Here is a 72,089-nt window from a genome sequence, read left to right as displayed (position 1 = left end):
CACGTCTGCCAGATCTCAGAATGTCTGGATAGGTGTTTAGCTAAATTAGCTAACCACATCTGATACAGCAATCTGAAGCCCGACTGTGCAATGCCTGCTGCAATGTTGTGAACATGTGGATAAGTCGTAGTTGGAGGTTTAAATAAATAATACATTTATAGGGGACAATGCACAATAATCAACATCAATATTACAATAATGCAACATCCATGTAAATGTGCTGGGGTTAGCCAAAAGATCATTTGCACCCGTAGTCTCAGGGCAGCTAAGGACAATTATACAGCCACAATACAAATACTCACTAAAACAATACAAAATACAAATATATTACATCCAATAATGTATCATTCTAAAAACAACAACATTATTATCAACTGTCATCTCACATATGAGGAACCACAGATAACTCATGTGTACAGGTTTGGATAGATTTGAGCCATGTTTTCAATTCAAATGTAAAAGTACAATAATCAGTGCAGCTTCTCAAGTCCATGGGCATTGCATTCCAGTATATTGTAGCTCTAACAGAGAAGACCAATTAAACTGATTTTACTGTGTTGAAAAGGGACAACAGAATCCCCTCTAGTTACTGCCCTTGTTATCCTGGAGGGGCTTTCCTTGAGCATGATATGCCGGCATAGGGGTGGAGGGGCAAGACCATGCAGGATCTTTAAAGACAAGGCTTGCATCTACATACTGCTTAACCTGTCTGGCCCAGGCGTTCCGCTAGCGGAACTCCTCCCACATTCCACTGAAAAGGTAGAGCGTGAAATTCAAAAAATATTTTTTAGAAATATTTAACTTTCACACATTAACAAGTCCAATACAGCAAATGAAAGATACACATCTTGTGAATCCAGTCAACATATCCGATTTTTTAAATGTTTTACAGCGAAAACGGCACGTATATTTATGTTAGCTCACCACCAAATACAAAGAAGGACAGACATTTTTCACAGCACTGTCACGTTCCTGACCTGTTTTCTGTTAGTTTTTGTATGTGTTAGTTGGTCAGGACGTGAGTTTGGGTGGGCAGTCTATGTTTTCTGTTTCTATGTTGGTTTAAAGGGTGACCTGATATGGCTCTCAATTAGAGGCAGGTGGTTTTCATTTCCTCTGATTGAGAGTCATATTAAGGTAGGTGTTTTCACACTGTTTGTTGTGGGTGGTTGTCTCCTGTGTCTGTGTATGTCGTTACGCCACACAGGACTGTTTTCGGTTTGTTTGTATGTTCGTTCTTTTATGTAGTCAGTTTCCCTGTTCATGCGGTCTTCGTGTTTCATGTAAGTTCGTCGTCCAGGTCTGTCTACGTCGTTTATTGTTTTGTAGTTTGTTAAAGTGTTGTCGTGTTTTCCGTTTTTGTAAATAAATATGTCGACTTCAAACGCTGCATTTTGGTTCAATCCCTGCTCCTCCTCTTCGGATGAAGAGGAGGAGGAAAGCCGTTACAGCACAGGTAGCATGCACAAAGCCAACCTAACTAACCAAGAACCAACCAAACTAACCAAGAAACAACTTCATCAGATGACAGTCTTATAACATGTTACACAATAAATCTATGTTTTGTTTGAAAAATTTGCATATTTGAGGTATAAATCAGTTTTACATTGCAGCTACCATCACAGCTACCGTCAAAAATAGCACCGAAGCAGCCAGAGTAATTATAGAGACCAACGTGGAATACCTAAATACTCATCATAAAACATTTCTGAAAAATGCATCGTGTACAGCAAATGAAAGACAAGCATCTTGTGAATCCAGACAATATTTCAGATTTTTTAAGTGTTTTACAGCGAAAACACAATATAGCATTATATTAGCTTACTACAATAGCCTACCACACTTCCGCATTCATTCATCAAGGCACGTTAGCGATAGCAATAGGCACGTTAGCGTTAGCGAATAAATCAGCAAAAGATATTAATTTTCACTAACCTTCATAAACCTTCCTCAGATGACAGCCCTATAACATCAGGTTATACATACACTTATGTTTTGTTCGAAAATGTGCATATTTAGAGCTGAAATCAGTGGTTATCCATTATGCTAACGTAGCTTCTTTTTCCCAGAATGTGCGGATATTTCTATTAGACTCTCACCTATTCTGACCAAATAGCTATTCATAAACATTACAAAAAAATACATGTTGTATAGGAAATGATAGATACACTAGTTCTTAATGCAATCGCAGTGTTAGAATTCTAAAAATATCTTCATTACGACATAAGGCTTATGTTATAGCGAGAGAGTGGCCAAAACCTGGGCGCAAAACTACTAGTATACAGTTCGACAGATATATGAAATAGCATCACAAAATGGGTCTTACTTTTAGTGATCTTCCATCAGAATGTTGGACAAGGGGTCCTTTGTCCAGAACAGTCGTTGTTTGGATTTAGAACATCGTTTTTCCCTCTTGAATTAGCAAGCACACTGGCCAAGTGGCGCGAAGCTCTCCTTTCTGAACAAAGGCACACAACGCAACACGCCTAACGTCCCGAAAAAATTTCAAAAATCTAATAAAACTATATTGAAAAAACATACTTTACGATGATATTGTGACATGTATCAAATAAAATCAAAGCCGGAGATAGTAGTCGCCTATAACGACGGCTTTTCAGAAGGCAATTCCAGGTCCACCTTCGCGCTTTCCAGAAAACAGGAAATGGATGACTCGTCGTGCCAAGAGGATATATTCCACCTCAGACCAAGATAAACACTTCATTTCTTCTCTCACTTCCTCTTGACATCTAGGGGAAGGTGTATGACGTGCATGTATACTCATACGTATCATGCCCATTTATAGGCAGGCCCTTGAACAGAGCATAATTTTCAGACTTTCCACTTCCTGGTCAGAAAGTGTGCTGCCAAATGAGTTCTGTTTTACTCACAGACAAAATTCAAACGGTTTTAGAAACTAGAGAGTAATAATAGTAATAATAATATGCATATTGTACGAGCAAGAATAGAGTACGAGGCCGTTTAAATTGGGCACGATTTTCCCCCAAAGTGTAAATAGCGCCCTCTATCCTCAACAGGTTTTAAAGCTATCCAGACTAAGTAAATGACAATGGTGGTAACTGTTTGGTTTGTTATCAAAAATCTGAAGTGTTTGTTTGTAGAATGATTCAATTGGTTTCAGAATAGTTGCTCCTGCTTGTGACCAGCATATGAGGCAATATCTCAGATGTGAGAAGATCATAGCATGCATATATAGTTTGGCGTTCTCCAGAGGAAGGAAAAGTCTTATAAACCTAAAGTTGGATAATCCAACTTGACCGTGTTAACCACCTTCACATACATCCAGATGTATGTAGACGATACAGTTCTGTTTGTTCTGTAACTTGCCTAGTTAACATCCAGATGTATGTAGACGATACAGTTCTGTTTGCTCTGTAACTTGCCTAGTTAACATCCAGATGTATGTAGACGATACAGTTCTGTTTGTTCTGTAACTTGCCTAGTTAACATCCAGATGTATGTAGACGATACAGTTCTGTTTGTTCTGTAACTTGCCTAGTTAACATCCAGATGTATGTAGACGATACAGTTCTGTTTGTTCTGTAACTTGCCTAGTTAACATCCAGATGTATGCAGACGATACAGTTGTTTGTACACTCCAAAAAATAGACAACTGGTGGGAGATCATTTCTATAGATGGTAAACAGGAGGGATAATATTGACCCTTCTGGGGCCCCAGTGTTATAGCAAAGAGAGTCCGACTGAGTGTCCCCCAGACGAACCCTTTGACTTCTGTTTGTCAGACAGGAATACATCCAACTAATGACTTCAGTGGACACATTAAGGGAGGATAGCTTGGATAGGAGGACCTCATGATTCACAGTATCAAAGGCCTTTTTAAGTTCCAAAAAGACTGACATCCCCACCTATGTCCAGTTTAGATTTAATTCACTCCAGAAAATAGCAATTGGCTGTTTCGGTAGAATGGTTAGTTCTGAATCCAAATTGCATTTGATGTATGGAGTTGCCCTGAATGAGGTGTTCAGTCAGATGATCAGCCATCCATCTTTCAGCTACTTTTGATAGCACTGGAAGCGTGCTTATAGTTCGGTAGTTTTCATCCAGTGTTGGGTCACCAGATTTTAAAACAGGTGTCGTGTCTTTGCTATGCCCGGATTAAGTGATATGACATGCTATTTTATAAATTAATTTCTCTGTAATTAATATTACCTGATTAAACTAATCATGTAAATGTAGGAAGTCGGGGCACCATGGAAGAATGTTTATAGAGCTGTTGTCTTCCGAATAAACTCTTAAAGACCAGGTAATCTTTTATAGCAATAGCAGTCAATTATTAATTGTCACCTTATTCAGTCTCATTTGACGTCGTAAAATTCTTCACAAACCCTGGCTAACAAGTTGAATCAGCAATACAAAATGTGGTTTATTTATTTACTAAATACCTAAATAATCACAGAATTACATATACACAGGATGGATCATACATTGATTACTAATTGTGTCATACAAGAAAACGTCCCCAGCAGACGGAACCGATATGACGGCTGGTTACACAAAGAAAGGGGGTTGGGTTTGAATGAAAGCGCGGGAAGACTGAGGAACAAAAGGATTGGGTCTCTATCGGACCTTATGAAGCTATGCTATCATAAATACAGAATCTTATGCATTCTAAATAATCGCCCATTTGGAAAAGGAAAATTCAAGAAATATTTACTCTGAGCTGCGCTTCGATAGATTGGTTGTAGATGGAAGGCTGGGTTGCCCAGCAGAGATCTCTCTTGTCCTTTGAAGAATGTCTTGTGGTAGAACGGATACGTATACGTTGTAGTACCCTGTCTTTCAGAAGAGATTGTCCGTCCTTTCCTAGCCCATGTTTACAGCTGCTGCTGTTTACTCGACGTCTAGGATGTATCACTTCTTTAGTGAATAAGAGTTCAAAGTTCATACCAACTTACCATACTATGAGCTCATGCTATATTCTGGCTGGTATAGTCGAAATTCATCCTTCCAGCGTGTCGATCTTCACCTCCACGTTGAAATTTGCCCTTCTAAACGTATGGACATCAGTCCTCACGTCACAGGGAACACAATGTTAATTTCGTTAGGTTGTAGTTGTTCAACCATTCACAACCAGAGCTCACGCTGAGGTTGGCTTAGTTCTGTTGTTGATATCAGACCTTTTAAACGTATGGACAGCAGTCCTGATGTTATCAGGAACACAAGGTTGACTTTCGTCAATGGGTTTTTGTAGTGGTGGAGAGAAGGGCGTGTTTCATAGTTCACAACCAATGTCTGTTCACTTGGGCGGGGCCACTGAGTGAGCATAGTTCACTTATGAAAACAATTCTCTCATTTAGAAGCTAAAATTACATTTAATCTTTTCACAAATAGTTTCATATTTAAACATTTAAATTGCACAACAATTCCAGGTGAATCTGATAACTAGGATGTGTAGACTTTCCAAGATACAGTTTGTCATCCTATCATCAGTAATAATGTCTCAGACTACAACTGATCTGACATCATATTCTTTAAGTACCAACATATATTGTCAACTGGTTGGATTACCGAAATATGGTTCCGTTCCCCAACCTTTTGATGTTACCAGACTCTCTCTATGTTAACAAAGAGCTTTCTACGAGTCCAAACTGTAGAGAGAGAACCGGGGGAAAGGTATATGGAGGTCATAAACCTCACCAACATGGCAACGTCATGACACAGGTATCACTGCAGCATACTTCCAAGCATTGGGGGAAGAACCGACATTCGATGGACAGATTAACTAGATGTACAATAGGGGCAATCAGAGAATATTTGTTTCTCTTCAGGAATACAGTGTCTAGACCAAATACATATTTTGTTCTAGAGCTCATGAAGAAGCTAATAATACTGTCCAGTGCTGACGCTGAGATTTCAGGAATTCTGAATATTGGTTTATTATTTTCTATGGGAGTGAGGACTGTGGTCTTGGTTGAGAATCTTTAAGCCAGCTCCCTGACAGTTAACGAAAAAAATGTTGAAGGTGGATATGAAATTGGAGTCTTGAATTAGAATCCCATTAACCTTTAATTCAGGATGTTTTTTTGGACTTTTCAGCTCCTCTCCCTGTTAGTTTGTTGAAATTTTCCCAAATCACTTTGCCATTACCTTTTGCTTCATTGATCACTCTAAGAAAGAACTCTGCTTTTGCTTTTTTTATATTCCTAACCACCTTATTTCTGAGTCATGCAAATATATGTGTCATCATTCTTACCAGACTTCAATGCTTTTTTTAAGGAAAAATCCCATTCTCTCATCTGCCTCCAGAGGTCCTCGTTGAGCCATGGTAGAGAGGTTTTCCGTCTTGGCTTACGTTGAAACTTCCTAGTAAAAGAGGTATCCAGTTTGTTAATAGCTGACAGAAATGTTCTGTATCCAGACTCTGGGTCTTCATTGCTTAACAGATCAGACCAGTCAATTTGACTTATAGCTGCATCGTAGTTACTCTGCTCACGTTTCTGGATTTCTTTATCGTACTGTTGCACATTAATATTTTTTACATGTATTTCTTATTTCACCTTTTATTTAAACAGGTAAGCTAGTTGAGAACAAGTTCTCATTTACAACTGCAACCTGGCCAAGATAAAGAAAAGCAGTGCGACACAAACAACAACACAGAGTTACACATGGAATAAACAAGCGTACAGTCAATAACACAATAGGGAAAAAAAGAAAGTCTATATACAGTGAGTGCAAATGGCGTGAGAAGGCAATAAATAGGCCATAGTAGCGAAGTAATTACAGTTAGCAAATTAACACTGGAGTGATAGATGAGCGTTGGAGTCTTGTATGGCATTGATATTCGTTTGGAGGTTGTTAACACAGTGTCCAAAGAAGGGCCAGATGTATACAGAAGGGTGTCGTCTGCGTAGAGGTGGATCAGGGAATCACCCGCAGCAAGAGCAACGTCGTTGATATATACAGAGAAAAGAGTCGGTCCGAGAATTATAGGGAGTGTCAGAGGAAACACAGTGCACCTGGCGACCTGGTCAGCGCGCACTGCGCCCGGGCCGCCACGGGAGTCGCTAGTGTGCGGAGACATCGCTGGATGATGCTAGGCCAATTGTGCGTCGCCCCATGGACCTCCCGGTCGCGGCCGGCTGCGACAGAGCCTGGGCTCGAACCCAGAATCTCTGGTGGCACAGCTAGCACTGCGATGCAGTGCCTTAGACCACTGCGCCACCCGGGAGGCTTAAAGTTATCTTTCATGTACATAAGCAATCCACCCCCTATGCCCTCTCCCTCCTGAATATGGAATATCCAAGGACATTAAAGGCAGAAATAGAAGATTTTTTCAGCCATGTCTCAGAGAAACAGGAAAAATCTAGATTAGAGTCGTTCAATAAATGTTCTACCTGTTCACTCTTAGAAATGATGCTACGAATATTCAGATGACCTCCCAATATTCCTCTAGGCTTGGAACGAGGGTCCCAGAGCATTTTAGCCTGATTAACGCTTTGACAAAGTTTCACGGTACAAGGTTTTCTAATACCTGTTTAAGGGAACTGAGCATCTGACTCGAAGGCGGGTTTTGTTTGGGACATGTATCAAGAGTTGGCATTAAAATTAAATTATCAGCAGATTTCTCATTCTCTTGAAAAGCCATGTTAGCGACAGAAGTTATGTTCACATACACAGAATGTCCTTCTCTGACCCAGATAATATAGGTTACTCAAATATAGATAATTTCAATCCTTCATCAATGATTTTGTTCTGGACGGCTAATTAGGGGGACTTTTCTCCACTTCTCCCAGAATTACATCCTCCATATCAGCCTTTTTTTCTGCAGGTGACCTAACTCCAGACTCTGATGGGGAGCTTGGTACCCTGGGCCGCTTTGGTGTATGTTGATTCTGGTTTGTTTGAATGAAGGCCAGCATTGATGTTTGGCCGCCTACTTTTGTATTCCCCAGAGAGTTGCACCGCCTTCGGGGTCCTTATTAACCTCAGAGTTTTCTATTGGGTTATGATTGTCACTGGTCTCAGTAGCTACTTTCCCAGCTTCATTTTGAGCATTTTTCCTCTTATTCTTTTTCTTGGAATGAGAGGTCACTGTTGCAGACTCTGGCTCACCAGGTACCAACTCCAATGTTTCATTCACTCCGTCTTTGTTCTTGGGAGCCGAAGAATTATCTTCTTCAACCTCAGTCTCACGTTCAGTCATTTCAGCTGAGATATGTGATACGTCTGCCCTACTCATAGGGACAGGATTGTTGTCCTGCACATAGTGTGAGAAAGTTTCCTCTATGCACCTGATGTTGTCCAGTGTAGTAGGACTGTACTCTACCATCTCCTGACCCACTCTAGTGTGGGATTGTCTACGCACAGGACCTTGTTCATCATAAAATATTTAGTGAGGGCCCATCCTTACAGACTGTGTTATAGGAATGATGGGTGTTGCTTCAACATATACAAAACGATCTCCAGTGGAGCAGTTTGTAAATTGACCGTTGTATCTTATCATGCGCCTCATCACTCTCCACATCACCTTTACATCCAGCTTTAGCCAGAAACTCAGTCACAACACTATCGTCTGCTGATTCAGGTAGTTCTTTAATGTTAACCTGAATGGAGTTCTGGTCAGACATGTGCGACTTCAAACTGAACGGATTATTCTCTTTGAACAAAACATGTTTACCTCTGACTGTTATTCCTCTGAACAAAAACGCTGCTCTTGCTTCCTTACTGAGAATATATATACGCCAGAGTGCACATACTCCCTGTACTGACCTCAAGTGGTTTGGATGAATATCCTGTATGAGAGTGTGGTAGAGCTCCTCCTTATAGGATTGGCTATATCCTCCTTTGTCAGGATTTCTCTCTCCATGATAAAAATAGGTAAAACAGTCTCCTTTGGGGCACAAGGAGACTGTCTAGGTTTTGTTTAATAGTGCTTGTGCTAAGTTTGCACCTGATACTGAAGTACTTTCCTTCTCTCCTGGTCTCATACCTACATCTCTTCTTTGCACTCCATTCTACTTCTTTCCCTTCCTCTCCTCGATCCAACTCTCTATCAATCTGTCCATTTCCCTATTTTTTTCTTACCACCCTCTCTTTTGTAGTGTCTAAAGCTCCCCATGCTGCAGAGGTTGTACTCTCCTCCAGTGCTATCCTGGTAGCCATCTTTGCCTTCATCGCCTTCATAGTCTACAAGTAAGTCAAGTCACAGTGTTCCACACACTCACGTCTATCACCAAGCTTCCCTTACTCATGATCTCTCTCCTCCCTCTCTATGCCATTTCTCTGTCCTCCTCTTTCCCTCCCTTTCTCCCCTAGGCGCTATAAGGTCTACAGACCTGTGACGAGGTCCCTGGTGGAGGATGCCAGTGTCCATGTTGAGATCGGGGGTCGTAGGGGCCGGCTGAGGGAGATCATATTCCCCACCATTGAGGAGAGGAGTCGCCTGCTGATGGACAGACGCCCCGTGTAGACCCACCGTTGGTACTACAGAAGGGAAACAGAGCGAAATAAAATGAATAGAACTTACACTCGTCTGTCAGTTAGGATATTGAGTGTCTGTTCTACACCATACATTTCTATCTGAATGTTCTGTAACGTTATATAATCCTGAACAAGCACTAGCGTTTTTTCTTAGAGGTTCTTTAGTAACAAATTATACATTTTCACACATTTATAAATGCATCACAAAGATGATATATATACCAATAAACAAGAGAACTTCTTCACATTTTAGTGTGTCAAAGTAACACTGTTAATAGGTAAGATGGCAAGAGGTACATTTCACCTGTGCTGAAAAATATGAAAATATGAATATCTTTTCTGTTTAGTTCACTTTGTAGTAGAAAAGCACAAGTATGTGGCAAATGGCAAGAATTAAGAGAAGTTTGCAATAAAGCTGTGTTTTGAAGTTGGAGCGGCAGTGTTTAAGGCAGTGCTGGGGTGTATTCATTCCACCGATTGTTGTAAAACGTTTCTTAAACAGAACGAAACGGGGCGGGACCTAACTGAATTTGTCCAATAGACACTCGTTTTGCTCTGTTTGCTTCCATTTGGTTCTTAAATTGTAAACAGTTTCTGTAATGAATACACCCCTGGAGTGAGCGTGATAGTAAGGCCCTTTCCCATTTCAATCCATAGCTTCTTCCCCTAGTCTTTTCAGATCTGTGAACTCCAAAGGGAAATGGGGCTAGGAACTAAAATGGAACTGGGCCAAATGAAACTGCTTTGACGGATAATCGGAGCTAATGATTTTGTAAATAAAAAGTAATAAATATATTTGCAGTCTTTCACAAGCCTAACAATGTGTTACTTTTAGAACATTTTCAAATATTAGATTTATCAGTGTTTAACTGTACATCCCACTGCCCATTCTCTAATTTGCATGTCATTTACATTTATTGCACGAATGTACTGAATTTAAGTTATTTAGTTACTATAAAAGCCATCGTTTCAAACCAATCTAAAAATGTAATTTGGTTCTGGAAAGATTTAAATAAAGATTGTGAACTAACCACTCAGTTTGTGAATATACTGGTAATGTATGTAGCCTACCGATCTGCATGGGTCTTGGGAGAAGGGGGGGGGGGTTACAAGTGATGAAACAAGTAACCAGATTTAAATATAATTTAAAGTTGGACTTATGACACTACTACACTGTTGCAGTAACTGACCACCGAACACAGTTGCACTGGGGCTAAAGTTAACTGAAGTTTGTACTGGCTTTAGAGAACCGAACTATAGATTCCAGTTCATCATGCTCCATGACCAAAGGTATGTGGACACCAGGTATGATACAACGCTCCAAAGATGGACACGAGGTTGCGTCCAAAAAACATGCCCCATTCCCTCAACTGCATACCTTATTCCAGGCATGTGTGGCAGTAGTATGGTGCAGATGAAGCTCATTATTGTGTGTACTATGTACATACCTTCTTCTAGATGTGTACCTGTAGTATCCTCTGAAGTGAAGTGTGTGACTCGAGTGTGTACCTGTAGTTTGTGGCGAAGTAACACTCATCGGTGTTGGCGGGGGGCACGTGATCTTGATCGCCACCTCCACCGTCAGCTTCACGTTAACTTCGCCGCCCGCGCTGTAGGCATGCGTGGCCACGTTGCTATGGGTGACCAGCTGGTTGCCTTCCTTGAAGTCCCAGATGTAGTCGACAGCATTGGCAGTCTTCAGGTATTTACTGGGGTCGTGAACACCATGTCCTCGCCATGCACAAACACACTTTCCGACAGGTTGGCTGCTGCCTTCTGGGAAATATTCACTGCCACGGGGATCTTGTCTGTGAAGGGGTAAGGGTCAGTGGTGATTTTAGCATGTAACTCTTGGTGGGGCATACTCCCAAAACTTTTTTTTATGCATGCCAGCAAAGCCACTACACTAAACAATACATTCATTGCACCATAATGGTGACAAACGGTGCCCACAAACTGTTAGGACCTACATAAAGCTGTCCCAATTGCAGTTCCAACACCTTACCGCTGCTACACCTGGCTATCTGCGGAGCCTTGTTTGGCAGGGAAACAGTTCATTCAGCCTGATTTACTGTCTTTAAAAAAAACATAGCTTATATGGCTGACTAGCTTAAACAAATATGGTTTCTACTGACAATTGAGATGTGGAAACTATGGCATTCCGTAATTTCGATTAAGACATTAATGAGCGAGCTCGGACGGACGTAGTCAATATAACTATTTCTCCAGCACTTTTGAAATGTACAGTGAGAGAATTCAGAACATGAGCCGTTCTTACAGTATTCTCCCTGTACACCAAGTCAGAACCATAGGATAAATGAAGGGGGCATGAAAGCTCTTACAATATTCAATGACATTTCTCTAAAACAGGCTTTATAGGCTAAATGTGCACCACCAAGTCAGAACAATAGGCTAAGTTATGGGACCAAATTATTAGGGTGAGGCACATGGGCTACTAACAACTTACTACAAAACATACACTTAGTATTACTTTCTTAGCTACAGTAAACATATCTTCCTGTTATATTACGTAATTTATGCAGCAGAATACAAGACATTTTTGGACTCACCTTGTTGTGCTCACTTGAACAGGAAGGTGGTGCGGCCATCCTTCATGGGCAAATTTTGTCATCAAACTTCATCATCAAAGTCTGGCATTCTCTGGATTTATGGTGCTTTCAAGACAACTGGGAACTCAGAAAAGGTCAGTAATCTTCAGGTCGGAGCTCTAAAAAGAGGTCAGAGTTCCCGAATTGGAATATCATTTGAAACGTATTTTCCCAGTTGGAGCTCGTTTTTAAAAATATTTCTCCGTTCTGAGTTTCCAGTTGTTTTGAACGTGGCAGAAGTAATGCTGGATTCAATGTTTATCCTTTTAATCTTGGAAAAGAGACCCTTAAACCCAGACTTCACACACCCACTCCACTGAATAGCAGTCTAGTGATTGCTTTGCAAAGCTTGCACTTCGACACCAATTCCTTCCAAACCACTCATGGTTGAATTTGCGATTTTCCACTTGTGTAATGTTTATGTCCAATGACCACCGATACGTTTTATCTATAATTTCTCTTCATATGACAAGGATTTGCCAGTAGATTGTCGACTTGATTCGTGATGACTGCTAGCTAACCCTAAGATTTTGAAAGTATGATGTTGACATCAGTTCAATCAAAGCTACGGTAGATATAACGTGATTTGACATCATTTTATCTGTGACCTATGACCTTGAGCCTTCTTGGATGGGCACTTTAATGTAAATCTATTGCAGCCCCCAAGGGGCTTGCATTTTCAAGCTCTCCCCATAGATTTTGCAGCAATGCATTGTCCCCATGAGTGACAGAACACTGCGCCAATCACGGGCGCAACTAGAGCACATTAACCCCTACCCTCCGTATTTTCCACTGGCTGCCCCACCACAGAAAGCACTGAGCTAGGCTGAAACACCTGCATTTTGGAGCTGCCTTAAAGCAAAAAAAGATGTATGCCGCTTCATTAACTCGATAATTGTTTTTTTACATTGTTTGCAAACTGATGTGACATGTATTAATGGCAAAATAACATGCAAAACAGGCTAACTTTTATTTATTTGTTAAACAGGTGGGGCAGAGCCACTGGTAAGGGTTAATGAGAAACATTCAGACATGATTCCGTTAAGCGATACATTCTCTCGTGTCCCTCTGAGGAAGGACCGGCTGATGTTTAAGAGACACACTATGGTTGCTTCCCAAATGGCACCCTTTTCGCTACGTACACTTTCAGGGGGGAAAAAGGAGCTACAAATCCAGCAACAAGCGCATTAATGAGGTCGATGACTGATGTTGGGCGATTAGGCCTGGCTCAGTCAGCATTCCAATTCATCCCAAAGGTGTTCGATGGGATTGAGGTCAGGGCTCTGTGCAGACTAGTCAAGTTCTTCCACTCCGAACTCAACAATTTTTTTGTATGGACCTCGCTTTGTTCACAGGGGCGTTGTCATGCTGCTTACTCCAGGCATCCACCAAACCCAGATTCGTCCGTCAGACTGAGATGGTGAAATGTGATTCATCACTCCAGAGAAGGCTTTTCTACTGCTTCACAAAGGCAGTTTGGAACGCTGTAGTGAATTTTGCAGCAGAAGACAGAATTTGAGCTTGTGTGGACTACCACTTCGCAGCTGAGCCGTTGTTGCTCCTAGAGGTTTCCACTTTACAATAACGGCACTTACAGCTGACCGGGTCAGCTCTAGCAGGGCAGAAGTGTGAATAACTGACTTGTTGGAAAGGTGGCATCCTATGACGGTGCCATGTTGAAAGTCACTGAGCTCTTCAGTATGGGCTATTCTGACAAGTTTGGTGTGGCCGAAATAGCCGAATCCACTCATTTAACTTTTGTATATATAGTGTGCTTTCAGGCTGAGGAACCAAATAGCACAAAGTTGTAGAATCCTGAACTTCCCCTTTAACAAATGTTAAGTTATATTTTATGGCATCTTACAGTAGATTGAAAAAACATGAGAAATAGACGAGTGAAAGACGTGGGAGCCAATTTCATTTTTTTGATTTATTCAGAGGCATTTGACAAGTTGAGCTGTGAGGGGGTGAAGGGGCAGAAGCATGGTCGCAGGGAGGGGGGGTATCATGCTTAAACCAGAACACTTTTCCAAAAACTGACACCCAAACCCAGTCCCTCTTTCCCACACAAACATGATTTTCCACATTACACATCCAGGAAATGCTAACCGAACAAATCGTTATCAAATCAGCAGGCCAATGTAGCATCCGTAAAGACATAAAAAGGTAAGAAAGAAGACTGGCTTAGTATTTATTTTTAGTCTCAAACCAGAAACAAAGGCAGGTCCTTTTTTTAAACATTTGTTTGTTACTTATCGTCCAGTCATTGAATCCAAAAACTTCAAACCGGTGAATTTGACCTTTTTTTCACGAAAAACCCAGGCAAGAAAGTTCAATTACATGGAAGCCACACCATCAAAAAGAAAAGCAGAAAGAAAAGCAAAATCTTGAGGATTTACAATCAATTAAGCTAGAAGAGTATTATATATATATAAATATATATATAAACACTGGCAAAGGAAATATCTGATAACTTTTCCATTAATCGTTCAAATTCTAAAGAGTACATGATTTATTTATTTTCATTAATATCTGGGAAATCAGAAGGGAGACAGTGGGAGAATAACCCTAAATCTAACAAATAGAAGTTTGCCTCTAATTCAAATGTATCTAAAGAGGTAGATAAAAAAAAAACGGGTGGAGAAAGGGAGGGGGAATAATAATCGTCACTTGTGCCCCTCGTGGACATCAGCGCGAGGTTGAACCGTGTGAGCACGCACGAGCCCATGCAGAGAAGTGTTCCTGGGGGGACTGAGGTATCGCAGCGAGCGCGTGGGCGCTAGGCGGGGTGAGGGCGCGTGCCACCACAAACCCCCCTCAGCTGAGGTAGACAGCGTTCTACTGTGGAAGCATGGATACACACGAGCACTTTTACCACAATCAAAACATATTTACATTCTGCATGAAAAAAAAGGGATAAACTTGGTATAGTATTTCATTATCGTTTGTTTTTTTAACTAATATTTCCCATCCCAATCAAGGTAAATTTAGTACATTTTCTTGTGTGCATCTTGGATTTTTGTGATGAATAACAATTGAAACTTCTCTCACTTCAATCAAGATTACAGCTGCTGGTTAAACAAACGCAACCTTTAGTTAACGTAGTTTCTATAGCAAAATAAGCATCCATCAGTGTGACTCCCCTTACTTTCACCATGCAGTGAATGACACTAATGTAGACCGACTGCGGCTACTGGGGCCACCGCACATGGCCAAGCTCCCTCTATGAAAAAACCCTAGTCAGGCTGTGGACTGCACTTCAGCCTGTCACAAAGCTGGGATGACTTCCAAATGGCACCCTATTTCCCATGTAGTGTACAACTTGGAGCACTATAAGGGAAATTGGGTGCCATTTGAGACTAGGATGATGTAATAAAGCAGGTAACAGAAATACAACCGAGAACAGACAGTGCTGCTCTAACATGTCCATTTCTATGGCGGCTACAGAGAGAACTCAGTGTTCAGGCCCCTTCATTTGTGTGCTACCCATTGCACTTCCAGGAAGGCAAAAGGAAAAATCATTGTGTGAAAAATGTAACGTACCGTCAACAATAAGAATGTCAGAATCCCAAAACTAAACGGCATTGCTGCAGTATGAACGGTTGGCATTATTCAGCATTACTCGAATATATTCGTTGTTTGTAGTTTTCATTAGATGGTGGATACACCTCAGGAAAACTGAGGCAATTTCTTCTCTCGATACTCCCGTCAGCAGCCAACAGTTTGGTGCCAACTCTGCCCTGGGCTCTATGTACAGAGACTTTATGAACAGGGCCACCGTCGATAGACACATTGTACACGTTGCCGCCGCCGGAGAGCGCTAGAGTTGAAGGCAAGGTCAGTTGGCAGCTGACCAAATTTTAAATTTTCTTAAAAAAATAAAAATGTTCAATAACTATTAGCTTTATAAAGTATACAAAATACCACAAAGCAAAATAAAAAAGAAAGGAACATTTTTTTCATATATATAATTATTTTCTTTTTCTCTTCATCTTCTTGAGGTACTAGAGATCCTGAGGTAGTTCAGTACAATGCATATTAAATTGGTTTTCCTGGCCAACACCATTCAACACGTCCCTTAAGTGTTAATGACAGTGTTATCCTCGCCTCTAAATATATTTTATATATCTATAAAATGCATCCGAATTTATAAAATGCCACTATCAATAGCAGGACAGGGGTGCCCTGTTAGACCACCACCGGGGCCCCTGTCCAATCAAACACCAGAGTATTACCCCTAGCCCCTCCCCCTAACCTTTCTCCATCCTACAAGGACTCAGAGCAATGCCTTTTTCTTTCCAAAGAAAACTCGGGAGAGAAAGTTTCAACCAACTAAACAAACACTTCATCCAGGGCAAAAACAAAAAGGTAAAATAAAAAGGTAAAAACAAAAGTCAAAATTAACAGCCGTCATCAACATGTGAGGTGGTTGAGTGTGTTACCACACCAGGGAGGTGACAGGAGGGAGTTCATTATTATTTCTTCTTTGTGTTTTCTAGTGTACCAAAAAAAATAAAACATTAAAACAAATAAGGAACCAATCAGGACCGAGGCGAGGGTGAGCAGGGGGTGAGGGTGTGTGACAACGTTGGAACCCTTAAGTACATTCTCACAGAGATGCAGACAGGTGTGGCGATGGGTTGGGGGGTGTATGGTCTCTTATCCACGCTGTGGTGTCGGCCTGGGGGAGGGGGGGTAGTGTTGGTCAAGGATATCGTTGAGAAGGGGGGTAGTGTCGGTCAAGGAGCTCGTCGAGAGGGGGGGGGGGGGGCTAGAGTCAGTCGAGGAGATCATCGAGGGGGGGGTGGGTGTAAGGTCAAGGTGGTCGTCGAAAGTGGGGGTGGGTGTGTAAGGTCGTCGAGAGTGGGGGTGTACAGTTGGGTACCCGTGACCCTTAACCCCTGAGATGAGCGCATTGTCCCTGCCTGTGTTTCCCCTCTGGTCTCTGCTCTAGTCTGTCTTCGGGGGCGGTTCTGTCACTGGCCCCCCACCTGGGCCACCGTCTACTTCCGGGAGGGGCGGGGGAGGGGGGGCCCCTCCCCACGGGGAGGTCCCTCCCCCCGGGGTGAGGGTTTGGGCTGCTGTTGCCGTCTCACCTGGGACAATATCTCCTGGATCTTCCTCTGGGCCAGCTGGGGAGGGGTAAGAGGGCAGAGGTCAGGACATGTCATCTGACAATGACATGCACACATCCATTGCGTCTAAGGTGATGAGTAGAATTAAGAATTCATCAAGCAGCAAGGTTAATGACAGCTGCAACTGAAATAGCACCCCATTTCCTTTATTACAGAATGGCACCCTATTCCTTATATTCACAGGGTCCTGGTCAAAAGTAGTGCCCTATATAAGGAATAGGGTGCCCCTTCAGATGCAGCCATTGATTAATGCTACAAATAAGTGAAGCAGTATGGTGGACAATTCTTACATAACAAGCAGACATTGTACACATTTTACACCCCCATTCACCCAACAGTCCACAACCTTACACTCAGCTTCATTCATAATGTGCCCATAGTATGAACCAGCCTTTTAGCTCACTAATCAGAGCTGACTGGGATGAATATGGACTCATTCTCTCTCTCCGTCAGATAGAAGACACCACCTTGCCCAGTGACAGAGGTGGAGGAACATCCTGTAATCATTGCTCCTCCCATCTGATCCCTTTAGAACCACATGCAGTGCAGAGGGGTAGATTTGGAATTGGGCAACAGTATTAGTACTGTAGTGAAATTATTTCAGACATACATCTTAATTAGTTTTACGCTCCTTTATTTTATTTCCTCATGCTTGTTTTTGATCTACTTAATTTGTTATTGTTTTACTGTAAAGTGAGTTGCAATTTAAATGCACTTTAAAGTTTGATTAGTGTAACATACCTGGCTTGCATAGAAGTGTCCAGTGATTTTGACAATGACCTGGTCGTTCTCGTCAGGTGTCTGGTCTCTGGGGACCACCACCTCAGCACTTGTCAAGTTCTGCAACTCATTCACCTGAGGGGGGAGGGAGAGAGAAGGAAAGCAAGAAACAGAGCAAGCGAGAGAGAAATGAACAAATGAATAAGTATTTTCTTTTATGGCCAAAGTAATAAGTGGTGTTTTCAATTATTCTGCAGCAGAACTTCTACATTTTGCAACAGTAAAATGGCAGTGATCACACACACAGACCGGCCTCTGCGTACCGTTTTGCCTCCCTTGCCGATGACGCGTCCAGCGGCAAAAGAGGGGACCTTGATGTGAGCCTCTAGCTTTACCTCCTCCTTCGGGCCAAAGAAGTTCTCCTCCTTTAGCTTCCCAAAGATACGACCCTGAGCCTGGAACAGAGCAAACATCCCACACTGGAGTCAGAGGAAATGACACAACCCTTGATTGAAGCTGCAGAAGCATCTTTATCGAACTCTAAATATCTGCTTTATTTGAGGTCATTTACTTGACAGGGACGATGGACATCAATCAACATTTCTGTAACTGTACCAGAATTAGCCAGCTAGCTAATTTTCAATTGTATAGACTACCGTGTTTTTGGGAAAAAGGTCAAAAAAAATTCTCGGCTGCGGTGGTGGGCATTGGACAGAAATAGCATGGCTGGAGAGCACGGTCTTTAGGGCTCCTACCTTGAACTGGGCCTCTGGTGGTCCAGCAATGATCACCATCCTCTGCTTGGTGTCCATACCTTCTGGAGGGGCTACCTGACGGGAGGAAAAGGACACGTGTTAACACATTTGCACACACATTTTACTTGCTCTAATTACTGCCCACTGCTTTACCCCATCAGGGACGCATCACAACAGCCTGAAGGAGGCGCCACCCAATCCCAATCTGAACCCTAACCCAACTTGCACTTCTGAGATGATTGATGGGTATAAGCAACAAGACAACCAAATTCATCTGAATGTTTGAAGCAAAAATAAAATACCTGGTTTGCATCTACGACACTGACTTCATCTGCACTAATCTGAAATGGAGAGGTGGGGGGGATGGGTGAAGGAAAACAAATAAGACGAGAAGCTACTTTAAGTTATTGAGTCGCAGCTCAAACCCTCCTGTGAGTTAAGTCCCTCACCTTGATGGAGGCTCCGGCATAGCGCGACAGCTGCTTGATGTGTTGACCCTGTTTTCCGATGATTGCTCCGACCGCCAGCGCCGGGATGAACAGATGGACTGTCTCCGACTCCGGCTGCCCCTGGCTCTGTGGAACAGTAGAGGACACAAGACAGTAATGAGATCCCAGTGAGACCACAACAGAGCAATTCTGACCGCAAGGAGACCACAATCAGGCCTGGCAAACCGCGATAGCAGCCCAAATGATAGTGACCAAGCAACAGATGCAGCGACACAGGAAGAAGGATCCACAGGGGTTCGCATCCCAAATGGAACCCTATTACTTATTTAGTGCACTACTTTTGACTATAGCCCTAAGTCCTGGTCAAAAGTAGTGCACTATACAGGGAATAGGGTGCCATTTGGGACACAACCAGGGAGACTGGAAGCAAAGCTGATGGAAAGTGCTTTATTAACAAAGTTGTACCTCATATTTACCAGTCAAATCTAGGCCAATTCAAATCCCCTCAGTAGCATATATAATCACAATAGCACTGCATAACCATGAAAGAACTGAACATACACTAATAAAGAGGTTGAACACAACTAAACAAATCGCAACTTCCAATGTTGAGTGTGTCCCAATTATCTCTCCTTTCTCACCAAATGAGAACTTGTTCACTTCCTGTTATGGATTAGAAAGAATAAGACTGATATGGAAATTCCCTCCTGCCCATGACAATCCCAATCCAATGCTTTTATATTTGTGGGAAGTACTGATCGAGTTCAGTAGGAATGACAGATTATTGGGACGCACCCAGGGCATAAGAGAACCACCCCGCCTCTAGAAAGATGCGCAAATCTGTAGCATCCAGTGCCTAGTTCAGGTGAACACAGCATTCCCAGACGGTTCTCCGTTTCTCTGCAGCAACTGAGCACATTAACTAATCCACACAGTATATGGATGCACCACTCTGATAATCCTTTTCAGATGGAAGTCAGAGAATGGTTGGCTCTGCTCTGTCACTCCTCAGCGCTTCCACAGACACTGTAGAACAGATTGTATTGAAGAAAACATGTAGCAAACTGTGACCGCTCACTGCACATGGCTGGTGTTAGAGAAAAGTGGGTGAGATCTTTTAGATGAGGGGGCAGGAGGTATTAATATTATACATTTAGTGGCTCTGGTTGAAAGTAGTGCACTATATAGGGAATAAGGTGACATGTGGGACAGAGCTGCTGGAACTGCTGGTTTTAATCTAGAATCACAAGAGGATGTCATCCTTCTTTTAAGAGGATGTCATCAAATCCTTACACTTCAGTCATCCAAATCCTGGGACACATTCAGAAGCCTCCAGATGGGAACAAACGTTTTCAAGGAGGCGGTTCCAGATTAAACTGTTCAATAGACCGGTGTCCGCTTGAAAACATTTGCGCCCATTTGTAACCTTCTAAACACGCAAAGGTGTTCAATAGCTGCTCTTTTGTCAGAGGGCCCAACTAAACCCAGCAGACACTGGGGCCCTCTGGGACTAGGGGCCCCTTCCCAGCAGGTTTCAGAGTAATGAACGTGTTGTGCCCTCCCTAGAGGTCAAATGTTACTGCGAGCCCTACCTCGTTACCCTATCCGGCAGCGAGCAGCCAGAAGCCGTGCAAAGCACTGTGGGAAGGGAGACTTACAGAGACGGGCTGGCTGCTCGCCGACAGCACAGACGCCCAAAATGGCCCTTCACCCCCGAAGAAACTGCTCTATAGGAGAGAACAACACAAAACCAAGTCACTGTCGTGCCCCCAAAATGGCTGCACTAAGGAGAGAGGAACACAGACAGGGTCACTGAAAGATCCAAAATGGCTTCAGTCAGAGGTTGGTGTGTTTTAGGTTTCTTCTTGCAGAAATGTTCAGTAAGGAGGGGGCCATCTTTAAGCATCACCAAGAGGCGCTGTGGAGTAGACCCAGGGAGGTAGGCGGAGTGGGGAAAGGTCCAGACACTCACCCCGAATGAGGAGTAGCCACCCTGGGCACCGGGAGGTGGGGCGTTGTGTCCCATGGAGGGGCACATACCTGGAGCACCACCAGGGAACAAACCCAAAGCATTCAGGTTGAGTCCTGGAATCAGGTTAGACTGGAGCTGGGGACAGACAAAGAGAGAGATGGACAGAGGAAGAGAGATTTACTACCAGACAAAAGGAACTAGAACAAAAACCGATCTCAGGGAAACCACTCGAATACAATTAAAGGCTGAGGGACGGCACACGCAGGTAGTTAAACATCACGTTTCTATACCTTCACGGTCATTTCAGTGATAAGAAAAAAATCTCCCAGGTTGCGTTCCAAATGGCACCCGATATAGTGCACAAAAGTAGAACACTGTAGGGATACTACTCTGAATTCTTTGGTTCCACCAACACAGCGTGCCGTGCCCAGCGTGTGAGAACAAGGACCTACATTCATAGCGGCCACGTCGTTCTCATACGACTCCCTGACCTTCTTCATGACTTCCTCCTCGGCGCGGGAGCACGCCTCGATGGAACCCTTCACTGTGATGGTCCTCTCAGGGTTGTACAGGGTCAGGTCCTGGAGACTGAAGGAGAAGGACATCCATTACCACCTTGATCTCTAGTGGGTGTGTGTGTATTGTGATGGGAGACTGACCTTGTGTTCGTTATACTTTAGAGAAATGAGGATTTTGTAATTGGTGTGTTAGTGGGATTATTTTAGAGGTGAATTTGACAAGACTAAAATGTACGTGTGTGGCATCCAGTCATTGTGATAACGTGATGACAATGGCTTGTGTGCATCAGTTAAGGGTGTACAATGGCGACCTGTCATTCAGGGCAGGTGGATCACAGTGTCATAGTTTGCAAACAATGTAAAAAATAAAACAAAAAAATGATCTTTGAGTTAATAAATCTGCATACAAACATGGTCTCTTAAGGCAGCTCCAAAATGCCTAGCTCAATGCTTTCTGTGGTGGAGGGGCAGCCGCCGAAAATACAGTGCGTAGGAGTTGGTAATGTTCTCTCGTTGTTCTGTGATTTGCTCAGTGTTGTGTGACTCATGGGGATACTACGTCGCCGCAGAATCTACAGAATCAAGGCAATTCAAGCCCCCTTGGGTGCAGCCCTAGACTGTATTAGATGTGGCTATCCAAGAACTTAGCTAGCCAAGCAGTCATCATCATGAATCCTTGTCATATGAAAAGAAGTAATAAAATCGGTGCTCATTGGCCATAAACATTACACAGCAAGTCAGAAAGCACAAATTCAACAATGAATGGTTTGGAAGGAATCAGTGGCTAACTGCCAGCGTCACAAACCAATCACTATTTTGCTTCCCTTGCCTGCTATGTCTAAGGATTTTAAAAAAATGTTCAAAACATTCACATGCAACACCATGGGCCAGAAAAGGTTGAATATATTAGCCATGCTGTCAATCCAGATAGACTTCTGCCGTGTTCAAAACTGGGAACTCAGAAATCTCAGACTTCGGTGCGTTCAAGACAACTGGGAACTCTTGTGGGGGGGGGGGGTACATTTTGAACGGTCATCGAACACAGAATTCCAAGTCGGAACTCAGGTCTCTTTCTAGAGGTCCGACTTACCAACCTGAAGAACACTGAAATCATGATTCAACCCCCCCCACACACACGGACTGCTGCGCACAGCACAACGGTGAGTGCAAAAAGTTGTCGCATAAATGACAATGCCAGGGAGATACGTATACTGTAGCTAAGAAAGTAATACTAAGAATGGTGTGTAGTAAGCTGTTAGTTGCCCATGCGTCTCACCCTAAGAATTTGGTCCCTCTCCCTCAGAACTTGCCTACACGGTTTTGACTTGGTGGTGCACATATAGCCCTGGCCAGTTTTACAGAAATGCCTTAGTTTACAATTGTAAAAGCTTTGTCTACTAACATACCCCCAGTATTTATTATTTTCTGACTGTGTACAGGGAGAATATTGTAAGAACACCCCATGTTCTCAATTATGTCGCTGTCCATTTCAAAAAGTGCTGAACAAATAGGAATAGGCCTATTGTTGTCCTTAGCTTGCCCATAGTGTCATCAAAATTACAACTTTCCTCTTATCCACTCATCGTTCTCTAATGCCATACTTTGTCCATCACAATTGTTATATAGGTCTCATTAGTATCTCATTTATTTTTGTCAATGTTGGAATTATACATTTCTTTGTGTATTATAAAAAGCTCATGTGCTTTACCAAATGAGGGGGGAATACTATAATGTTGTTGGGCCTGTAACCATGTTTGCCAGTGAGTTCAGTAATAGACCCATGTAATTCCAGTTGATATTGCGAGGGTTATTTGGTTTGTACAATCCGCTGTCTATAAAAGTGGATCCTTGTGATTGTATTGTCCTTTTGACCACATAGGCCTAATAAAATACAAAACAGTAAGCTAACCACCTCTAGTGAATTAAAGTTCAATTCAGCAAGACAGAGGCCTTATCTGAACGAACACTTGAATTTCTGTGTCCATTTTGAAAGTGCTGAAGGAAGATCTCCCTCTTCACATCTTGCTTGCACTTGCTTATAGCCTACTTAGTGTTAATGATAAGAATATTCATCATGAATTTACTGAACACAAATGTAATGATTGTGTATGGTTCAAAAGTCAACTCATGTCAGCATTCGTTATTAAAGGAGCACAGTTTTATGGAGTTACATAACTCCACAAGGAGTCAGCAGAAACCATAATTATTTAAGCAAGTCTGCCATATCAGCTATGGTTATTTAAAAAAGGCATTAAATGAGGCTGAATGAACTGCTTTGCTGCCAGACAAGGCTCCACTGATACCCAAGTGTAGTGATGTTAAGGATTCACTCCATGGTGCTGAAAAGAAAGCTCTGCTGTTGGGACAGCTTTATGTAGACCCTAACAGTTTGTGGGCACCGTTTGTCATGTCATAGTGCAATGAATGGATTGTTTAGTGTTGTGGATTCCCTTGCATGCATCAACAACCAAAGTTGGTCGAGTTTGCCGCACCAAGATTTAAATGCTAAAATTCGCCATTATTTCAGTAGTCAGAAACTAGAAATTCTGATTTTGGGACGTGTGTGGTCATCTTACGGGGAGATGGTGATCTTGGTCTCTGTGTCCACTTCAATTTTTTTTAGGTTCCGTCCTTCCTTCCCGATCAGTCGGCCCACAAAGTTGTTGTGAGCCAGAATCTTCAGTGGAATCTCCTCGGTACTGTTGATAGAGAGGAGAGGCAGAGCAAGAGAAAGACAACAGGAGTCAATTGTTCAAGTTGAAGAATAATTTAAAGTGGAACTGACGTTTTAGCAACATGAAATCGTACTAAAATCTGATCATATACTTGGTTAACATTCTGACAAGTGAGCAAGTCGTCATTTTCACATTTTCATAAATTCATAGAATGTTTGGGAATGACAGAGCAAGGCATTTGTGAAAATTCCATAGCAATAGAGTGAAAGCAGCCCTGCGGTTGGACAATTAATAGACACTGCAGTAAATAAAAACATCCGTCTTGTCCAGGACCGGAGTCTATGCAAACTAGTAGGCCATAGCCAATCCGAGCCACAGTAGGCCTATATGCAAATAAGCTTTCGCCACACGGTCCTGCCATCATTCACATTAAACTGGACTGTGTTTACAGGCAGTAGCAACAGCGTGACTTTAGATTAGAACACATTCGCCAAAAGCCACTTAATGGATTTCTTCAAATATCACAAGTCCTCTTACATTTGGGAACTTCACAGTCCTATTGGTCAAACAATAATGAAAAGGTAGGCTCTCTCCCTCAGAACAGAACAATTTATTTACTTTATTTTTAAAGCTGCCCAGAGAGGACATTTATGGGCAGAGGCAACTCATTGCACTCCGAGGCTCCAGTATACAAGACAGTACCTTTCCCAGCATTACTCCTGAACCTGTATAAGCGCACATTAGCAACACCTGATCTGGTGCTGTGATTGTGTGCATCCCTAACATGGGGAAGTAATCAGATATCTGGGCGCAGAACCATAAATAATTCTGTAAACCAAACCCAGTCTAATCTGGGACACCCAAGCCTCAACAAGCAGCCAGTTGAGTTCCTGAAAGCAACTCCTGTATCTGGAGCTTCAGCTAAGATAAACCCCCAAACCAGGAAGTACTAGCGTAGTCAAAATGGCATAGAATGAATGCAGTAGCTAGCACTCTCATGGAGTCCTCATCAAGCAGCTTGGACCTTGTAGCCAAAAACATAGTCCTGGCATTAACCTTCCCCGTCCTTCTGCAGCTTCCCTGGCAATGCATGCAAATTGTCCCACGGTTTGACAACTGAATGGGAACGTGCCAGCTCTCCCATTTGATCGACGCTAATACATTTGATTGATCACTGCTAACTGGATAAGTCGTTCAGGGTCAGCATAGCTACTGTAGCTAGCAAAGTGATTCATATGTCTTACTACTAACCCAATTGACACCTGCATCCCTTCCTGTAGTCACCGAAAAACAATACGAGGGGGGAAAAGTTGGTCACACACCCACTACGTATTTTTAGCTTGCTAAATAAATGAATGCAAAATTGCTGTATGGTGCACTCAATATCTTGTAGTTGAGTAGCCAGCCGAGGCTACTGCACAAATGTGGCTGTAACATGTTTCTCATCTGCAGGTTTAGATCTTTGCTTATTCATTTTCAAGTTATAAAAAACTGAAGCCAGACGGCAACATTTTAATAGCCTAGCTAGGACTGTGGCAAGTGTCTATACACCTTACCTCCGCTACGTGCTATAAACAGGGACACACGAAAGCAGGGCAATTGAAGTTGAATTCACCGATGCGAGCGAATCAGGCTTTAATTTCATAAAGTATATGACTCAACTGTTTAATTTATACTCGCTTGTGTCCTATTGTCCTTTAGTAGTAATTTAAACTCCCATGTGAATCCTTTATCTTTCAAAGTTTCGACAACCAATATGAAATTGTTCTGGCACCTCGTCATGGACATTTAGCCTACAACACGTTTAAACATTTGGTCTGATAGAAGAATCGGTTAGTGCTCTGGCTGGCTCATGTGTGTCTGGGAAGAGGGGTGTGTGTGGCAACGCAATGCCCATTGGTGTGCAGCAGGTTGGCAGTGCTTGCTGTGACTTGTAGTGCAGCGCAACGCTGGCGGTATGGTAGCGGGCCAAAATGAATTAACCAAAATCATTGCCGGTGTTGTGCCGAAGACCACCCCCCCCTCCCCCCTGCCGAAATCCTCCACCCCCTTCTAATTTCCTTCATTTTGTGGCTAGAGTCAAATACTTTCTGTGGAACACACAGTACTGGTCAACATGAGCTACCAAAATTATTCTGAAGTGTGCCAGGCCCTGCAGTCCCAACATAGAAGGGGGGATGTCATCAGGCAATAAAATGGCCTTGTCGAAATACCTCTCTAATTTCCTGGCTAGAGTCAAATACTTTGTAGCACAAAGAGTGAAATACTTTCTATATAACAAACTTCACGTCAGGACAGTCAACCAAAATGAATGTGTGTGTACCATTAAACATGGGGAGTAAAATGTAGGCAAACATTTCAGAACAAGTCGAATAAAACATGAGATGAATTTTGGCAAAGAGATTTATTTCTAGACTGACACTTGAAACAAATAGCCAAACCGAAAACTGCAGACCTTACACCATGATCAAACCGACATAAGAAAATCTAATTAAGCGCAGCCTAACGTGATCTGAAATCTCAACCAGCAAGCAAGTCGCAGCAATGAAGAATTGAGTGCGTGCCAATTCACGTGAAAGAGGGGGGACAAATCTGTCACGGGGGAGATTTTCTGGACAACACCAGGCTGGATAGAAATGTGTCACGCCTTGGTTGACACGTGCGCTAGCCTATTACCCATGTAATGACTGACTTGTGATTGTTGCCCTTGCTAGTTTGATTGTGTTGACATTCCCAGCCTTACATGCTGACCAGACCGGACACGTCGCAAAATGAATTTAGAAATCCATGTTAATCAATTAGAGCGCGCGCCAACGAGCATCTGCGACGCCAAGGGCTAAAATAGAACTCCTTTCTATTTCTGACGCAGATTGCGCTGCAAGTCCTGCCTCTCCCCATTGGTTTATAGAAGCAGGTACCCACGTGCCATCTCCTCATTGGTTATACCCACGTTGGTGATAGAAAGAAACTGTTTTGCCGCTTGTGGTAATACTATGGAAATGTAGATGCCGATCACCATATAAGTTCAAAGATGAAAAAGCTTGGAAGGAGGATAGATGACTAGAAATGAGTCGGTTGGCCGTTTTGTGTGTGGATTAATTGTCGGCGTAGAGGACCTTGTGCATTTCAGGTAAAATAACACAATGTTTATATCCCAGGACAAATTAGCTAGCAACAGCAAGCTAAATAAATACGTCAAACTAGCTAGGAAGTGCAGGCTAACTAGCTAAATTGCCATACATATTTAATGCTTTTCGACCTGTCCCCAAATTAATGTCATTGGTTCAGAGTTTGTTTTGATATTTTAACCTGCGTGTCGTGATCGCGTTTGGTGTGGGGGGACAAAATACATTTATGCACGATAGCGCACGCGCGCAGCCGGTTTGGTGTTAGTTACAGAGTCAGATTTTGTCCAAAATATTGAGTCATTGAAACAGTGCATCCCGAATGGAGGAAGCAAACAATGTACCAGGCAAGCATTGATTTACAACCTGATAGCTAAACATTTTGTACTACAAAACCTTTATTGGTGAATGACAGTACAAGTCAAAAGTTGACACTTATTCCACAGTTGATTTTTTCATTGTATTATAATAGTGAAGACATCAAAACTATGAAATAACATATGGAATCATGTAGTTACTAAAACTTGTAAACCAAAATATATTTCAAAGTAGCCACTCTTTGCCTTGATGACAAGTTTCATCACTCGGCATTCTCTCAGCCAGCTTCATGACATAGTCACCTGGATTGCATTTCAATTAACAGGTGTGCCTTGTTAAATGTTAATTTATGGAATTTCTTTCCATTTTAATGTGTTTGAGCCAATCAGCTGTGTTGTGACAAGGTAGGGATGGTATCCCGAAAATGGTCTTTTACTAAATAGGGCTGAATCCATATTATGGCAAGAACAGCTCAAATAAGCAAAGAGAAACAACATTCCACCGAGTGACTTGGTCTATAAAAAAAGTGGTCAGATGAAGCAGATGCTAAACTACAGGACTGTTTTGCTATTACAGATGAACATTTTACGGGATTCTTCCGATGGCATTGAGGAGTACACCACATCAGTCACTGGCTTTATCAATAAGTGCATCGAGGACGTCATCCCCACAGTGACTGTACGTACATACCCCAACCAGAAGCCATGATTTACAGACAACATTCGCACTGAGCTAAAGGGTACAGCTGCTGCTTTCAAGGTGCGGGACTTTAACCCGGAAGCTTACAAGAAATCCTGCTATGCCCTGCGACGAACCATCAAACAGGCAAAGCGTCAAAACAGGACTAAGATTGAATCATACTACACCAGCTCCGACGCTCGTCTTATGTGGCAGGGCTTGCAAACTATTACAGACTACAAAGGAAAGCACAGCCGCGAGCTGACCAGTGACACGAGCCTACCGGACGAGCTAAATCACTTCTATGCTCGCTTTGAGGTAAGCAACACTGAGGCATGTATGAGAGCATCAGCTGTTCCGAACGACTGTGTGATCACGCTATCCGTAGCCGACGTAAGACCTTTAAACATTTCAACACACACAAGGCTGCGGGGCCAGACGGATTACCAGGACGTGTGCTCCAGGCATGTGCTGACAAACTGGCAGGTGTCTTCACTGACATTTTCAACATGTCCCTGACTGAGTCTAAAACCAACATGTTTCAAGCAGACCACCATAGTCCCTGTGCCCAAGAAGACAAAGGCAACCTGCCTAAATGACTACAGACCCATAGCACTCACCTCAATAGCCATAAAGTGTTTTGAAAGGCTGGTAATGGTCAACATCAACACCATTATCACAGAAACCCTAGACCCACTCCAATTTGCATAACACCCAAACAGATCATGCAATCGCTGTTGCACTCCACACTGCCCTTTCCCACCTGGACAAAAGGAACACCTATGTGAGAATGCTATTCATTGACTACAGCTCAGCATTCAACACCATAGTACCCTCAAAGCTAATCACTCAGCTAAGGATCCTGGGACTAAACACCTCCCTCGGCAACTGGATCCTGGACTTGCTGATGGGCCGCCCCCAGGTGGTGAGGGTAGGTAGCAACACATCTGCCACGCTGATCCTCAATACTGGAGCCCCGCAGGGGTGCATGCTCAGTCCCCTCCTGTACTCCCCGTTCACCCACGACTGCATGGCCAGGCACGACTCCAACACCATCATTAAGTGCGCAGACGACACAACAGTGGTAGGCCTGATCATCCGACAACGACGAGACATCCTATAGGGAGGCGGTCAGAACCCTGGCCGGGTTGTGCCAGAATAACAACCTATCCCTCAACATAACCAAGACTAAGGAGATTGTGGACTACAGGAAAAGGAGGACCGACCACGCCCCCATTCTCATCGACGGGGCTGTAGTGGAGCAGGTTGAGAGAGCTTCAAGTTCCTTGGTGTCCACATCAAACTAGAATGGTCCAAACACACCAAGACAGTCGTGAAGAGGGCACGACAAAGACTATTCCCCCTAAGGAAAAGAAAAAGATTTGGCATGGGTCCAGAGATTCTCAAAAGGTTCTACAGCTGCAACATCGAGAGCATCCTGACTGGTTGCATCACTGCCTGGTACGGCAACTGCTCAGCTTCTGACCGCAAGGCACTACAGAGGGTAGTGCATACGGCCCAATACATCACTGGGGCTAAGCTGCCTGCCATCCAGGACCAATCAAATGGCTACCCGGACTATTTGCACCTGAATTGGCCCGACCAACCAGTGTTCCCGCACATTGGCTAACCGCATTGTGTTCCGCCACCCACCATCCCCTCTGTTCATAATATATGCAGTCACTTTAACCATATCTACATACTACCTCAGCCAGCCTGACTAACCGGTGCCTATGTAGCCTCACTACTGTTTTTCACTGTTTAAAATTCTTTACTTACCCATTGTTCACCAAATAACTTTTTTGCACTTTTGGTTAGCCTGTAAGTAAGCATTTCACTGTTGTATTCGGCGCACGTGACAAACTTTGATTTGACTTTGACGGTCAGTCAATGCGGAAAACTTCAAGAACTTTTAAAGTTTATTCAAGTGCAGTCGCAAAAACCATCAAGCACTATGATGGAACTGGTTCTCTGGAGGACTGCCATAGGAAAGGAAGACCCAGAGTTTACTCTGCTGCAGAGGATAAGTTCATTAGAGTTTCAAGCCCAAATAAATGCTTCAGAGTTCAAGTAACAGACAACTTCAACTGCATGAAGCAGGTCTTCATGGTCAAATTGCTGCAATGAAACCACTACTAAAGGACACCAATAAGAAGAGACTTGCTTGGGCCAAGTAACACGCAATGGACATTAGAACAGGTGGAAATCTGTCCTTTGGTCCGAGTCCAAATGAGATTTTCCAACCGCTGTCTCTTTGAGACGCAGAGTAGGTGAACGGATAATCTCTGCATGTGTGGTTGCCACAGTGAAGCATGGAGGTGGTAGTGTGATGGTGCTTTGCCTGTGACAGTCTGATCTAAAAAATATATTCAAGGCACACTTAACCAGCATGGCTACAACAGCATTCTGCAGCGATATGCCATCCCATTTGGTTTGCGCTTAGTGGGACTATCATTTAAAAACAAACAGGACAATGACCCAGCAGACCTCCAGGTTGTGTAAGGGCTATTTGACCAAGGAGGAGAGAGATTGAGTGCTGCATCAGTTCACCCGACCTCAACTCAATTGAGATGGTTTGGGATGAGATGGACCGCAGTGAAGGAAATTCAGCCAACAAGTGCTCAGCATTTGTGGGAACTCCTTCAAGACTGTTGGAAAAGCATTCCAGGTGAAGTTGGTTAAGGGAATGTCAAGAGTTTGCACAGCTGTCATTGGGGCAAAGGATGGCTACTTTGAAGAATCTGAAATATATTTTCATTTAACACTTTTGGGTACTACGTGAATCAATGTGTTATTTCATAGTTTTGATAACTTCACTATTATTCTACAATGTAGAAATCAGTAAAAATAAAGAAAAAGCCTTGAATGAGTAGGTGTCCAAACGTTTCACTGGTATTGTATATTAAATCATGCATTGAACTGCATCCATCTATTCTACCAAAAATGCCAGATTTTTTTTTTTTTATAACTCTTATGAAATAGGTTTTGAAGCATCAACTGGAATTTGATATTTTTGACATGCAGTACAGAAAGTATAAAATAACCTTTGACTTACTCCACATTTTGTTAGATTATAGCTTTAATCTAAAATTATTATTTTTTAAATCCCCTCAATCTACACACAATACCCCACAATGAAAAAGCTAAAAACAGGTGTTTATATATTAAAAAAAAGAAATCACATTCAAATCAAATTTTATTTTATTAGTCACATGCACCGAATACAACAGTGAAATGCTTACTTACGAGCCCCTAACCGACAGTGCGGTTTCAAAAAATACAGATAAGAATAAGATAAGTATAAAGTAATTAAGGAGAAGCAGTAAAAAAATAACATACAGGGGGGGTGCCGGTACAGAGTCAATGTGCGGGGGTACCGGTTAGTCGAGGTAGTATGTACATGTACGTAGAGTTAATTAAAGTGACTATGCACAGATGACAGAGTGGCAGTGTTGTGGAGAGGGGGGCAGTGTAAATAGTTTGGGTAGCCATTTGACTAGATGTTCTAGAGTCTTATGGCTTGGGGGTAGAAGCTGTTTAGAAGCCTTTTGGGACCTAGACTTGGCGTGTCGGTACCGTTTGCCATTTGGTAGCAGAGAAAACAGTCTATAACTAGGGTGGCTGGAGTCTGACAATTTTCAGGGCCGTCCTCTGACACCGCCTGGTATAGAGGTCCTGGATGGCAGGAAGCTTGGCCCCAGTGATGTACTGGGCCGTTCCCACTACCCTCTGTAGTGCCTTGCGGTCTGAGGCCGAGCAATTGCCATACCAGGCAGTGATGCAACCAGTCAGGATGCTCTTGATGTTGCAGCTGTAGAACCGTTTGAGGATCTCAGGACCCATGCCAACTCTTTTGTCTCCTGAGGGTGAATAGGCTTTGTCATGCCCGCTTCACGACTGTCTTGGTGTGCTTGGACCATGTTAGTTTGTTGATGATGTGGACACCAAGGAACTTGAAGCTCTCAACCTGCTCCACTGCAGCCCCGTTGATGAGAATGGGGGCGTGGCTCGGCCCTCTTTTTCCTGTAGTCCCCAATTATTTCCTTAGTCTTGATCACGTTGAGGGAGAGGTTGTTGTCGGTGAGCAGGCCTACCACTGCTGTCTCATCTGCAAATGTAATGGTGTTGGAGTCGTGCCTGGCCGTGCAGTCATGAGTGAACAGGGAGTACAGGAGGCGGCTGAGCATGCATCCCTGAGGGGGCCCCTGTTGAGAATCAGCGTGGCGGATGTGTTACCTACCCTTACCACCTGGGGGCGGCCCGTCAGAAAGTCCAGGATCCAGTTGCAAAGGGAGGTGTGTAGTCCCAGGGTCCTTAGCTTATTGATGAGCTTTGAGGGTACTATGGTGTTGAATGCTGAGCTGTAGTCAATGAATATCATTCTCACATAGGTGTTCCTTCTGTCCAGGTGGGAAAGGGCAGTGTGGAGCGCAATAGAGTCCGCATCATCTGTGGATCTGTTGGGGTGGTATGCAAATTGAAGTGGGTCTAGGGCTTTTGGGATGATGGTGTTGATGTGAGCCATGACCAGCGTTTCAAAGCACTTCATGGCTACAGATGTGAGTGCTACAGGTCGGTAGTAATTCAGGCAGGTTACCTTGGTGTTCTTGGGCACTACGGTGGTCTGCTTAAAATATGTTGGTGTTACAGACTCGGACAGGGAGAGGTTGAAAATGTCAGTGAACACTTGCTAGTTGGTCAGCGCATGCTCGCAGTACACGCCCTGGTAATACCTCTGGCCATGCGGCCCTGTGAATGTTGACTTGTTTAAAGGTCTTACATCGGCTGCGGAGAGCGTGATCCCAGTCTTGCTGTACGGCTTGTGCTTGCATGTTTGTGTTACTTGCCTCGAAGCGATTATAGAAGTAGTTTAGCTCGTCCGGTAGGCTCGTGTCACTGAGCAGCTCAGCTGTGCTTCCCTTTGTTGTCTAATGGTCTGCAGGCCCTGCCACATCCGACGAGCGTCAGAGCCGGTGTAGTACGACTCAATCTTAGTCCTGTATTGATGCTTTGCCTGTTCGATGGTTCGGAGGGCATAGCAGGATTTTTTATAAGCTTCCGGGTTAGAGTCCCACACCTTGAAAGCAGCAGCTCTAGCCTTTAGCTCAGCACGGATGGTGCCTGTAATCCATGGTTTCTGGTTGGGGTATGTACGTACGGTCACTGTGGGGATGACGTCATCGATGCACTTATTGATGAAGCCAATGACTGATGTGGTGTACTCCTCAATGCCATTGGAGGAACCCCGGAACATATTCCAGTCTGTGCTAGCAAAGCAGTCCTGTAGTTTAGAATCTGCTTCATCTGATCACTTTATGTATCTAGTCACTGGTGCTTCCTGCTTTAATTTTTGCTTGTAAGCAGGAATTAGGAGGATAGAATTATGGTCAGATTTGCCAAATGGAGGCCAAGGGAGTTCTTTTCCCTCTGGTAGCATTTACATAAGTATTCAGACCCTTTACTCAGTACTTTATTGAAGCACCTTTGGCAGCGATTACAATCTTCTTGGCACACCTGTATTTAGGGAGTTTCTCCCATTCTTCTCTGCAGAGCCTCTCATGCTCTGTAAGGTTGGATGTGAGCGTTACTGCACAGCTATATTCAGGTCTTTCCAGAGATGTTCAATTGGGTTCAAGTCCGGGCTCTGGCTGGGCCACTCAAGGACATTGAGACTTGTCCTGAAGCCACTCCTGCGTTGTCTTGGCTGTGTGCTTAGGGTGCTCAGGAGCTCTGTCCTGTTGGAAGGTGAACTTATCCCCCAGTCTGAGGTCCTGAGAGCTCTGGCGCAGATTTTCATCAAGACTCTCTATATTTTGCACCGTTCATCTTTCCCTCGGCTTTGACTAGCCTCACAGTCCCTGCCGCTGGAAAAACATCCCCACAACATGATGCTGCCACCACCATGCTTCACCGTAGGGATGGTGCCAGGTTTCCTCCAGATGTGACGCTTGGCATTCAGGCCAAAGACTTCAATCTTGGTTTCATCAGACCAGCGAGAGTCTTAAGGTTCCTTTTAGCAAACTCCTACCAGGCTGTCATGTGCCTTTTACTGAAGAGTGGCTTCCGTCTGGCCACACTACCATAAAGGCCTGATTGGTGGAGTGATCTATTTAAGAATGATGAAGGCCAATATGCTCTTATGGACCTTCAATGCTGCAGACATTTTTTTGATACCCTTTCCCAGATCTGTGCATCGACCCAATCATGTATAGGAGCTCTACGGACAATTCCTTCGATATCATGGCTTGGTTTTTGCTCTGATGTGCACGGGCAACTATGGGACCTTTTATAGACAGGTGTGTGTCTATCCAAATCATGTACAATCAATTGAATTTACCACAGGTGGACTCCAAGTTGTAGAAACATCAGGGATGATCAATGGAAACAGGATGCACCAGAGCTCAATAAGGCTCCATGGATTGACTAGGAATTGAAAAACTATGGTTGAAAGAGAAGGGGCGAAAGGAGTGGCTAATAAGTCTGGCTGCACATCTGACTTGATGCAAATTGATATGTGCAACGAACAAAAAAAAATTATAAACTCTTACGAAGCCAAGATCAATGATATAAAGAATGGGGGAAAAAATGTCATTTAAAGTAGGCAAGTTATGTGCATAAAGACAAATTCAACTCCATCTTTCATCGAATCAGATGGCTTATTCATTACAAAACCATTTGATGTTGCCAATTATTTTAATGATTACTTCATTGGCAAAGTGGGCAAATGTAGGCAGGAAATGCCAACAATGAACAATGAGCCATCGTATTCATGCATTAAAAAAAAGAATGAAAGAAAATTATTGCAAGTTTGAATTTTGTAAAGTAAGTGTGGGAGAGTTGGAAAAATGATCAATAATAACAAACCTCCTGGCATTGACAACTGAGAGAAAGCTACTGAGGATGGTAGCTGACTATAGCCACTCCGGTCATAACTTTAATCTGAGCCTAGAGAAGAGTCTTTGTCCTCAGGCCTGGAGGGAAGCCAAAGTAAATCCAGTTATCCTAGAGTGGTAAAGCGGCCTTTACTTGTTCTAACAGCAGACCGATAAAGTTTCCTGCCAGCTCTTCGCAAGCTGTTAGAGAAGAATGGTTTCTGACCAAATAAACTCTGCAAAAAAATTAACGGCCCTTTTCAAGGACCCTCTCTTTCAAAGATAATTTGTAAAAATCCAAATAACTTCCCAGATCTTCATTGTAAAGGGTTTTAACACTGTTTCCCATGCTTCTTCAATGAACCATAAACAATTAATGAACATGCACCTATGGAACAGTCGTTAACACACAACAGCTTACAGACGGTAGGCAATTATGGTCACAGTTATGAACTGAGGACGCCAAAGCGGCCTTTCTACTGACCCTGAAAAATACCAAAAGAAAGATGCCCAGGGTCCCTGCTCATCTGCGTGAATGTGCCTTAGGCATGCTGCAAGGAGGCATGAGGACTGCAGATGTGGCCAGGGAAATAAATTGCAAAGTCCGTCCTGTGAGACGCCCAAGACAGCGCTACAGGGAGACAGGACGGCCAGCTGATCGTCCTCGCAGTGGCAGACCACGTGTAACACCTGCACAGGATCGGTACATCACACCTGCGGGACAGGTACAGGATGGCAAAAACTGCCCAGGTTACACCAGGAACGCACAACCCCTCCATCAGTGCTCAGACTGTCCGCAATAGGCTGAGAGGCGCTGGACTGAGGGCTTGTAGGCCTGTTGTAAGGTAGGTCCTCACCAGACATCAATGGCAACAACGACCATCGCTGGACCAGACAGGACTGGCAAAAAGTGCTCTTCACTGACGAGTCGGAGTTGTCTCACTGGAGGTGATGGTCAGATTTGCATTTATCGTCGAAGGAATGAAAGTTACACCGAGGCCTGTACTCTGGAGCAGGATCGATTTGGCGGTGGAGGGTCATCATGGTCTGGGGCGGTGTGTCACAGCATCATCAGACTGAGCTTGTTGTCATTGCAGGCAATCTCAACGCTGTGCGTTACAGGGAAGACATCCCCCTCCCTCATGTGGTACCCTTCCTGCAGGCTCGTCCTGACATGACCCTCCAGCATGACAATGCCACCAGCCATACTGCTCATTCTGTGCGTGATTGCCTGCAAGACAGGAATGTCTGTGTTCTGCCATGGCCAGCGAAGAGCCCGGATCTCAATCCCATTGAGCACATCTGGGACCTGTTGGATCAGAGGGTGAGAGCTAGGGCCATTCCCCCCAGAAATGTCCGGGAACTTGCAGGTTCCTTGGTGGAAGAGTGGGGTAACATCTCACAGCAAGAATAGGCAAATCTGGTGCAGTCCATGAGGAGGAGATGCACTGCAGGACTTAATGCAGCTGGTGGCCACACCAGATACTGACTTCCTTTTGATTTTGACCCTCCCTTTGTTCAGGGACACATTATTTCTGTTAGTCATACGTCTATGGAACTTGTTCAGTTCATGTCTCAGTTGTTGAATCTTATGTTCATACAAATATTTACATGTTAAGTTCGCTGAAAATAAAAGCAGTTGACAGTGAGAGGTCGTTTCTTTTTTTGCTGAGTTCGCAATGCTATTCCTCTAAACAAATGAACAGACTTTCAGCATGCTTATAAAAGAAGGGAACTCAACATGTACTGCACTGACAAATGACTGATTGGTTGAAAGAAATTGATAATATGAAGATTTTGGGAGCTGTACTATTAGATTTTAGTGCAGCCTTTGATAATATTGATTTGAGTATTCCGCAACAGTACCGCCGGGCAGCTCTCTAGGACCTCTACCCTTTTCTATTTTTATCATTAACCTGCCACTGGCATTAAACAAAGCATGTGTGTCCATGTGTGCTTCAACCATATACGCATCAGCAACCACAAGAGTTGGTCAGTTTTGGAATGGGTGGCCAGTAATAAACTGGTCCTGAACATCTCTAAAACAAAGAGCATTGGATTTGGTACAAATCATTCTTTAAGTTCTAGACGTCAGCTGAATCTGGTAATGAATGGTGTGGCTGTTGAACAAGTTGAGACTAAATTGCTTGGCGTTACCTTCGATTGTAAACGGTCACTGTCAAAACACGTAGATTCAATTGTAAAGATGGGGAGAGGTCTGTCCATAATAAAGACATGCTGTGCTTTGACATCACACTTCAAAAAGCTCAGAAGGCTCTGGTTTTGTATTATCTTGATAATTGTCTAGTCGTGTGGTAGAGTGCTGCAAGGAAAGATTTAGTTAGTTACACTGCAGCTAGCCCAGAACAGAGCGACACGTCTTGCTCTTCATTGTAATAAGGCTGATAAAAACCATGCATGTCAGTTTCTCTTGGCTAAGAGTTGGGGAGAGCCTGACTGCATCACTTCTTTTTAGAAATCCCAAATTGTTTGCATTGTCCTCTTGCACACAGCTCTGACACACACACTTACCCCACCAGATATGCCACCAGGGGTCTTTTCAGTCCCCAAATCCAGAACAATTAAAAAAAAAAAAGCGTACAGTATTATATAGAGCCATTATTGCATGGAACTCTGTTCCATTTCATAGCTCAAATAAACAAACATATTTTTAAACCCCTGATAAAGCACCACCTCACGTCCCAACGTCTCTCCCCTATTTGACCTAAATACACTGCTCAAAAAAATAAAGGGAACACTTAAACACAATGTAACTCCAAGTCAATCACACTTCTGTGAAATCAAACTGTCCTCTTAGGAAGCAACACTGATTGACAATAAATGTCACATGGTGTTGTGCAAATGGAATAGACAAAAGGTGGAAATTATAGGCAATTAGCAAGACACCCCCAATAAAGGAGTGATTCTGCAGGTGGTGACCACAGACCACTTCTCAGTTCTTATGCTTCCTGGCTGATGTTTTGGTCACTTTTGAATGCTGGCGGTGCTTTCACTCTAGTGGTAGCATGAGACGGAGTCTACAACCCACACAAGTGGCTCAGGTAGTGCAGCTCATCCAGAATGGCACATCAATGCGAGCTGTAGCAAGAAGGTTTGCTGTGTTTGTCAGCGTAGTGTCCAGAGCATGGAGGCGCTACCAGGAGACAGGCCAGTACATCAGGAGACGTGGAGGAGGCCGTAGGAGGGCAACAACCCAGCAGCAGGACCGCTACCTCCGCCTTTGTGCAAGGAGGAGCACTGCCAGAGCCCTGCAAAATGACCTCCAGCAGGCCACAAATGTGCATGTGTCTTCTCAAACGGTCAGAAACAGACTCCATGAGGGTGGTATGAGGGCCCGCCATCCACAGGTGGGGGTTGTGCTTACAGCCCAACACCGTGCAGGATATTTGGCATTTGCCAGAGAACACCAAGATTGGCAAATTCGCTATTGGCGCCCTGTGCTCTTCACAGATGAAAGCAGGTTCACACTGAGCACATGAGCACATGTGGCAGACGTGACAGAATCTGGAGACGCCGTGGAGAACGTTCTGCTGCCTGCAACATCTTCCAGCATGACCGGTTTGGCGGTGGGTCAGTCATGGTGTGGGGTGGCATGTCTTTGTGGGGCCGCACAGCCCTCCATGTGCTTGCCAGAGGTAGCCTGACTGCCATTAGGTACCGAGATGAGATCCTCAGAGCCCTTGTGAGACCATATGCTGACACATGCACATTTGTGGCCTGCTGGAGGTCATTTTGCAGGGCTCTGGCAGTGCTCCTCCTTGCACAAAGGCGGAGGTAGCGGTCCTGCTGCTGGGTTGTTGCCCTCCTACGGCCTCCTCCACGTCTCCTCGTGTACTGGCCTGTCTCATGGTAGCGCCTCCATGCTCTGGACACTACGCTGACAGACACAGCAAACCTTCTTGCCACAGCTCACATTGATGTGCCATCCTGGATGAGCTGCACTACCTGAGCCACTTGTGTGGGTTGTAGACTCCGTCTCATGCTATCATTAGAGTGAGAGCACCGCCAGCATTCAAGTGACCAAAACATCAGCCAGGAAGCATAGGAACTGAGAAGTGGTCTGTGGTCACCACCTACAGAATGACTCCTTTATTGGGGGTGTCTTGCTAATTGCCTATAATTTCCACCGTTTGTCTATTCCATTTGCACAACAGCATGTGAAATTTATTGTCAGTGTTGCTTCCTAAGTGGACAGTTTGATTTCACAGAAGTGTGATTGACTTGGAGTTACATTGTGTTGTTTAAGTGTTCCCTTTATTTTTTTGAGCAGTGTAGTTTGTGTGTACGTATTGATATGTAGGCTACATGTGCCTTTAAAAAAACGTATGCAGTTCTGTCCTCAAGCTGTTCTTGTCTATTAATGTTCTGTATAATGTCATGTTTCGGTGAACCCCAGGAGTAGCTGCTGCCTTTGCAACAGCTAATGGGGATCCTAATAAAATACCAAAAATGTCAAGTCATAGAAAAGGGTCTGAAAACCCGTTTTCGCTTTGTCAATATGGGGTAGTGTGTGTAGAATAAAAAGTAATTTTTTGTATTATATTTTAAAAAAAATCTGTTTTAGAATAAGGCTGTAAAGAAACAAAATGTGGATAAAGTAAAGGGGCCTGAATGATGATTGTTTCATATCTACAAAGTAATTAAAAGGCTGTCACGTGTCTATGCATGTGTCAACTCACAACTTGGTGTCGAGGGCCTCCTTTTGCATGATCTCCATGATGGTTCTGCAGGCATTGGAGCAGCCCTCTGGGGTGGAGTGGACCGTGATGGGCTTCTCTGCCGCTCCCGCATTCTCCTTCCTGTGGATGTCGATCCTGGTGAGGTGCAAGAGAAAGATGAGGTTAAATTTTAAAAAAAATAACTAGGCAAGTCAGCTAAGAACAGATTCTTAATTACAATGATGGCCTACCTCGGCCAAACCCAGATGACGCAGGGCCAAATGTGCGCCGCCCTATGGGACTCCCAAACACGGCCGGATGTGATACAGCCTGGATTCGAAACAGGGACTGTAGTGGCGCCTGTTGCACTGACATGCAGTGCCTTAGATTGCTGCGTCACTCGGGAGCCCAAGTTTAGAAGGGAAGAAACGCATTGTTTTTGTCACCTTCTAAACAGCTAGAGTGTGCACAGCCCGTCTGCCGGTTACGATACCGGCTGGTCTCATACTATTCCCTACCGGAGATTGAGGTTCAATCCCAGTGTCCACCCTTCCTACTGGCTTAATCCCACAGAATCACTGAAGATGGGTGAAACTGTTAAAGTCCATCTTTTTCAACTTGAGATGCCTTAAGAGGGTCACATCAATTGGTAGGCTGAGCCTAAATCAATAGAGTATGATTATTTCTGTGGGAGTGAGCTTTATATTGCCAAGCCAAGAAGGGAATCATAAAATGTATTTACATATGGTCATAAATCAGGTCCAAGTTCAGTAGCCAAATATTGTGGAAAGTTGCAGATAGAAACGTATTGAATAGTGCCAAAGTAATGACTAATTCTACATGTAAAAGAGGGGTGTTTAACCTACATGCTGCATTTCTATCTGAACATTGCACAACATTGTGTCCTGCAGAACGCACCCCAGCAAACTGTTTGGTGTATACTGTGTACATGATCAGGGACATAGTCCTACTTTGAGTGTGTCTGTTTGGTGATGTTGCGAATGGTGGCTCCCTCCTTGCCGATGATGGCTCCTACGAACTGCGTTGGGACGAGTATCCGCAAGGGGACTTCCGACTGCAGTTTGGGGCGTGCCCCCAGGCCCGGAGAACCTGAGCGGGGAGGGCCACGGGGGACAAAGCCCCTCCTACCCCCTCCCAGAGGTGGGATGTCAGCGGTGGCCATCTCGTCGGGGATGTACGACACCTTCAGGGCAAAGTTCTCCATCAGGAAGCCATTCAGCTTCTCCATCGCCCTGGCAATCACACAAAGAAACAGTCAGTCACTGTCACAGCATTGATCATAGAAAGCTTTCCGTCACAGAGAAGGAGACACTTGCTTGATACTGACGCAAGTTTAAGATTTTATTTTCTCTCTATACCGCTACTGAAACAAGATCTTGATTAAGGAATTACAAGAATCAGGTATATTATTGCATGGCTGGAACAAAACTTGCTCTACAAGGCCAGGACAGATCTGTGAACTGCTCCGAATTCATTTTCATACACCGGCCACGCCCACTTTATCAGGAAAAGCCGGCGTTCCACAGGCACCAGAGGGCAGCAGTGAGCTAGCATCTCAGCCAGCACGTTACTCAGCCAGCAGCAACTAATTAGACATGACTGCTTTAGTGGGTGATATATAATAGTGTAAAACACTAAACACAAATTTAGTTAGACTGCCCTTGCAGAATGACAAAGAAAAGGAGGGTAGGTAAGTAGGTGTGTGCTTACTGTCTAGCCTGGTCCTTAGCACCGTATCTGACGTTGACCACTGCAGTGTCTGTGTCTGTATTTACTGTAAGGAGAGCATAGACTCAACACCCAAAAACACACAAGGCGATACAACTTTATACACAAAACAATCCGACTTGAACAAATACCTACTAGTCACATGCTCACACACACACTGCAGAGACAAGACAAACAGACATGCTAAGGAGTGTGTGTATGTGTGTGCGTAAGCACCTACGTGTTGTGTGCGCGTACCTTGCTCGCAGTTCTCCACTGTGCCATATTGGGCCAACATGCCATCCAGAACCTGACCCAGAACCACAGGAAAGAGTGATTAGAACCAGAGCAGAGTTGTGTTAGTGTCTTTATCACACCATCATGGAGGCCCAAACTGGCTTTCTGATGAGTACAGTTCAGTAAGTAAATAAAAGATGGTCACATCCCCCAGATAGGTGCAGTGAAATGTGTTGTTTTACAGTGTCGGCCAAAGTAGTAAGGCGCCCAAGAAGCAAATTAGGGTAAGTGCCTTGCTCAAGGGCACAGATTTTTCACCCCCAGCCAACAAGGTATTTGATCCAGCGACCTTTCACTTACTGACACAGCGCTGTAAACGCCAGGCTACCTGTCGCTCTTGTCCGAGCCAGAACGGCCAATAGGGCAGGAGCCGCTCTCCTCTTTCTGTAGCGTGAGGCAACTTGATGTACAAGCGGCCAGGAAACAGCAAAGCAATGGACGGCCGTCCTATCAACTATGACCAGAACGTCGGCTGTCAATTTCCGTTAACTTCTACATGTTGAGTGATCACCTGCTGGGTGTTGACCAACACACACCCTGGGGTGAACTTTTCCATAGGTACAGATCTAGGATCAGATTCCCCTTCCCCAATCCTAATCTTAACCATTAGTGGGGGGAAATAAAGTGACCCAATATCCGTGTCTAGGGACAATTTCACTCCAACACACCACATCCCAATGAACAGCACATAGGTCTGTCATGATCATTTACCAGAGGGTTCTACCTAAGCAACTTACAGTTAAGGGCAATTTCACAGTAACAGATTGATGCAGAGAATAAAGTGTCATTCAAAAACGATTGCAAAGGTAAACAAACCATACAACCAAGGACTACCTTTAAATTCCACAGAACATTTTACAAAAACATTTACTTAGAATGCAGATGCAAGGCCTCCCGGGTGACGCAGTGGTCTAGGGCACTGCAGCGCTAGCTGTGCCACCAGAGACTCTGGGTTCCCGCCCAGGCTCTGTCGCAGACGACCGCGACCGGGAGGTCCGTTCTTTCTTGCACAGTGTTTCCTCCGACACATTGGTGCGGCTGGCAAAGTTGGCACAATTGGCCTAGCGTTGTCCGGGTTAGGGAGGGTTTGGCCGGTAGGGATATCCTTGTCTCATCGCGCACCAGCGACTCCCGTGACGGGCCAGGTGCAGTGTGCGCTAACCAAGGGGGCCAGGTGCACGGTGTTTCCTCCGACACATTGGTACGGCTGGCTTCCGGGTTGGAGGCGCGCTGTGTTAAAGAAGCAGTGCGGCTTGGTTGTGTTTCAGAGGACGCATGGCTTTCAACCTTCGTCTCTCCCGAGCCCGTACGGGAGGTGTGGCGATGAGACAAGATAGTAATTACTAACAATTGGATACCACGAAAATGGGGAGAAAAGGGGGTAAAAAAAAATTTTAAGAAAAGAATGCAGATGCAAAGTTGGTTAACAGAATGGTGTCATTCTGTTACCAAACGTTGCAACTAAACTGTTCAACGCTTGGTGTCATCCTGTGATTCAACTAACTGGCCCATCAATACCACTCAGAGACCTGGGGCCGTATGCATCAAGCATCTCAATAGGAGTGCTGATTTAGGATCAGTGTAACCTTTAGATCACAATGAATAGTATTACATGGACAGGAGGTACATGATCCTAGATCAGCACTACTTCCTCAGATGCAAGGTCTTCCTACTTTTGGATGAATCACACCATTCAATTACATTCTCAAACAGGAGAAAGAACGTCCTAAATTGTGTTCATGAAGCTTGATTTCCCCACATTATCAAGCTGAACTGATCTTTATTCACTTGTGAGTCCATAGAGAAAGTTGGGGGGGGGGGGGGGATTGATTTGCTTTTTATTAGAGGGACAAAATCAATGTCAGAGCCAAACCAATCTGGCAACCTGCCCAAATCAGGCAAGCACAGGATTTGAATTATACAACGAGATAAAATGTTCTCCTCTTCCAAGTGCAGTCATGAGGGAGGGAACGAGAGGGCGAGGTATCCAAACGCAGCATACAGGCTGAGGACATCCAATCATGCCCAGGCTTACTGGAAGCCACACCCACAAGAGCTCAACCCCCCTTTCTGACCAATCAGCTTCCCTCCTGGTCCTCTTTTTCTCCCAACCCACATATCCCCTTCCCACCCGCCCCTGAGCCATCTCAAAGTCTTTCCATTGGCTGTTCCCAGCACTGATACAACATTCCCAGTGGGGAGTAGCAGCTCCATGCTCACTGGCAGCCACGTCTGTCCGTCTCCAGGGTCCAGCCAATGAGAATCCAGGACATTCAGGAAAGGGTGGAGTGCATTCCTGCAGGAAGCAGTGGTTGGATTGGGGGGAGGGGCGGAACAGGAGTAATGCTACACATTCTGTGAGTGTCTGTCCGTGGCACATGTAGGCGAAACAGAGCAGGCCCACCCACCCAAAGCAAACTAGAGCTAGCCTAGCGAACATGCTACCATTGTTCTCTGCCTGCATGGCTTTGTGCTGAGGCACACGTTATCTCCCTAATAGGATACAAGGTCTCCTTTACATCAAAGACTTTGTTCGGTGTCCCCCCTACATTCCAACCCTACCACAACCGCAGGTTGACGTTCATTGTCATGATTCTTGTCCTGGAGGTAGAACGGAGAAATCTCCCCTTAGAAAGGCCAGCTGCGGAGTCAAAATTGGCTAGATTGTGAAAATGTGTGACCTACAATTAGCTTTTTGTTCTTAATTTAAAGGTTAGGTTAGCAGTGAGGTTAAGGTTAAAATCTGATTGACTTTGTGGCTGTCTCAGCTCGTGACCACTATATACAGAGCTGCCTCCAGAACAAGATTCATGACGGAAAAAGCTAACTTGCACCATAACCGCCTCTGGTCCAAAAGCCATCAGCTAGCCAACATGCTATATACATGCTACCAACCACAAAAGGTTCAGTCAATTTAGAACAGAACACTCAAAAGGGTAGAGGCTTGAAAACAGTCATACTTTAGCCTATACACAGAGTTTTGAAAGTTAGAATAGCCTTTGTCCATCAACTGTATTCCAATTGGTCAAATTGAGACATGAAACAGCCCTTTGCTAAAGTAGATTTTGCCTGTGACAGACCCACTCCATAGAGGGGTTGGGTTAAATGCAGAAGACATTTCAGTTGAATGCATTGAGTTGTACAACTGACTAGGTATGCCCTTGCACTTTCTCTTATTTAGAATGCAAGCAGAAATAATCAAGGATTAAGAGGTCAATAACTGATATGACTCACAATGAATGTGCCGGCTTATCAATTGTTTTTTTTGTGCTCTCCAAACAAGACAATTGAAGGCTAGTATAAATCCCATTCTGAAGGCACTATTGTAGGTCATCTTATATTATCCAATCGACACATTGAAATTGAATGGTGTGTAAGTGGTGTCCATGTAATACAATTACGCCAAATCTGTATAGTTCCCATGTCCGGCAGAGTACATTCCTTTTGTTGTTGTAAGTGCCCTTTAATGTCGCAGACTTCCATCTACTTTGCATTCCCCTCAAACATCCCCTGCCCCCCATACCTCTACCCTGTCTAGTGTACCCATGTGAAAGAGGTACAGTAAAATTGTCCATGAAAATCATAATCAATCCTACATGTTAAAACAATGAGTTTATGTTCACTGACAATGCTTTTATAATAGTCTCCCTCCAATACTTTTGGGATATTCAGTCATTTATGAACATTTTATCTGTTGATTTGTGAATACTGTACATGCTTGCTAGTTACTGTACATGTCTAGCATGGATATTCATGTCCCTTTCAGAAGAAGACAGCATAAAGGGCAGCACAGCATCCGTATGGATGTTTCTCCTGTCATTATCAGGTATGTCATGGGCTGCAGTTCACTAGTAGGTCACTGGCCTACAAGGCAATCCTCTGGGGTAACACCGACTATCACAGCTCCATTGATTACATACATACATGGCATGACAACCAATAAGTCTCTAGCAATGAAACAGATTTGAGCTTAAAAGCCTGTCCTATGTTTGCTTTATGAAGGTACTCGCTCACTCCCTTAATGAGTTGTTCTGACCGAAATAGTCCCCTTAAAAATCGACTGCTAAATGACTAATGGTAGACTACACTGAACAAAAATATAAAAACGCAAGATGCAACTACTTCAAAGATTTTACTGAGTTAGTTCATGTAAGGAAATCAGTCAATTGAAAAATTCTTTAGGCCCTAATCTATGTATTTCACATGACTGGGGAGCCAGGCCCGGCCACTGGGGAGCCAGGCCCGGCCACTGGGGAGCCAGGCCCGGCCACTGGGGAGCCAGGCCCGGCCACTGGGGAGCCAGGCCCGGCCACTGGGGAGCCAGGCCCGGCCACTGGGGAGCCAGGCCCGGCCACTGGGGAGCCAGGCCCGGCCACTGGGGAGCCAGGCCCGGCCACTGGGGAGCCAGGCCCGGCCACTGGGGAGCCAGGCAGACGATCCTGCATGTGAAGAAGCTGGATGTGGAGGTCCTGGGCTGGCGTGGTTACACGTGGTCTGCGCTTGTGAGGCCAGCTGGACGTACTGCCAAATTCTCTAAAACGATGTTGGAGGTAGCTAATGGTAGAGCGATGAACATTCAATTCCGTTAACAGCTCTGTTTGACATTCCTGCAGTCAGCATGTCAATTTGCACGCTCCCTCAAAACTTCAGCCATCTGTGGCATTGTGTTGTGACAAAACTGCACATTTTAAGAGTGGCCTTCTATTTTCCCCAGCACAAGGTGTAATGATCATGCTGTTAAAATAGCTTCTTGATATGCCACACCTGTCAGGTGGATGGATTATCTTGGCAAAGGAGAAATGCTCCCTAACAGGGATTCCTCACAAAATTTGAGAGAAAAAAGCTTTGAGCATATGGAACATATGCAGATCTTTTATTTCAACTCATGAAACCAACACTTTACATGTTACGATTATATTTTTGTTCAGTATAATATGTGTCCTAAATGGCACCCCATGAAACCTGCTCAAAAGTAGTGCACTACAAAGGGCCATTTGGGGCGCAACCCAACTGTAAAGTACCATAATGAGACAGCCAGGAGAAAACTGAGACCTGCAATATCAGCCTCAGTTCTTAAGAACTAACTAGCGGAAACAAAACTAAAAAAGGACCCAAAGATGGCAAAGAACCTGTTCAGTGGACTTGTTTGCACCCAGTAAAAAGGCTTACTTGCACTTCGTGTTCAAAGCATTTAACGTGTGTTCCTATTGAACAGGACCCAGTATAGTGAGAGAGCCAAAGCTTTACCAACGGACCAATTAACACTTACCTCCCACTGCATATGAGGCGGGATGTTCCTGATCTGCAGCTTACAACTCCTACATGAAGGGAGAGAAAGAGGGAGATAAAGCGAGACAGTTAGCATCAGTTGGTTGGGCTAAAGGACAAGGTGTCCCATTGAAAAAAATTCAGCAGGCTAGTAAGTGCCTCCTTCCATCACCCTGTGCTCGGAGAGGTGTACAAGTTGTGGGCATGACTAATGTTTAATACCACTCCCAAAGCCAGCGGGTGTGCACCAGAGGGAGGGATGTAAGGAGAATTCAAGGGAGGGAAGCAGTTGCATTGTTGGACGGGTGGTTCGATGTGGAGAAAATGGTATGATCTTGTTTGAAAATTAAAATATATGAGACGGATTGGGACAGAGGGAGCGCATGGCAAGGAGAGGTAGGGAGGAAGAGGAGGAAGGTAAAAGAAGGAGGTGAGAAAAGGGAGGGGGGGGAGCGCAAGGACCAGAAAGGAAAGGCGATAGAAGGACCGAGAGCGAGAAGAGAGAAAAGGTGAAAGGCAGAGGAGAGCATAAAGGAAGAGAGTGAGCGAGGGAGTGCAGAAAAGGGAGGGATGCCATGCCCATGGAAGAGGGAACCTCCACTAGCGGTATCTTAGCAGAGAGAACAGATGACGGGGATTCAGAGTGGAAGGAGCGCTGACATCGCAGGCAACAGCAGCACAGACTCTGCTACCAATTACTGCACTGTAAAACTCTGGTTAAGGGCACAGCCAAAGATGCTTGTTGAATGTATCTGTATTTCCTATGCCTTCTCAATGCGAGTCGTACGCCGACGCTCCATATCCATACAATTTCCATCCACGCACAAAAAGATCAGACGAGTTTAACTTTTGACGGGCCGATGGAAAAGAGGAGCAAACGCACGGACCAAAATTAATCCGTTCTAATTTGGTGTCCCTTCTCCAGGGATCAGTCTGGCCAAAGACTTGGCGTCCAGAATGCCCTGTATTTCAAACTCCATACAGCCAATTGTTTTCACATTTTGAAGACTTTCAGTTCAACAATGAAACATTGTGAATACCAAGGACTCAAATATTTTAAGAGCTCATTCAGATGCTTGGTTGGACTTGTGAATTGTAACACACACTGTAACTAGTCTGTGGACATACACACTTCAAGACTAATTTGGTGTACTTGTGACATGTTCCATTAAGGTGTTGGTTTAGAACTGGGAGATTATATCAATGTGGGAGAAGTGGCCAGGCTGCTCCAAAGGCCACTGCCTATTTACACACACACACAATGTTCATGCAGCTGGGAGTTCCAGTGCAAACTATGACCCCTACACACACACACACACACACACACACACACACAGCGTATACCGAACATAAACCTAACCCTTTCCGGAACCTTCTCCCACAAACATCTACACGAGAGATAATCTACACCACAAAACACAACTAATCCCTTCCACTAGGACCAGTCAATGGGTAAAAGCACAATGTTGACCAGGAAATGAAGATGTGGGATGATTTAAAAGGAGATGTTAGAAACCTTTTGACTTGACGAAGACTTCTGTTGAAGTGTAAACATTGCGTTTTTGGGGTCAGGACTAAAGCATTGCGGCCCATCAATCTTCCTGTTAAATAGACTATACATTTGAAATACAATGATTTTACATTCAAATTGAACACACGCTCTTCAACTTCAAGAGCTGAAAATTAACTGGCAGCCATTTAAGCTATGCAAGTCAATGTTTTTTTCTCTCCATTAGATTGGCTCAACTTCTGCGTCCTCTCTGGCCTGTTGGGCGAGAGGGAAAGTGAACAAAAATGCACTTGTGCGAAATTACTCCGCCAAATCACACCTCACCAGGCAAAGAACTTTTACAGGGTGGAATCCCAAAATAAATGTAGAAAGTGATAAAAAATAATTTGCTAGTTGTGCAAGACATTTTAGAGATAAAAGAATAGTAGTATATTAGCATATTGTTTTTAAAGTTTCATTGCTTTTCTCCGAGTAAGCATCTGATTAAAAAGGGGGTGTAGCAGATAAAACTCTTCCATGAAGGACTCGGGTAAGATACACTTCTGCTTTCTAGCCAAAAGGAGGCTATTTATTTTATTTTACCGTTATTTTACCAGGTAAGTTGACTGAGAACACGTTCTCATTTGCAGCAACGACCTGGGGAATAGTTACAGGGGAGAGGAGGGGGATGAATGAGCCAATTGTAAACTGGGGATTATTAGGTGACCATGATGGTTTGAGGGCCAGATTGGGAATTTAGCCAGGACACCGGGGTTAACAACCCTACTCTTACGATAAGTGCCATGGGATCTTTAATGACCTCAGAGAGTCAGGACAACCGTTTAACGTCCCATCCGAAAGACGGCACCCTACACAGGGCAGTGTCCCCAATCACTGCCCTGGGGCATTGGGATATTTTTTAGACCAGAGGAAAGAGTGCCTCCTACTGGCCCTCCGACACCACTTCCAGCAGCATCTGGTCTCCCATCCAGGGACTGACCAGGACCAACCCTGCTTAGCTTCAGAAGCAAGCCAGCAGTGGTATGCAGGGTGGTATGCTGCTGGTGCTATGGAGGGGAGGACCGTCTTTTGTTTGCCTAATAACGAATTGACACTCTCCTTGACCACTTATCTGTTTCTGTGTCATGGAGGACGAAATACTTTTTCCCAAATTAGGGAAGGCTAATCAGTGAGACAAGTGTCTGCGTTTTGAACAGGCTGGTTGGTCTCAGGTCCCAGAGCACCAGCAATGCACACGTCGCTCATTCTGTACACATGACCCAGAGAGAAAGCACACTTAACATTGGAGCATTTATTTTTATGTCTGATACCTCAACAAACACACATCTGCAGGTTAGGTGTGAGAGCTTCCATGCATGCAGCACTAGGCTGCAGTGAAAACACATAGTAGGGGAAAGTTCAATGACATTTACACATTCTTTAACACCTACACTCAATCTGGAGGACCTTTCAACATGGTCACGACATCCCGGCCTCAAATGAATTGTATTAATTTATTTGGACCATAAAGATATTAATACATTCTAAAATGGTGAATAAAATAAAAACAATCCCAAAGAGCTTCCGAGAGGAATTCCAGCCCTTTCCGGTCTACTGTGCCATTTCTGGCTGATCCGGCCCCCTTTCTCCCTGTGTGTTTCGCTCTGCAATGCAGCGGGAACACCGTGCAAAATGTGCAAATGCACCAAGCACTTCCAAACGGATTAACCTATAGCTCGAAACATGGAGGAAGTCAGCCAGGGTATGGGGAAGAGAAGAGGGGGGAGAGGGGGTGGGGTGCATTCCCCAGTCCCTGCCTTAGATTTAGGAAAGGGGGTGGGTTGTAGGGGAAGTAGCCCTGTTACAGGGAAGGGTAACAAGGGCTCTCTCTGCCCTGTGGGGGTGGGGCTCCCGTTGCCATGGACACGAAGTCCACTGACAGAAATATGTAGGGGGAGGGGATAAGGGAGGGGGACCATGAGGGCTGGGTTGGCTTGTCATGTGACAGAGGCGGCCAAGGTTCCTTATTTACTTTTAAATTCAACTAACATTCTACACATTCAACGGCTCCGCCCCCCTCCGAATGATCATATCCCAGCTGAGATCTATGGACCTCTGCACCACCGTAGAGTGTGTGTAAAGCCCATAGGAGGAATCCGATGTCGAGCAACATGAGACCACCACATCCATGCTCATTCACGTCACTACCCACCCCCCCAGAACCCATCTTATCATACAATACTCATCAGAAATACTGACATCCAGACTAAAACCCCATCCAAGTCAGCACACACACTCCCAGGGCTGTGTTCAACACCCATCCATCCACACACATTGACTATTCAGTATGCAGGGGTTCTGAATGACTGAACTCAAAACTCCTCACTTTGCGCTGCACTCTTATATAGAGCCTCACATAGCAGAGTCCATTTTGCAGCAAAAATTGCTCAAATGTATAGTTTGACAGCTAAAAATACGCAAAATTGGTTCACTCAAGACATTTAAATCTGTGAAGACTTACACAGGTAAAAAAGCTAACAGCTTAATCTCCCTACAGCATGCTATCCAATGGTTATCTTGCAAAATAAGTCCACACTATCAGTGTTACTCACTCCGTGATAAGAATGAGCGAGTTGAGACATCTATTACCGCAAGCTAGGTGGGACAAGGGGCCACATTGCCAATTTCAGGCAACCCCGTGCTTCCATCCAAAATCCCTTCTTTACAGGTTAGGCCCCACAATGACCCCTGACCCCAAATTCTTTAATAAGAGCTGGGAGGTACTTCTCTTCACAAAGCCACAGTTATGGGTTAGAATGGCCACGGAAGCAAGCTTTGCTTTAACAACTACGAGTTTTTTTGGGCTGTTAAAGGAAGAGAGCAATGGGTGTATTTTTAGTTTAAATGACAATGTTTAGGATTTCTTGACCTACCCCCTTCCCCGTTTGTTGAGGAGAATATTGCAATTTTAGAATGCGTAAAAAAAATGGTGTCAAATAACTTCAGATTTTCCGGCCTGGTGTAAAAAAAAAATATATAAAAGGTCCCAAGACTAATAGTAAACTAGGTTCAAGTTGAACCATCTTCAAAAGCCAGACTGAGTTCAAATGTAATAACCCTGATGCATCAAGCAGCTTACTCCTCGGCCCTCGACCTGCCTGCCGCCCCATCCCCTACACATCAGAGTTCAGGCACAAACTGACCGCTATACACACACCCCTTTAGAGTGCTTAAATACAAAATTACACCGATTGGCACACCTCTCAAACCCTATTTTATACAGATGGGGGAGTTAATTTCCAATTAACTCAATACAACTATAGCTTTAAAAATCAGAAGTCGATGGGTGTCCTACAAACACTCACTAGTGCAGCTAAGAGTTAAACATTAAGATTCAGTAAATTTAAGCAATTAGTGAGACAATTATAAATAGCCAAAATATACCTATACGTCGCAGGCCCGACAATAATTACTCCCTTTTCAACTTCTTATGACCAAGCTACAGTTTTTACAATATGTAGGCCAAAGATGAATGCAGAAGTAGGACTATAACGGCGAATGGCACACTTGCACCAAAGCCTAGCCCTCTCCCACCATCTGCACCCCACCCCCACTCTCTCCTCCCACCCTGGAACCCTGTGGAGGACTCTGGGAGACTGCCTCCCTGCTCACACTTCCCCCGCCAGTTCAAAGGTTAAGTCGTGGTGATGGCTGAGCCTCCAGCTGATAATCAGCAGGCTGGAATGCAAAGACGGGCCCCAGTGGACACCCCAGTGTGTGTAATGGGCAGGATACTGTTCCCAGTTGCGCCTATAACCTTTCCTGTGGCAAAAGGGAGACATCACCTTTATGCCCCCCCCCCCCACTCACCGTTTTTTTGTAGGTGGAGGCTTATAGTGAAATGTAAGACATACTACTAACAATTGCCAGTGTGCGTAAACCTACACAGACTAATCATTTAGCAAAAAATAAGTAGCACCACTTTGGAAGGAGAAAGGTCAGCAAATTGACCAGAGTGATTTTATTTTTTTTATATTTTTTTTTAAATACCTTCATGATGATTCCATGCCAATAACGAGCATGCTAAAGGCATTCAATCCATTCAGGTGAAGGCCCTTGTCAAACATCAATAGGCCTAACCTCGACAATTCAATGCATGGTAATTTCAAACCATGCTAATAAATATGTCCACTATAATAAATTATAGAATGTCAAATATGTTCAGCCATTTTGTGCAGAACGTCAATAAAACAGATTATTTGATTTAGCAGGCCTAAATGGTCATATTGGCAATTATAAAAATCAATTCACTCAAACGTCACTTCCATTGTTCATTTTGAAACGTGGTTATCACATGCTTTATTCTAATTCCATACCAACCTAGCAGTAGCCACTGCATATAGCCCACTAACTAATTAAAAAGCATATTCATTTATAACTCATTAAAGTGCAATTTGGCGCCAAATCCTCTTCCTCCAAATTACACTAATTTAATTACTAATTTCAAATGACTGCAATTAAAATGCAAGAAGTTTAATAAATGGCCAAAATGTGTAAAGTGGCGGAAATCCTACACGCCACGCCGAATTGTTGCATTTCTTGTCCCGCTTCCACGTAAATCAGCACAGTATAATCCGTTTGACTGTGTACATGGAGCTACATGTTTTTTTTATCAGACCGTTTTTTCCCCCGTGACTAGGACCCAAACCGCCCATTCCTATCGCGTATGGGAGTCCATCTCGTGCACAACCTCAATATACGAGCGAAGGAGGGCGGAAGCGTGGGGCAGGCAGAGAGAATGACGGGCAGATCCTTCTCAAATGGACGACTTCAGAGTGCCTACCCTTCAGCACACACATATCCACACCTAAGGAGGCCCAGTAGGCCATTGCTGCATAAATAGCCCTACAACACTGGAGATGTGCACTAAACAGCCTAACCTCTTCCACAGATGGGTATGGTGTGTAAAATATTATTTTTTAAGTGGCCTCATTTTAGGTTGCCATAGGCGTGACGAGGTGACATCCCTCATGCCCTTAAAACTCAACCCCTACACACGCAGCCCAATATTTTCTGCTTTTTCCACAAAATAACAGACATTCCGCCCCTTCACTTCCTGCTGACGCTCCAAACCCACTGACTACACAATCACAAGACACAAATCAGACGACTTCAATCAAATAACGTTAACATGTTTCCATAAAAGGGTCATGGAAATATGTACAATTTGGAGGACAACAGCAGAATAAATTAACAATTTGGACATTAGGAGATTATAATCAGAATTTACCTTTGACGTTTAGGGACAGAGTGCTCCACCTCTAGGAGTTTTCCATGTAGGTCAACTTTACCTATAGTGAGGAGAATAAAAGCAATTTTAGTTCACAATTATTTTATTGCTCTTCAACTGTTCTCACAGGCAGCCAAAAGTAGGCCTCAACTAGCCTAGTTTATGTCCAAAAAGTCCTTGCACGAAATGTCTTTCAAATGAAATCGGTGGCACAATTGTATGACCATAAAAATTACAAATGTTCACGAAGTTAATATCAGCCAACGTGAATTCCAATTTGAAAAGGTTAAATATGGTAACTGTGACAAGTCCACGACACCTGAGTTAAATACGATAACATTTCGTAAAATGTTAGATATATTTCTAGATTGTGGCCTGCAGAATACCACTTTTTCCTCTCACATTTCGTACAGTTGTAGTTTCTAAATGTTACATATAACGTAATTTGGCAATGGTCTTACATTTCGTTGGCCTACATTTTACCAATACACAATGAAGCCACCTGGTGTGTCAGTATTAGCAAATGCACTGTTGTGTGCTACAATTTAACAAGTTAGGCCATACTTCCATTGCAACTTTGTTACTTGGTTGGTCATCGGAGACCGTGCAAGTTCAAAGGCGGCAAACAAAAGTAACAATACAACAGTTATATTTAGTTAATTTAATCTGAGTGATCCATGTTACACACAAGCCTACATTGAGCGGCCACTGCCTGTGCGCCCCATTGCTCTGAATGGCGCTACAATGGATAGGCGTTCTCTTCCTTCGTTCGTTCTGAAACAAGTTTCTTCACGGTTTTTGTAGTAGATTAAATTAGTGGTAACACTGAATTAATCAAAGACATGGACTTTCCTTATACGGTGTCAGGTACCAAGTGAGAGGCAAGACCAGCCTGGATACACCCCGGTCCAATTGGGCTCCATGCATCCATCTAAAGAGGTTAAAGTAAACCCGTAGCAATTTCCACAATTAAAGCACCCTTTACGCACCACTCGAACGCCTTTTTTAAAATGTCTCACCTGAAAGAATGTCGATGGCCTTCATTGCAATCTTTTCATCGGGGCAATCCACGAACGCATAACCAGTTTTGACGAGAAACGGACCACTGTGCGGAATCTTCCACTGCTCAAATATAGTTTCCAAGTCCTCCGCACTCGCCTCTTCACTCACGTTTCCAATGTACAGCTTATTCATGTTCTGCGCTGAAATGGACAACCTTTACGCAGAAGGTTAACCGTTATTTAATATCACGGGTGTGCAGTGTTTGGAGTCGCCAAAATCGCCTTACTACTAAACGGAGTGGTGGTGGCGGCGTGCTTCCCCCGGTCGTTCGAGCCACAGATATATTTGACGGGCTACCTCGTCGGTGTTTGCGCTTCCTCGCCCCTCTATTGCGCACAAAAAAATAATTATTTATTCCTTCTCTCAAAAACGATGGCGGGCTGGGTGAAAAGGAAATAACTACTTTTTTGTCTACATCAAACCCCCTTGGCCTAGAGAATGTCACACGTTAAGGTTCGCACCCGCCTCTGAATAGAAACCAAGAAAGAGAAGAGGTAAGAAAAAAAAAACGGATATTCCGGCTAATTTGAATGAGCCACGTGTTCAAACTACAAATCAACCACGCACGTGAAGAATCTCAGTTGCTCAATTAAGTGTTGTATTGGAAAAATGTCACGGGGACCATGGAGAGGGTAAGAGTGGATTGGTGTTGGGGGGAAACCTGGAGAGCTACGTGCGTTAAGGGATTCCGTGAGAACCCAGTGTATATTTTACTAGAATCACATTTGTGTGCCTTTCTCTGCAAACCCTCGCTTCCTATTGGTCGCTGGTCGAAATAGTAAAACGGCAGTGGGCTCACGCACGCCCATAGCAGGGGAACAGCAGTGTTGCGGGGGCTTGCGCGCACGCATGCGAACCTTCGGTGGGTGTAGGCCTACTGTATGGAACAAGTATCTTGGAGGAGGTGCCATTCATAATTTAAATCGTACGATGTTGTTACAATGTATACATGTGAAACACATTAGATTGGATTGAATCAATGAAAGTCTAGAATGCGTCCACCCCTACTAGGCCCATGGCCCGGTCAACATGGGAATGACACGTTTCCTACCATCCACATGACGGCATCCATCTTCTCTACGAAGATTGAAGTGGTTCACTGCTCTACAATACAGTGACATGCCTGATCTGTCCATGTCCACACGAAATGGCAGAGAGGGGAATAAGGTGTCTGGGGCAAGATTGTTTTCGAAAACACTTCTCTGGAGAAGAAACCTATAGAAGAACCAGAAATATATTCAGCTTGCTACTACCAAGATGGTGAATAAATGAAGATAGTTCACTCAAACTTTTTACCATAGAAAATAAACCGTCCGTTCCAGTCTACTTGACCGGGTGTGTCTCCCGTAGACACCAATGCAATAGCAGCTGGGTCTGGTCTACTTAGTTAATTGACTTTCATTGAACCAGAAAAAAAAACAGCGAGTGGGTGTCTCGCTTCCTCTTCTGTCTCTACTATAACTGCATACGGTGAACCTGTTATTACATTTATGGCGTGGGTATGTAGGCAACGATGACCATTACATATTGACAAGATAGTAGAGTGACCGCTCTAACAATGGAAATACATGTGGTCAATGATTGAAAGCAGGCGAGATCAGGTGGGACCATTCTAGCCAATAAGAGGGCATATACAGGTGTGAACAAAAGACACAACTAAGTTGTTTTTCTTAAACAGTACATTTGTAACAGCCTAAACATTACGAAACTTAAATTTGATCAAATAAGCTTTACGTAATTCGACACTCTCATAGACCTCCAAACAAAAAGGGACCAAATGTGGACAGATTTTAGGAGGAGTAAATCATCTCGCTTCGCCTCTTTCCTCTCTGATATACGCTACGTACAGAGAGGGAGGGGTTACTTCATACAGATAAGTGCCCCTACCCAACTGGCGACAAATGTAACAAACAAGTTTCATTCAAATGCAGCCTGGCTGGGCCTAGCACATGTCTTCAGACAATTAAACTTGTCAATATGTATTGTGTAAAATTCAAACATGGAGTCATTCCCAAGCAGTTTTACTAAATTAGTATGCTACATTTAGCATAGCCTAGGGATGATCTCATTCCCTTATCCATTCTGATAGCCTTACTTCCATTGCTAATTTGTTACTTCATTGGTCCCGGGAGAGTTCAAAGGCGCCAACAAAAGTAGCAATACAAGGTTATTTAGTTAGGTTAATTTAATCGAAGTGATCCATGTTACACACAAGCCTACAATGTGCGACCCACTGCCTATGGGCCTCGTTGCTCTGAACGGCGCTACAATGGATAGACTTCTCTTCCTTCCTTCCTAAAAACGTTCTGAAACAAGTGTATTCTCCATTTGTGTTCTAGATTCAATTAGTGTTAACATTCATCAAAAGCATGGACTTTCCTTTTATGGTGAAAATAAAAAAGGTATGAAGAAATTTGGATGGAATAATAATAGAATGAAAGTGTAATCCATTACATTTAATTCGAAACGCATGGATGGCCACTGTTGAATAGTGTTTTACACACACATACCAGAGCAGGATAGCCCATCATTTAGCCAGTATCTATACCATTTGTGCATGCATATAGTTTATTCAACTTTTAAATCGTGTGTAGGCATTGCCAACACGTCATGGCATACTGCTAAAACACCTTCTTCACATGTATAACTGCAGGAAAAGTTACTTACTCGTTTCTAGATAACATAAGAACAATTGAGTTTCATGGACATGTTCATGTTAGGCAAAAATAAGTAAACTGGGAATTGCCTAAGACGGTAGGTAGGCCCTCTGCTTTGGCACTGGCAGCACCTTAAATTGACATACTCTATGCTGGCCAAACATAGAATGCGCCCCTATTGGTTGGAAAGACTGACCAATCAAAGAACTCATTCTCGCTCCCCACTACTCTTGCTGGCTCGAGCTCAGCGTGTTCATTCATTGGCTCTTCTGTACGGCAGTTCTATATGAATCAGCGCGCGAAAATAACTTATTTTTCACTGTTTATGGAGAAAGGTAATAACACGTTCCTAATCTAACGAAATAATTCAAATGCGACTAGATACATGTTATGCTACTCCTCAAGAACAGTCCCATTATTTGTGTTGGTCAATGAGAAAGTTGGGAGATGGAAATTATATTATAAATCCCAAAAAAGTGATTACGAGGTAAATTAGATGGTTTCAAACACCTATATTAGGCCTACATGTTCGTCTGCTTCGCAAATTCCCCTGTAATGTATTAAATGGTGAACATAAGGATGTGTCATCTTTTCCTCACCATAAAAGTCTACTTGCCTTCCAACAAACAATAAACAACCGTGTAATTAATTCGTTTAGTTCAATAGTCTAGCCTATTCGTTCAATAAACCCGCACAATTGAGTCGATTTATTCAATGAGTGTGACTGAGATTCTACACTTTGTTTACATCCAACCAATGTACGCAGTCCTTCTCTTCGCTACCATTCCAGGCTTGTACAATGCGCTCAGTAACTGCAAAGTGGTGAATATATCCGTGAAGAATGTACAGAAAAAGTCCCCGCCCCCATTCTTTGGGGGAAAACTTTATTCCTTAGGGCTAAACAGGCTTAAATAAAGAAAGATTAATATACCAAAGACTGCGTCTTGCATGGAATGATTTAAGATTTTTAAGAATGGAAAGCACACTGGGAACATCGGTGAGATTTTAAGACCAAATACGATTATATTTCATTCCATAATGACGCAATGTTTAAGTTTAAACAATAGACTATGTATTTATGTGTCGTGATGTGGAGGATCAATGTCTCATTCGTTCCCGTCGTTTAGTGAAACAGGGGAACCGTTTTGAGTGAAATCCCCTTATCTATTTATTTATACTTCAGTCGAATATCTCGAATCATCTCTTGTTAGTCTCAATGCATTCCATTGGCTGATTGCTTAACCTAGAATGTATGGTGCATTCTTGTCGTGAACGCCATGTTGTAGTGAATATTGAAAAAACGTGTGTGAGAACTTTTCTCCAACGATTTATATAATCGATATGATACGGATAAATAACTTATTGCGACCAGCATTCATAGATTACACTTAAATTGCATTAAATGTGCCTTACATTTAAAAAAAAAATCGAAATAGATTGGTCTTTTCCCCTGTGAGGTCACCCTATAGACTTTCACTAATATCTTCTGCACAGAAAATGGCGGTGTTCTGCCTAGGTCTACTTCAATGATCATTCTAAAAACAATATAATTGTTCAAATTGTTGTTCAAGACCCTTTTTTGACAGTTTTGCCATTCTCTGGATCTAGGCCTATTTTATGTGAATGTAAGTGTGATCTTTTCAATTAGTGAAGCATAGTATAGCTGGTGAAGATGTTCACCAGTGTTTATTGTCATAAACTTACAAATAGCTTAGGAAATGTGACTTTTAGGAATGTTATAATAATTAAATATTTGTTTGATAACAGCAGTTAACTTGTTGTTAGAAACCTGTCCAGAAAATAGTATTTCAGACACTGTACAATATTACATGAAACAATAAATCAACAGATTTTATTTATATGTCAGCTAATTTTCTTGATAGAAATTATCTCTAGTATCAAGTTGCAGTATATCATCATTTCATGGTAGATTTTTTTTTACTCCAATTCAATACAGAAAACACATTTATGAACGAAACCCTCAGAGAATATTATGCATATTAATTTAATTTCTGTTCAAGTAACCTCATGAGTTGAAAATTAATCTAAATATTGTTTATTAATTAAATGATATCAAATTAGTTCCTGAGTGGACTTAAAGTGACATGGAACTGACCTAAGCTCTGATGCAAACTACACTTCAAGTCACTTAGTCTGAACACTTCCAAGCATACCTTACTTATATATTACAATAGACTATGTTAATTTATTCACTCATTTCCAATTAATTTTGGAATTGACATATAATTCATTTGTGATCAATGTTTGATTTTGGTGTATTTTGAAACGGTTATTTATTGGTGTTCTATTAATCAACTGTACCTAGTGCCTCTTGTAAAATGTACTATATAACACACACTTTCATTTATAAGAAGATTTATAAAAAAAAATACTTCAGAGAGATAGTTTTCTGAAGTTCAGACCAAGCTTATGCATGCTAAGTTTGAAAAGCAAACATATTGAAACACATCTCACCAATAAAACCAATCCTAGCCTGCAAGCTGGTAATTTTTTTTAAATTAACAATAAGTGGACATTTAGCGGAGTGCAATGTTCAGAATCTTGCAGATATAAGTGTGATGAATAGAGTGTAATAACTTATGTATTGCATGATAGTGGATCATGTCTGTTCTATATTCTAGAATGTACATCATGTTTTAAACTGACATGGTGTGAAATTTGCACCCAGAATCAGAATCACATTTATTGTCCTACAAGAGGAAAATCTTGAATTGGCCTTTGGTAATTGGAAAATGGATATTGTCTGATTAATTTAGGTACTACATAATCATACTGAATAGTAACTGAGTAAAAGTACCTACTTCTTTGGTGTTTACAGATCTGAAAGAGACAGATAGGTTTAAGCAATATGGCAGAGAATACATTAGATTGCTCTCACCATGTTGCTTACACCAATCTGGTCCTTTCAAATCTGAAAACACAGAAGCGGTAGGAGCTTGGGATGTTTTGGAACCGGGAGGAACTACTCATTAGGAATGCACTATATAGGGATTATGGCTGCTCTTTGAGACACACATTATGCCTCTGACCATGAGGTCAGTGAATAGCCTATCAACTCATCTTGACTGTGAGGCAGAGGCAAATATGGTGGATAAATATAGATAGTTCACTCAGGCCGTTTGCCATTGGAAAAAAATGTCAGTTCCAGTCTACTTAACTGGGTGTCTCCCATAGACACCAATGCAATAGCAGCTGGGTCTGGTCTACTTCATTGACTGTCATCTTCTGTCTCTGGCAGAGGTTATTCTTGCTCTACTTTCTCCTTGCAGACATATAGCAGAGATAGCCGTGCAGTTGTTGGGGTTCAACCTCAAGGGCCCCTCATTTGGTTTCCACTCATGTTAAAGTAACTTTTACATTTCCTTAAACAACTTTGTTTTATTGGTTTAAGGTCAGCATGTTTAATTCACCAGTGTTTGGATATGATTTAATTGACTATGATGTTTCCCCAGTCTCATTCAGTGTAAAGCTTCACCATCCTGCAGGTAAAACTTACTCTTCTGTCTGCATTTGTCCCCTATAATGAATTTTCAACCATGTTTGCATTACTATTCACCAGCAGATGGTGGTGCTGATAAAGGCGGTCAAAGAAAGGTGAAAGTGGTCTTATGACATGTGTTTACCCTCTTTCAAACATGTGCAACTCTACTGTAATATAACCATTTGCAAGGGGAAGATTAAACTCTATTGGTCAACATAAACTAGTAGGGCTGGTCTACCTATTTATGTTTTCCCTTGTAACTGTATTTTTGATAAAAAATAATTTGCTCTTAAAACAAACTATAGCCTTATTTTCTAATGCTATGTTCCTGACCCTATAGTAACCACAGTGTCGTCAGTGGTGTGATGGTAGCCATTACCCACATCAGTGGGCTCCGGTATCATTAGTTTCAAGGTCTTCCGATACTCCAGACAAACGTGGTTTCCACCCCACCCTTCTATCACTGCTTCTGATCAGTCAACTAACCTGCCTGAATCACAATGCTCTTCATTTGCACTTCTTCTTTACCCTTCCTCCTCTCCATACCAATATGTGTGTTAATTAGATTGATGGTCCCCCCAACTGATCACACAATTGACTTTGTGGATCACACCCATTCTGTTGAGCATTTTCTCAGACAAGGTGTGTCACTCTCTGTCTGATTGGATTATTCAGCGTGGCAGATAGAAATGCAATTCATAGAGCTGAGCTGAAACACAATCCCTGTGGTCTATTCTACATGACAGAGAAATGATCTGTTTCACACCACACATTTCAATATTAACTTCCTGTAGTTGTGCCCTCTTGAGGGTTGAAGACAGAAAACTGAAAATAGAGCAGTCATTTCCATTTTATGTGGACAACAGGTTATTTCTGTGAAGTGTATTGCTTAGAGATAGATAGAGCAGACTAGTGCCCCAAAAAACTGTTTTAAAATGGGCAGCACCATTGAGAACTTTCACAAATTTGAAGTAATCAACTGGGGAGTCTTGCTATGGGTTAAGGAAGGATCGCATAATTCCATCCAGGTCATCAGTAGGTATCAGCCAATGAATTATACTCATGAGGCAACATTCCATAACTGCAGGTAGCAGTAAATTGCCAACCTTTACCTATTCAAACACTCCAGGTGGCAGTATGCTCCCTTTGTTTACCAGCTCAGAATAGAAGAAACTTGACTACTTCAAAATGGAGATGGCCTCAATGGCACCATAATGGGGCACAAACAATGCTGTGTCCTCTATAGAGATAGTCTATTGGTATCTGCAGTGTTGTGAATGCTTCACAGTGCTGAACACACCCTATAAAAAGGAGTTGGACGAGTGTATCATTACATAGTATATATTACCGTTATTTTACCAGGTAAGTTGACTAAGAACACGTTCTCATTTGCAGCAACGACCTGGGGAATAGTTACAGGGGAGAGGGGGATGAATGAGCCAATTGTAAACTGGGGATTATTAGGTGACCATGATGGTTTGAGGGCCAGATTGGGAATTTAGCCAGGACACCGGGGTTAACACCCCTACTCTTACGATAAGTGCCATGGGATCTTTAATGACCTCAGAGAGTCAGGACAACCGTTTAACGTCCCATCCGAAAGACGGCACCCTATAGTAAAACAGAGGGGCAAATAGAAAGCGTGATTATTCACTTGTTTGATCAGAGATGAGCTGAATACAATAAAAAAACAGGAAAGAGGACATAAGCTTGAGAAGTAGGTATATTTCAGTAAAAGGATAGATGTCTGTAAAGCAATGGCCACATTTATCAATCATGAGCAGCACAAATGTGTGTACCATTCTTATGAGCATTTCTTTCGCATGTTATCACATTTCTGTTGCTCCAACAGGAAAACATAAATCTTGTGTGGGTTTTGGTATTTCTCCACAGAAGATATTTGAATTTGTATGCATGTTGATTAGGATGTGGACTGTGGTCTAGATGTTCTTAATATCAATATAAACATCTGTAGTGACTAATGCATATCTATGAGACATTTTTTAGTGGTTCCCCTACGGCTTCACTTACATATCAGAATCAAGCTCAATCACCATCACACATCAAGATTTGGGTTTTTATTTCCATAAAAATCATACATCAAAATAAAAATCTCCGGAGGTATCCCGACAAACACCCAACTCAAAGACCCTTCTCAATCCACTGATACATTTCCTCCTACTAAAACCAAAGAGCCTGTTTGAATACTTTGAATATTAAATACATCCTTTCTTCCGTTGAGGTAATCACTGATCTGTCAAGGCTGGATTGGTGAAAGCAATAAAATGTATACCATGCTTCCACTTATACAGTCACTTACAGTTCAGTGATGGAGAAGGGTACGTTTTAAAGATACTCAAAACAGGCTCAATGAGTTTCATTACCACCCCCTAGGTCTTTAGCAAACACGACATGGATGCATCGAAAAGTTAAAAAAATGAAGACATCTACAGCACGTAAACAAACGACTAACTCTCCGTCCGAACTCTGACATTCGTGCGAAGTCAGAGGAGATTTTGTCTGTTGATAAACACTTTAGTTAGCTTGACAACGCTCCCAAACGGTTCCGTTCCAATGTGGGTCACGAAGAAAAGGAAAACTTAATATTGATGGAAGTTTGCTAGTATCGTCCTGCAAAGAGACAATTATGCATGTTAGTGTCTAAGGCTCTCTCAGACATCAAACACCAGAGAATGGTTTAAATTTTTTACAAAAGCTGTTGAGGTGTTTGTGTGGGAACAGCGCACGTGTGTGTACTTACGTGGGCTGTATGAGCGAGACCTGGAACGTGACCTGTATCGACTGTAGTAGGGAGAGGGAGAGCGCCTGCGACTAAGAGCGAGAGAACAAAGATGTACACTAGCATAAGAAGGAATAACTCACAATATCAGCCAGCATTGGACAAGTAACCCCATTCATCCCCTCAAATTTAACATGAACACCAGCAATGTTGAGTTAGCACTAGATTTATTTATTCCAAATATATTCGTAGCTACTTGAGGTTATCTCCAATGTGAATCTATAGAATAAAGTCAACATCCTGAGTATAACTCACCTGTACTTGTCGTACTCGTCATATCTGTCATATCCCCGGTCTCCACCTCGGTCTCCCCGATCGTATCCACGGTCATATCCACGGTCGTAGCCGCCCCGTCGATCGTCGTATCGGTCGTACGAGTCCCGACCCCTCCTCCCTCCACCACTGCTGCCACTGTTTCGCTCTCCTCCACCTCCACCACCACCACCACCATCATTTCTGAGGAAAGGGACAAGTTCATGTTTACTGAGAGTTACAAGATTCCCTAAAACAATCCCTGGCTGTATCCGATATGGCACCAGGTTCCCTATATAGGGGACAGGGTGCCATTTCAGACACAGCCCATAACTACCAATAAGCTAAGTAATACTATCTCCCAGTATCATTACTTCACTCAACGACATCCAAGTAAGAAAAAACAGACAATAATCACAGGAGACTGGCAGCAAGACATCTGTAAAATCACACAATGAGCAGAGATTAACCATCCTATACTTACTGTGTGGGTCGGCCCATGTAGATGCCAGGCGTAGGGGTGTGGGCCCTCTTGGTAATGGAAAAGTCCACTCTGATACGTCTCCCGTCCAGCTCCATACCGTTGGCACGCTCCATCGCCTAGAGGAAAAAAAGAGACAAGTAACCAAATGATAGGAGCTTAAAATCAGTTACTCTGAAAATGAGCTTCTCGCCATCTCAACTCTGGGTTCTACTTGCCCAGGGATAGTTTTGGGGTGAAGGGTAAAGACATGGTATAATGCGTGCGCATACTGAGCACGACTTGCACTGTCCCAACACAGCCGTTGAAACTGCTTCTCCGATAGAAATCCCAGATCACGTTTGCAGACGATGTCATGGTGACGTTGGCTAGCTAAGCTCATATGCAGAAACACATCATCGGGTCTAATGTATCACACCGAACTGCACATGTGCAGGCCTTCAAATCAAAGGCATTCCTTCGATATAAAGTTGTCACTGTCATGAGGTTGGAGTAACATGTTCAGTTACTTAAGACATTGGCGCATATCCAAGGTGTGCCTTTAGATTGCAAGAAAATTAAGGAAGAATGACTTCTCAAACCCTGTCTGCCGAGTCTGCTTCGCGAGCAATCCTCAAACTCTTGCGATGTAGGGCTTCTGGGTTAGGAACCTTCATTACAGTGAAGAGTTCCGTGCGACTGGTACCACAGCGAACTTTGAGTGGCAAGCCTGACACCTGGTGGTGCTTATGAGTAGTCACACCTAACACAACAGATACAATATGAAAGCTAACGCATAGACTAGGCAGTGGACAATATCAATTGTTCAAGATGAATTAGCAAATGAACAGGATCTTGAACCTTTTAGATATTCAAGGTTGAGGAATAGGGCGTTTGACACCACAAGTTACCATCGATTCTTAGGTATTACCCAATGATCAACAACACTTCTTATGACGATAAAATTGGTTCTGAATAATACATCAACTTTTTCCCCAAACACTCTCTCAATGAATCTTTCCTAGATTCCCCTTTCCTGTCATCATTATTAAAACCCATTGGACAAGACGGTTTGAGGGCAGGGATTTAGAACTTTTACTCCAATAGGGAAGGCAGGTAGCCTAGTGGTTAGAGTGTTGGGCCAGTAACCGAAAGGTTGCTAGATCGAATCCCCGAGCTGACATGGTAAAAATCTGTCATACTGCCCGTGAACAAAGCAGTTAACCCACTGTTCCTAGGCCATCATTGTGAATAATAACTTGTTCTTAACTGACTTGCCTAGTTAAATAAAGGTTAATTAAAAACATTTTTAAAATAGGTTGAGGAGCAAGGAGAGGATGCAATAATCGAGGAAAGACAAATTACGAAAGAGGCCCAGACTGCTACGTTTGTTCCATACCTCCTTGGAGTCGTCAATCCTCTTGAAGTAGACAAATGCAAAGCCGCGGGAGCGCCCGGTGCGCTGGTCATACACCACGTTAACCCCGGCCAGCGGGCCATACCGGCCAAACACTTCCCTCAGGTCCTTCTCCGTGGTGTACAGGCTCAGCCCAAACACCCCCAGGCACTGGTTGGGGTCAGGGTTCGCCTGGAGGTCAAAGGGGTCAGATTTCACAGTAGCTGATAGGAACAAGTAGATTACCAGCCACTGGGAGTAGCATGTGAGTTACCTGTAAATCACTCATTGCCTCAGTCCCGCTCGCTCACTTACACACAACCCCCAATCTGAGAGTCATACATGTGACGGTATTCAGGAGCGTTACTGCTAGACCCCAGGATTTGCATGTGGAGGCCCCCCTTCACATTAAAATACTCCAGTGCTCTTCTAATGTAGAAGATAGAAGGTAAGATTGTCTACATACCCTGGCATCCTCATCACCTCCTGCTCCCTGACCGAATGTCTCTTTTCTGAAGTCATGGCTCTATTGACATAAAGAGAGGGAGGGTTAATAAAAGGGTTATTAAATAAGTCACAGCATTCTGTTTCCTGTAACAGACAATACAGCTTTGGTATTTTCTATACCACACTGAGCTGTAAATTAACACTACCTACAAATCACTGTACACACATCTAATAAAGTTCCACAATTACATACAGCAGCTGTAAGCCCTTAACAAATGTGACAATTTGGTATTTTCTATACCATAGTGAGCTGTTCCTCCACCACAGGGTTTCCCACCCCTCTTCTTGGTAACCATCATGTTTCACATTGTAAAAACTGGAACACTTGCTTTAACTAGTTAACTAATAATCAAGCCCATGACTAGTTGAACCAGATGTGACAATTTAGGATTACAATAAATATGTGAAACATCTGGTGGTTACCAAGGAGAGGGTTGGGAAGTACTGCTCTACTTCATCAGCAGTCAGACCCTGACCTTTGACCTGTCAGCAATGTGACACTCACTCTGCTGCTGGTATGGCGGCGGTTAGGTGACTCGCTCTGGCTCTTCTTCTTCCGGTATTCCGGGCTGTAGGAACGGGACTTCTTCCGGTTGGAGGGGGAGCGAGAGCGGCTGTACCTGCGGTTGGAGTGCCTCCGAGAGTGAGACCTGGAGAGAGGTTGGAGGAGAGAGAGGGCCATAGGAAGGAATGAGGGAATGAGGAGAGCAAGAGAATTGTCAACTTAACCCACATCACTCTTCACAAATAGAATGGAAATCAATTAGTTATTTCTGCTAAGAGAAATAACAGGAGGACAGACTCACCTGGACTTAGAGCGGGACCGAGACTCTGAGTGTTTGGCGGCCCTGGATGGGCTTGCGGAGCCGGATCTGCTCTCTGACTTGACCCGGACAGGACTGCCACGGTCCGATTTGGATGGGGAGCGAGAGCCCTAATGTTACAGTACCCACGTGTTAAAGAGGCCCCCTCTTATACTTAAAACACACATTACTCAGAAGGAACACACACAAGCAACTTTTCAAAGCCAGACATAAACCACTAGACCTCATACACCGTGGAGGAAAGTGTTAGCGCTCCACCATGTCTATTACATATGATAGAGAAGATTTTTTTTTTTAAACGTAAAAAAAAAAAACTCCTTCACTTGGATTAATAATATGCTAGAACCCTGTCATAATGTTAACATATCCCATGTCTCATTTCTTCTACCTGGGTCAAACTAAAGTCATCATGCATTTTTAAACTATAGAAATGGAGCATAGTAGTGTAAAGACACTTGGAACATATACTGTACATTTACTTAACCTAGGGATACATTCATTCTTTCAGATTCTTTATATACTCTACTTCCTTCTCTCAGGAATTCTACTGTTCTTCGCCGTTCTTCTTTTTTCCATTTTCATTTTCTGATTCCGGGTTCTCTCTTCCCCAAATAGAAACCATTTTCACCTTTAGCCATACACACTGCAAGCGCTTCTATATCTGACCACCAATCTTCCAGTTTCATTCATTTTCCCCTTCCCACTTCTATGTTCTGCTCTGTAACTGTTTTTCAAAAAAGCCTTCGTTTATTGTTGGATATTTTCTTCCACATTCTTGGATAAAACTCTTCAAATCCTTCACGATCAATAACCTTAATGAAAAAAGAACATTCAATAGAATTAAAGATCATGAATTTATAGAAAAATTTAAAATATTTCGTGAAATAATGAATGTCTACAGTATCTCTAGTATAGCAGGACAAACTATACTTGCAAAAGTTGTTTAGTTATTACCCTTCATCTCAGAAGGGTTTAGTGATGAGTACAACTTTTCAATAGAGCAACATTGTAATACACTGTTGCAGCATAACACTGAGTAAGTGAACATTGTGAGAGGACTTTAGAAAATGGTTTCACTCTCATCATTAGCTACGATGTGAGATGTTACGTTACTTTGACCGCTAATTTATTTAGCTACAGGATTATAATGAAAGATTGTTGTAAACAGGAAAGCAAGAGTGGCTTGAAACTCAGATTGCCTGACTGCAACTGGTACGACAAAGGCACCAACCTTACCTGAGAACTATCGAATAGCGAACTCGCTCGTTTCTGTGTCATGTGCATAACGTTATGTTTATGCTACGGGTAGCGTCATGTACGATAACCAAAGATAGCGATAACATTAGGCAGTTAGCTAGCTAGAAAAGTGAACGTCACCTAACAAGCTTGCGACGTAGCTGTTCTTGTATTGTTCGGCTGGCAACTAGCGAAAGGTAACGTTGCGTAGCTACTACTATACTAGCTAACAGTAACTAACCAGTGTATCCTAGTAAGTTTACAACATTGTGTTTCTATCTTGCTACCTTTTTAAAATTACGAATTTGGTTGCGTTAATTAACGTTAGCTGCTCAAACCGCTAATTAGCATGCTAAGCTAGCTTGCAACAACGTTGCTAACAAAGGTAGCTAGTTATTAACTTACCCTGTTAGTTAGCTAGCTAGAGTACTGTATGTCAGCAAGGGAGGAAAGATAGAACATTGTTTTGGTTTCCGTTGCAACGCTAATACTTACTCGTCCATCGAAGTTTCCATCCTCAATGTCACTCATTTTGCAAAGAGATTAACGATATAGCTAGTGAGCTAGCTAACGTTTTCAGACAAAATACAGCGTCCTCCTTTGCGCTTCTCTGCTCTTTCTCGTGGTGGAAGATGGCGGAGGAGGACGGCAGTTTTTAGTTTGTTTATCAACTGCAGATTTTGTGCCGACGTCATCTTGATTCCTGCCACGCCTGCTTTATACTAAGGTTCCATAGTCCATCCATTTATTGATTCAATTCAAATGCAGATCTTGTAGGCCTATGTCTGAATAACAAACTAAGATTCTTGACCAGATGTAGCTAAGGTATTACAATAGTGTTCCTGGCCATTTCTGTATGACCCAGAGGGTCCCCAAACATGTGTACCCCAATAAGCCATTGTAACTCCACCCATTTGCCATATGAACATTGTTGGATACTGACCACCCATACCCAGCCATGGCTATTTGTCTCTCAGTTGATCAACTGCTTTGTGAATACAAAACCCATGAAATAGGAAAATATGATCTACGATAATTGATAACAATGATCGATTATCCTTCACCCAAATCCAGACAGCTGATGTTCTGAAAGAGTGGCAAAATCTGGTTCCTTACAAATCAGCTGGGCTAGACAATCAGGACCCTCTCTTTCTAAAAGTATCCGCCGAAATTGTTGCAACTCCTATTACTAGCCTATTCAACCTCTCTTTCATATCGTCTGAGATCCACAAACTGTTATAGACCTATATCCATTCTGCCCTGCCTTTCTAAAATATTCGAAAGCCAAGTTAATAAACAGATCACCGACCATTTCGAATCCCACTGTACCTTCTCCACTATGCCATCTGGTTTCCGAGCTAGTCACGGGTGCACCTCTGCCACGCTCAAGGTCCTTAACGATATCATAACCGCTATCGATAACAGACAGTACTCAGCCGTCTTCATCGACCTGGCCAAGGCTTTCGACTCTGTCAATCACCGCATTCTTATCAGCAGACTCAATAGCATTGGCTTCTCAAATGACTGCCTCACCTGGTTCACCAACTACTTCTCAGATAGAGTTCAGTGTGTCAAATCAGAGGGCCTGTTGTTCGGACCTCTGGCAGTCTCTATGGGGTTGCCACAGGGTTCAATTCTCGGGCCTACTCTTTTCTCTGTATATATCAATGTCGCTATGTAAACTTCTGACCCACTGGAAATGTGATTAAATAAATAAAATCTGAAATAAATCATTCTCTCTTCTATTATTCTGACATTTCACATTCGTAAAATAAAGTGGTAATCCTAACTGACCTAAAACAGGGAATTTTACTAGGATTAAATGTCAGGAATTGTGAAAAACTGAGTTTAAATGTATTTGGCTAAGGTGTATGTAAACTTCTGACTTCAACTGTAGGAGTCTGGTTAGACTGTAAACTCTCCTTTCAGACTCATATTATGCCGAAATTGTCCAGTCCCTCCTGCAGCAAAGCACCCCCACAACATGATGCTGCCACCCTTGTGCTTCACGGTTGAGATGGTGTTCTTTGGCTTGCAAGCCTCACCCTTTTCCTCCAGACATAACAATGGTCATTATGGCCAAACAGTTCTATTTTTGTTTCATCAGACTAGAGGACATTTCTCCAAAAAGTACGATCTTTGTCCCCATGTGCAGTTGCAAACTGTAGTCTGACTTTTTTATGGCGGTTTTGGAGCAGTGGCTTCCTCCTTGCTGAGTGGCCTTTCAGGTTATGTCGATATAGGACTCGTTTTACTGTGGATATAGATACTTTTGTACCGGTTTCCTCCAGCATCTTCACAAGGTCTTTTGCTGTTGTTCTGGGATTGATTTGCACTTTTCGCACCAAAGTACATTCATCTCTAGGTGACAGAACACGTCTCCTTCCTGAGCGGTATGACGGCTGCGTGGTCCCATGGTGTTTATACTTGCGTACTATTGTTTGTACAGATGAATGTTGTACCTTCAGGCATTTGGAAATTGCTTCCAAGGATGAACCAGACTTGTGGAGGTCTACACATTTTTTGGGGAGGTCTTGGCTGATTTCTTTTAATTTTCCCATGATGTCAAGCAAAGAGGCACTGAGTTTGAAGGTAGGCCTTAAAATACATCCACAGGTAAACCTCCAATGATGTCAATGACTCAAATGATGTCAATTATCTTATCAGAAGCTTCTAAAGCCATGACATAATTTTCTGGAATTTTCCAAGCTGTTTAAAGGCACAGTCAACTTAGTGTATGTAAACTTCTGACCCACTGGAATTGTGATAGAGTGAATGTTAAGTGAAATAATCTGTCTGTAAACAATTGTTAAAAAATTACTTGTGTCATGCACAAAGTAGATGTCCTAACCGACTTGCCAAAACTGTAGTTTGTTAACAAGAAATGTGTGGAGTGGTTGAAAAACAAGTTTTAATGACTCCAACCTAAGTGTATGTAAACTTCCGACTTCAACTGTATATTGCACTGGTCACCCCCAAAGCCAACACTTCCTTTGGCCGCCTTTCCGTCCAGTTCTTTGCTGCCAATGACTGGAACGAATTGCAAAAATCTCTGAAGTTGGAGTCTTACATCTCCCTCTCTAACTTTAAGCATCAGCTGTCAGAGCAGTTTACCGAATACTGTACCTGTACACAGCCAATCTATAAATAGCACATCAAACTACCTCATCCCCATATTATTATTTACCCTCTTGCACCCCAGTATCTCTACTTGCACATCATCATCTGCACATCTATCACTCCAGTGTTAATGCTAAATTGTAATTATTTCGCCTCAATGGCCTATTTATTGCTTGACCTCCCTAATTTTCTACATTTGCACACACTGTACATAGATTGTTCTATTGTGTTATTGAC

General features: G+C 43.2%; 3 protein-coding genes across 4 annotated transcripts in view; 1 reads left to right on the top strand and 2 right to left on the bottom strand.

Moving 5' to 3' along the window:
- The window catches only part of gpnmb (glycoprotein (transmembrane) nmb), a 19,866-nt gene extending 9,441 nt beyond the window's left edge, over positions 1-10,425 (top strand). Inside the window, exons 11-12 of the mRNA XM_055877050.1 lie at positions 9,081-9,171; positions 9,295-10,425. Of these exons, the coding sequence (XP_055733025.1) occupies positions 9,081-9,171; positions 9,295-9,448 (245 nt within the window). The 3' untranslated portion in view covers positions 9,449-10,425. The remainder of the gene's footprint in view (positions 1-9,080; positions 9,172-9,294) is intronic.
- A 6,413-nt stretch (positions 10,426-16,838) lies between these two features.
- igf2bp3 (insulin-like growth factor 2 mRNA binding protein 3) lies at positions 16,839-55,800 on the bottom strand. Of its 2 annotated transcripts, XM_055877048.1 has the most exons (17): positions 55,056-55,800; positions 54,037-54,097; positions 47,259-47,307; positions 41,951-42,002; positions 41,696-41,759; positions 40,936-41,217; positions 39,986-40,120; positions 24,194-24,316; positions 21,552-21,687; positions 21,100-21,234; positions 20,786-20,854; positions 19,128-19,253; positions 18,981-19,019; positions 18,679-18,753; positions 18,247-18,378; positions 17,945-18,058; positions 16,839-17,200 (listed from the first exon to the last, which is right to left on the bottom strand). In XM_055877048.1, the coding sequence occupies exons 1-17, from the start codon at positions 55,228-55,230 to the stop codon at positions 17,072-17,074; spliced, it is 1,896 nt and encodes a 631-aa protein (XP_055733023.1). In that variant the 5' UTR covers positions 55,231-55,800; the 3' UTR covers positions 16,839-17,071. The 2 variants fall into 2 exon arrangements, with proteins under 2 accessions (XP_055733023.1, XP_055733024.1); XM_055877049.1 differs by lacking the exon at positions 20,786-20,854.
- Positions 55,801-63,320: 7,520 nt separating this feature from the next.
- LOC129820132 (transformer-2 protein homolog alpha-like) lies at positions 63,321-69,571 on the bottom strand. The gene is made up of 9 exons (XM_055877045.1): positions 69,228-69,571; positions 67,479-67,606; positions 67,178-67,322; positions 66,632-66,691; positions 66,169-66,357; positions 64,794-64,909; positions 64,313-64,513; positions 64,019-64,089; positions 63,321-63,888 (listed from the first exon to the last, which is right to left on the bottom strand). The coding sequence occupies exons 1-9, from the start codon at positions 69,261-69,263 to the stop codon at positions 63,878-63,880; spliced, it is 957 nt and encodes a 318-aa protein (XP_055733020.1). The 5' UTR covers positions 69,264-69,571; the 3' UTR covers positions 63,321-63,877.
- Between the last annotated feature and the right edge of the window lie 2,518 nt (positions 69,572-72,089).

Source organism: Salvelinus fontinalis, chromosome 22 (assembly GCF_029448725.1).
Source record: "Salvelinus fontinalis isolate EN_2023a chromosome 22, ASM2944872v1, whole genome shotgun sequence".
In the NCBI taxonomy this organism is placed as follows: domain Eukaryota; kingdom Metazoa; phylum Chordata; class Actinopteri; order Salmoniformes; family Salmonidae; genus Salvelinus; species Salvelinus fontinalis.
Note: the sequence above shows the minus strand (reverse complement) of the source record. Positions and strands in the feature narration are given on the sequence as shown.

Excerpts from the sequence above, each read along its gene's own strand:
- LOC129820132 (XM_055877045.1), bottom strand. The coding sequence starts at position 69,263 with ATGAGTGACATTGAGGATGGAAACTTCGATGGACGA. Across the intron at positions 66,358-66,631 it reads GAGGTGATGAGGATGCCAGG|GCGAACCCTGACCCCAACCA; the intron begins GTATGTAGACAA and ends TTTGACCTCCAG. Across the intron at positions 64,514-64,793 it reads TACATGGGCCGACCCACACA|AAATGATGGTGGTGGTGGTG; the intron begins GTAAGTATAGGA and ends CCCTTTCCTCAG.
- igf2bp3 (XM_055877048.1), bottom strand. The coding sequence starts at position 55,230 with ATGAATAAGCTGTACATTGGAAACGTGAGTGAAGAGGCGAGTGCGGAG. Across the intron at positions 47,308-54,036 it reads TCTGTCCCTAAACGTCAAAG|GAGTTGTAAGCTGCAGATCA; the intron begins GTAAATTCTGAT and ends CCCTTCATGTAG. Across the intron at positions 18,379-18,678 it reads CACCAGAGGCCCAGTTCAAG|GCTCAGGGTCGTATCTTTGG; the intron begins GTAGGAGCCCTA and ends GCTCTGTTCCAG.